This window comes from Cupressus sempervirens, chromosome 9 (assembly GCF_028749045.1).
Source record: "Cupressus sempervirens isolate cs-2001-9-10 chromosome 9, ASM2874904v1, whole genome shotgun sequence".
Lineage (NCBI taxonomy): Eukaryota > Viridiplantae > Streptophyta > Pinopsida > Cupressales > Cupressaceae > Cupressus > Cupressus sempervirens.
The window spans coordinates 637,785,465-637,857,553 of NC_143126.1; positions in this window are offsets into that span (position 1 = coordinate 637,785,465).

Below are 72,089 nucleotides of genomic sequence, written 5' to 3' on the forward strand. Positions count from 1 at the left end.
CTCTCACATACCAAATATTGTCTAAACTTATGAAGTGCATGCATGATTGCCAACATTTCCTTATCATAGATGGAGTAACCTTTCTCTGATTGATTTAATTTTCTACTCTCAAATGCTATTGGATGTCCCCTTTGAGTTAGGACAGCCCCTATACCTTCTCTAGAAGCATCACATTCAACAACAAAAGGTAAAGAGAAATTTGGAATTGCAAGCACAGGGCAGGAACTCATTACCTCCTTAAGCTTATCAAATGTTTTTTGTGCCTCTTCTGTCCAAACAAAAGCTCCTTTCTTTGTCAAATCAGTCAAGGGGGCAACAAGCTAAGAAAATCCCTTGGAAAATCTCCTATAGTAGCTACACAACCCAAAGAAACCTCTTAATTGTGTAAGATTAGTGGGTGGAGACCAATCCAAAATTGCTTGGAATTTTTTGTTGATCAACCTGTACTCCTTTAGAACTTATAATATGTCCAAAATATAGGATCTTTGTCAAACCAAACTTACATTTAGATAGCTTAGCATAGAAGGATTGCAGCTCCAAGATTCCCAAAACAGTGTCTATGTGCTTTAGATGCTCTTCCCATGTTTTACTGTATATCAAGATATCATCAAAAAATACCAAAACAAATTTTCAAAGATGCTGGCTGAATACCTTATTCATACAAGATTGGAATATTGTAGGTGCATTAGTGAGTCCAAATGGCATAACAAGAAATTCAAAGTGCCCATAGTGACATCTGAAAGCAGTCTTTTCCACATCTTCACTCCTCATTCAGATTTGATGGTACCCTGATCTTAAGTCAATTTTTGAGAAGTATACAGCACCATGTAACTCATCAATGAGTTCATCTATGCGTGGTATGGGATACCTATTTTTTATGGTCTTCTTGTTTAGAGCCCTGTAGTCTATACACATTCTCATTGTACCATCCTTTTTCTTGACAAGTACCACAGATGATGCAAATGGACTAGAGCTAGGCCTTATGAATCCCATGTCCAGGAGTTCTTTAATAGTTTTTTCAATTTCTTCCTTATAACCTCTTGGATGGCAGTATGGGGTTGTTATAACTGGTTTGGCACCCTATTCTAACTCTATAACATGCTCAAAACCTCTATCTGGTGGTAATCTTGGAGGCAAATCATTGAAAACTATACTATGCTTATCAAGAATAATTTGAATTTCAAAATGGAAATTACCTTGATTCTTTGGAGAGCTTGTTGGTTGGATTATGACTCCTGCTGCCCATGTTACTTGTCCTCTTCGAAAAGTCCTCTCCATCCTCTTTGCAGAGACTGCCTTAGGTACTCCATTCGATAAACCTCTCAATATGACTTCTTTCCCATTGGAATGAAATTTAAACTCCATAGTTTGATGGTTCATGTAATAGCCTCCAATAGAGTGCAACCATTGAACACCCAATACAAGATCTGTCTCCCCAATACCAACCACATAGAAGTCATCACATAACTCATAATCTCCTAAGGTCATCTTGAGTTGTTTCACCACCCGTGTGCAAGGCATAGTGAATCCATCAGCTACCGTAACATTGAATCACTCAAAATCTTCTGCTTTAAGCCCTCTTTTCATGACAAATCCCTCATCAATAAAATTGTGAGTTGCCCCACTATCAAGAAGAACTGTCAACCTTTGCCCTGCTAGTACCCCTAAAATTCGAAAGGGATGGTATCTTGGGACTCCCGATAATGCTGCTAAAGTGCCATCCTTGCTGATTTCTTTTTCTTTCTCTTCTTCTACCTCCTCCTTAGTATCATGAAATTCCTCATGCTCATTTGAATCAGATTCTGAAGCAACTTCAATATAGTGCACTTGACCTTTCCCCAAACATCTATGTCCTGGAGCCCATGGTTCTCTACAAGTAAAACAAAGCTTTTTCCTTCGTAATTCACTCCTAGTCTCTTCATCTACCTTCTTTTTTGCCACATTTATCACATCTTTTGGTGGTAGTGTTGAGAAAGTCTTTTTCTAAAAATTTTTCTTATGTTGCCAAAGATTTGGGGGTTTTTGATTAGTGATTGATTTCATAGGCACGCAAGTTTCAAGTTGCAAGCTTCTTTTGATAGCTTCCTGTAAGGTTGAGGGTGAGAAAGCCTTAACCAAACCCTTAACAGAATCTTCTAAACCATCAAGAAAAAGACAAACAATCCTCTTTTCACTTATATCAGGTACCATAACAGCCACTTTTTGAAACTCTTCTATATACTCATTAACTGATTTGGTTTGCTTCAACTTTGACAATTCTTTAAAGTACTCTTCATCATCCTTGAGGTCAAATCTATCTATCACTCTTTGACTGAAATCATCAAATGTAGGTACCTGATCATGACCTTGAGTAGTCATTCCATGATACCACCAATCATAGGCTGCATCTTCCAAGTGTAGACTTGCAAATTGAATAGCATCACTCTCCTTCATGGGGTTAAGTGTGAAGAAAGTCTGTAATTTTTGTAGCCATGCTCTAGCTGAAATTTTATTTGTTCCATCAAAAGTAGGTGATGTAAACTTGCTTATTTTATTTTTGAGCTCTCTTCCACTTATGTCATGCTCCCTCCTATTCTCTTTCTTGGGCATCAAAGTGTTCATCATATCCACATATTCTCTAAAAGGAACCGAACTATGAAAGTCATCATCTAAGCCATTATAAGTAGCTCTTAATGCAATCAAGTTACCTGTAACCTCTTCCACGGGATTAATGGTTGGATTTGGTACTGGTGGCTCATCTACAGGCAAGAAAATAGTTTTGGTTGATTTAGATGGTGTGGATTTCAGATTTCTTGGCTCCTCTGAAGTGTTCCCTTTCTCATTAATAGATGCAACTCCTTGTAGTTTTTCTGTCAATATTCGCAAAGCCTCTCTAGTTTCTACCAAACTATTTGTTGTTTGCTTTTGAGTATTTTGGATCTCTTGGAAGAATTTCTTTGCCATCTCATCTGGATCAGCCATACTTTTCCCTTCCTTGGATTTTGTACTTTTACTTTCAACTGGGGGTTTGATCAAAATTTCTTTATTCTTTTCTCGCTGCAAATATATTTTTTCTCTTTCACTTAGTTGCATGCGACCATAAATTTTGACATGCAACTGATTAGAAGCAACATGCAACCATAAAATATGACATGCAAGATCTGGGTAGTTGTCAAAAACTGACATGCAAGATCTGGGTAGTTGTCAAAACTGACATGCAAGATCTGGGTAGTTGTTAAAACTGACATGCAACTTCTACAAACCCTCAGGCTGGAAAGATCATGGCTCTGATACCACTGAAATGTCTCTTTACTTATTTTGTATTATATTTCAATCCTCAAATCAGATCTTTAAAATCAAACAACCAATATTACAAAGATCCACCAATTTCTCAATAAAACCCAAATCGGGTATGTCCAAAATAGTGCCAAAAAACTTCACAACTTCTCAAATTATTAATAAATCTGATAATGGACATTTTTACAGAAATTTCAGCAGCATAATAGCCTACAAAATGACATTTCCAGATCTGTATATCCTTTACACAACATGTTACAAATGTAGGACAAAAACTATGCTCATCGGGCTCCCGAAATTAACACAAAAATGCCCGAAAACACCACAAAAACACTAATAATCTATCTCAGAAGTTTAATCACATCCCAATACATATATTTAGCTCTATTTTAACATCTTAAAGTCTGAAATACAGAAGCAACCCAAACTGATATGAAATATTCAACTGAAAACACCAAACTCATACAAAAAACACACCCCAAAACCCACAAATTTGCATTGTTCAGCACAAAGGCAAACTCTGTATGAGCATGCACATGGAATGGCTTCAAAATCCCATCCTTAGCCTTCCTAGAAACCTGAAAACTCTCGTTCTTGGGTCTCCTTCTCCACTGGTTTGGCAGCCTTCTGAAGAACAACAAAGAAATGAGCAAAAATCAAGTTCTGGAATGAGCCCAAAATGCCTCCAAACCCCTTAAAAGAGGGCATAACCCTAACTCACGTCCAAGAGGGGTTAATAAAATATAATTTAATAATAATTTTTATTTATTAGTCCATTGGTTTCCAAAGATTAGCCCCTTTTTCTGAAACTTCGCCTTTTTGGAGCCCGCCTGCCTTAGCAAAGTTTATTATTTTTTTAATTATTTGAAAAGGGGACATGACACATTTAGCTAGTCCCATATCATCTTCACATGCTTATCATATTTTCTTCCAAATAGACAGACCACTTCACAGCACATGGAAGTGATGGAAGTCTCAAAATAAACTCTTATAGACCTCTTTATTCAGTCTAGATTAAGCACACATGCATTAAATGTAAAGGTATGGAAGCCCATCAGCATTGATGGAATAGAAAACAAAACTTGCATATCATGTTGGAGAGACAAATGTTGTTAACTTATTGCAGTGAGGAATAGAGAGACAAAGAATGTTCCATGCTTAAGGAAAAAAAGGTTATGTTTGGAAATCTCAACACATAGAAGATGAATAAATAAAACACGCTGATTGTATTTCTTTTGAACAAAAGTATCACAAACTAACATTGGGACAATAGCTCACAATGGCATTGTAACAATACCTAAAATTTGACCCTTGTTTGAAGTAACTTACAAGACCATAAAATATGGGTCCTTATCTATAATAACACATATGACTCTCTTATACACATTGTCTCAATTTGTTTTTATAGTAGGGCAATTATAAAAACCAACTGCCTTCCTAAAAATATTAATGGTTCCCTCTATTAACTCCTAACCTACTATAACTAGTAATTCCCTAAATATTTGATAAAATCAGTAGTGCCAAGGGTCGTCACTACGTTGAGATTGGTCCAGGTGCCTTGCCAAATGTAGAAATGTTGGATACATAACTTACTATAAATTGTAAGTGTAGCTAACTGAAACAAATGAGGAGCAATCCTAAACACTTCTATACTATAGAAGGGAAAGATCATCTTGTTTTGCCAGATGGAGCCCTTTAGCCATCAGCCTTAACCTACGAGGGCCAATAATAGGTCAATCCAAACATAAACCATGGCGAGCTAAAATGAGGACATTACACTTTATAACCAATCCTACTTGTGAAAAAACACATAGGACACTTCAACAAACACTTTCACTTAAATACCTTTAGGAATTTTTGGCAACTTGACCACATTATGGAACTACGAGAAAGGTATGATGACACATCTAAGCAACTCTTGGCAAGGGAATGTCCATTTGGTGTTTCTCAAATCAAATATCATGGTTAATCTAATTTGACATTCAAACACTTTCCTATACTATACATGAATTCGATGTTCAATAGTTGTGCATTTTAGGCATGTAACATGTATCCTTGTGATTTGACCACATGTTTTCATTATGAAAGTTTCTATGATTTAGCATTCAAGGTCATCCCATTTGACTTGACAGTCGTAATATTTTATTAATATTATGAGATTCCAATTATAAGACAAATGTATTAAATACAGTTTGCTACCTACATTGCTTCTGATGTTTTGAAGAGTATAATTTGGAGATTAGTTATCATACAATTCTCAAAGTGGATATGTAAGACCAAAATACCTTACAATTTGAGAAAATACTTGCATAAAAGCTCCTGAATTCCTAGCTCAAACTTTGTTACTTTAGAGAAGCAATTATTTGGATTTTGTGCCTATACAATTGCTACAAGAGTTCATGTGGCTAGTGTAACTAGAGAGTGTACAAGAGGTCTATTGAAGAGGGATTACTTGTGATCTTTACAAATGCACTAGAATGCATTTCAGGTTAGTTATGCTCAACATATAGAGAAAAATGTTCAAGCATTCCTGTTAGTGGATGAGAATCTCTCTCACTTTTCTTTTCATGTTTACTTTTGAAATGATGATTTTTGCTAGTTACTTTAGACACTTCAAAGAATGTAATCCATGGTTGATCTGATATGATTACCAATTTATGTAGTATTATGGAGCTGGCAAGGGAACAATTGTATTGATTTATATGACTGATTCTAACATGAATTTGATTGAAATTTTTATTTTAAATGTGTCCCAGTTGGGCACAACTTACAATAGTTTGTATGGTCTCTTTCACTTTAAACTTGATGATAGATTATATGTTCTAGGAATTGATATCTCATATTTTGTGGAGCATAGAACTATTTTCAAGTTGATAGCTGTATTAAAATTTAAAAAATTTGTTCAATTTTGCCAGAGACTACTCTCTGTAGCAAAATAGCAGTTAGGGTAGATCATCTCAGCATTTGAATTTCTAGATCATTCTTCTCTAGACATGGTAAACACAAACTTTAATTTAAAATTATCTGCATGGTGGCAATTTCTCAATAATGATATTTGTTTATTTAATATTCAGACAATGAGACTTTTGAAATATGTTTTAGTATTATTTTTCTCCATACTAACCTATTTGACATTTTGTCTATTAGTAGTGTTATTTAGTAGATGTAGTTTACAGGATATTCTTAGATGAGACTTACATTTGGGATGTTGTATGGTGAGCAGAAACACTTTGATCGAGCAGGCCTGCACACCTCTCTCTGATTTGGAGAGATCTGTTAAAGACATTGAAGGGTTATTTGCTAAAATAGGTATGTTGACCCAGGCCTTTTCAAAGATTCAAAATATTTTATGACATTACAATGCATAGATTGTTAGCTGGACATTTTTATTCTAATTGTGTCAATTTATAGAAATGGAAATCAATATAGGGAATGGATTCGAAATTCTGTACCCTGTAAAGTAGCAGTTCAGTGTTATGGAGGGTAATCATGTAGGGACACTGTGTGAATCAAGTTTTCTAGTGTTCCATGTACAAATATACCATTTTTATAAGATGTTCCACACACTCATGTGTATTATATTGCTGCCAAATATTAGTCATCCTTATATTTTTGAACATAGATATTAATACTCATTCTATTAAGCATTTGAGATCTATTTTCTATAAGCTACATTGCAAAATTCTCCAAACCTAAATAATATGATAACATTTCACCTACTCACTGCCATGAAACTATCATATGTAGTTTTGATAATTTTGATTCTGTTATTCAGAACTCTTAAACTATACATTATTACACCAATCACAATGGTGGGATTGTGGATATCTAGCCTTCCTAAAACATATCCAAAAATTAGAATCATCCAATAGTTAGATAGAAATTTATGGCCTCTGCACTGAGACCAATTATTATTGTCATAGAATTTATGAGTTCTGCCCTCTAGAACGTCAAATAACTTCCAAGATACAAAACCAAACAATATCAAAACAAATTTATTTGAAAGATGCATGAATCTTATTTTCCAAAAGGTAAAACAATGTAGCACCACCTTATCATTGTATAAAACAATGCATGTCATGACCTTCTCATCGGCCTTAAATGGAGTACAGAAGTAAAACTTTGGGTTCGACCTCTAAGCTAATGCATATATTGGTTAGAGGAGTTTGTGTCTAGCTTGTTCAATGACGTGCCAAATGATCTATCCACCAAAATTAAAGCAACCTCTTGGGCCCATCCATGGCTTTTTAGAGGTAACCCATCGACATGCCATCTTTATCCATGAAATGAAGCATATTGGGAAATATTTGACACCTAAAACTTGAATTTTTTTTTGAAAATAGGACAATTGTTAACCCCTTCGCCTAACTATTTGTTTGAAAACTATAAAATATTTGCTAGTTATCTGGAGTAACTTTGTTTACGTTACAATTAAGCCATCAAAAACTATTCTTGTAGTCTTTTCCCTATAGAATTTTTTGGCATATGGATATTCCAGCTAAGCATTGAACAAAAACATTTTCTTGAGAGAATGAACAATACTTTGCAAAGTGAGGATGTGGGTGGCAAATAGTATGTCTCTTGGTTGCATAAGATTCTTGCCATTCTTGTGTTCTCTTATCAAGGAGAGGACATATAAATAGTGTATTATTATAGGCTAATTTGGTTACCTATTTAGCATCTTCAATGACATTGCTGATACATCTAAGCTTCCAAATGTCCTTTATCATCAATTCCAAGCAATGTGTAGCATAGGGAGTTCACAAGAAATAGTAGGATGCCTCTCCATAATAAGTATCTCTATGGATACATAAGTTGCTTCTTTTTTGGTGATAATTTAGATGAAATTTGATGCAGAGCCTTCCAACATCCCCTTAAGGAACCCTGTTCAACTTGAGGATTCAACAACATCTTGGAATCCACTCAAGGAACTAGAGTTCAACTCAAGGATCAATAGGAAGTCCCTGACTTTAGGAAATCAACAAAACACTCCTCTATAACAGGTTTACTGCCTTGATTCATTTTAAACCACTTATCAATTCACCTTGTCCATGTTTCAACTTCCCTCTCCTTGGGAACACTCCTAATTCACCCTTCATGCAATCAACTCTTGATTTCTGTCTTCAAGGATTCCTCTGATCCTTCTAAGGCTTCAAAAATCTTCAAATATCATAACAAAGGAGTTCCAACCCCTACCAGGCATCAACTCTATATCAATTTTCAAAATTGCCTTTTCTAGGACTGTCTAATTAGCCCTGTCCAGACAGTAAATTGCACTTTTCTCTAAAACTCCCCAAACAAGCTAATGACTTAATCACTTTTTCAAGTACCCTTTATGGAGTTCTTCAAACTTTGAAAATGTCAATTACCCAACCTGTGACTGATGAACACTTCCATGATTGTGTCTTCAAGTAATTAGGCCTAATTAACCCTCCATTTCCAAAGCAACTACTATTTGCATTCATATACAACAATCCAAACCTTTACACATTCTTAAGGAATCTAACAATAGAAAGATTCCTCAATTTTTTTGCACCTCCAAGAATTTCTAGATACTTTTTCATCAAACCCTCCCTTTAAGGGTTTCTAACCTAGGGCTTCCTAGAAAAGTCCCTTAACAGACATTCAAAACCATTTTGATGGTTTAGACACTTAAAGATACACACCTCCAATCATTTCCATCACTTACCTATCCATTCCAACTCTCAGATTCTTCTATCCACCATATGGTGCCTTTCAAATGCACCCTCACTGTACTGTCCACCAATCACACTACTCTTTTCAATTTATTCTCTGTCTTTTTATAAACCTGCACTCATTCCACATTAAAAATACATATCAAATACATTGGACTCCTCTCCCACAAGTTACAATGACAGAAAAAAAGTGGGGGAGGCTTTATTCCATTTGTTTACAAAATAGCAAGGTGACTGTCACGTGCTTATGTCAGATAGTAATTTATTCAGCACTATTCTAATAAAGTTTTACAATATATTTGACTCCAATGTTAAAGAGACTTTTAAAAAATCATTAATATTCTTCAATAAACCTTAAATCTTACAAAACACCAACTTTACATGCCAAGAAACTTGTAAATACTTTGAAATCAAACAATAATGGATAGCACTGTTATGACAGTCAAAAAAAAATATTGATATGACAGAGATTTTATTTATTCTTTCTTTCAAACTGCTTCCTCCTCGACCATGACTATCTCTTACATTCAAAATGCATTCTTTTTAAAGACCTCTTGCCCACTAACTACCCTCAAACTGACTCCTATCGACCAAACTCCCATATAACTATCACATGACAATAAACAAGCATTTTTGATAACTTTTAAATTACAGTAATTACTTATTTGGTTTCCCTTTGTCACTTTCTTGTCTTAAGATCTTGGGAACATTTATTATTGTACCTAAATGACTTTATGACACCTAAGTGACCTAAAGATTCCACCTTTATCCTTAATTTCCTCTAAGGTGTCGCATTTGGCTTACATTGTCAATGTTAACAATTTTACCACATCTTGCACTTTGAGTGCATTTTACATCATTTAGAGGCTTTAATAGCCTATTACATTATTCATGACCTTGGACACATTTAATAACACCTAAATGACCATTTATGACTCTTGACTCCTTATTCATGCTATTTTGCCCATTCTTGGCAAGGCATTACATTTTGACAACTTTATTATATTTCTTACATTAAATGGCTTCAATAGCCATGATTCCTCATCAATTGACATGATATGTCTTCATTAGGCATGGGTTTCCCTTGGTACCTTCATGGTCTCCTTCATAGCTCCTTGTGTACCCTGTAGTTCCCTATGTCCATTGGGTGCCCCTGCACCAAAATTCTAAACCCAAACCTCTTAGATGAACCCAACTAGTCTCATACATCTGTGGACTTCAAAACGTCAATGTGTTGTTAGTTAAGAAGAGCCCTATTATGCCCTAAACATAACATAAACATAACAGTCAAAACTACAATCAGATTATGATAACTAAGCTTAGGAAGATCAAAGCCATAGTCTAAGTTGTCGATTTATCTATCTTGATGAAACAAAACTTCAAAATGACAAGACATCACTCTAAGGCTCTAAACGCATTAGAGCCCAAGCACTGACTTGGGTGGGTCATTACATATTTGTAATTAGGCCAATAATGGATTAAATTATTTATACCACCATGAATTCAATGTGATGCAGAGCCACACCTTGGAAAACTCAGGAGGAATTAGACACTCCATTGAGTTGCTTCAAGAGGCATCTACAACCTTCAGGATCACACACTAAAATCAGATTCAATAAACAAAACTTTGAAAATAAAATCCCCCAAAATATCTTCTTGCTGCCTTCGGATAGACATGCACTCAGACATGAATAACTTTCGAACCAAAAAAGATTTACTCAATCCAACCGTTGATATTTGGCATAACTAGGTTTCAAACAACATTTAAATATTTGACAGAAATCCAACGGTTCAAACCCGAGATATTGACCCCGCATCAGAGTACATTTTTCTGCAATTGATATTCCCTAAACTGATTGCCATGAGAAATATATGAAGCATAATAGTAGAACCATAATCTTAAAAAAAAACACAGGAGACCAAAGGAGACATAAAAATTCCCATTCCTCCCCAAGTTTGAATCCTTTTTTACATAAAATATTAGCTTTTTAATAACCAAATTCTGACTGGCCTTGCTGTCCAGTAGTAATAAAAACATTTTCTTTTGCATCTAAGAATAGGAATCTGAAAGATGCTTTACCATCAATACCATGCAGCAATCATGGATATTCTTGTAATTTCTAAGAATAGGATTGGCTTTTTAAAGAAAACTAACTTTCCTCCAAATAGAAGGAATATGAAATGGTTTCTTTTATTCCATAGCCATTTTTTCGTCATTATGAACACTCTTAAAATTGCCACCAACTTTCTGATGAGATTCTTTTAATTATTGACCACATGGCATTTCTATTACTAATTTTATCCTTTCTAAAACCGACACTAACATCATTAACCCTTTCCTCTAACTCTCTAACATATCCGACTAAAAACTATAACATTTATAAAACACCTAATTCTATCCACTAAGACATAATCCTAAATTATTAAAATTGACCATTTAAAATATATGGAGAATCTTGGACCTTTGAAATGATTTAGTAATGAGATGTGCCTGCATCACAATGCACAACCAATGTGTATGATAATGAGATAGAGGCGAGGAAATAGTATCCTAGCTTAAACTTTTAGGATGAAATCTGAGGCAACATGGATGCAAAGAAAGATGACATGTATGCCAAAAGATTTATAGGGCAACAACTAAGACTAAGATGTAGGTTCTAGTTTTTCATTGAATTATTCACAATAAATTTCATTTTCTCTGAATAGCTAAAGATTATTTAAATAATTTGAATAGCTAAACTCCATACTATAAATTTTTAAAATACAATTAAAATAGTTGCTCAAAAATGTTGTCAAAGAAGTTGAATGAAATTAGTACTATCAAGTTGTCAAAATTGGAGACTTCCCACATGCTAGCTTCTATGCACAGTTCTAAAAACTCAAGCCTATTAATGACCAAACACATTCCAAATTTTCCTTGTATTATCATTAGATGGGTTTATCATAACCACAATCCTATCTTTACCTTACTGTCAAATCTGGACAATGACTCTATGTATAAATCTTTGTTGCAGAACTTTACTTTGCACATTCTGATATATTAAAATTCAATAACAACTTTATAAACTTACCTTGGATATTCCTATACTTCTTCAATTTTATTCCCTATTCATTCTTGGAGGACCTTCACAAAAACTTCTATATTGAGGAGAAACTCAACACATAGAAAATTTAAGGCAATTAAAAATAACTCATTCCTCTTGTACTTTGGCAAATAGTTTGTCACTGAGCTCCTGCATCCCATTCAAAGATACATCAATCTGCATGCTCAAAAACAAATATTTTTCATCAAACCCTCAAACAATGTCTTCCAGTTCCATGTAGAAAAATCTAACCATTATCCATTTGGTAAATCTGTACAAACTTGATGGTAATGATATCTAGCCCCAAAACTTGGATTATCTTTTCCAATATAGAAATCTAAGGCAATTAGTTATCTTGACCCTTGATTGAACTTTGGAGTGCAATCTCCTTCAACATGCATTTTTGTTTGTAATGACACCATGATTCAACTGCATTTAACCATGTATTTTTTGATCTTCAAATGAGATGAACATGATTGTGTGGATGACTTGATTATTTATAAATTTGCTAGATTTGATACACACTCTTTGTTGGATTACAGGAGGAGGAAAAATAGTTTTGAGAAATCTGAGATTGGTCCAATGGAAAGTCAATTGAAGGAAGAAAAATAAACTAGAATTCCTTGTGCCATTGTGGGATCTACAGCTCAGACTCTCAGTTAATCAGTTTTTATTGATTTTCCTGTCAAAAAATTCAGATTTCAGGTAGAGAATATGTAATCTCAAACACAAATTTGAGTGTTATAAAAAATAGTTGAACTATGTACAATGATAATTATATTTTCTTATCAAGAATGTATTCATGACACTCAATTGTTTCAGCTTAGTGGGGCTGGCTGTATACTAGTTGAAACATTGAGTTGTACTCCAATGTAGTCCACTTTGAAATTTAGTCAAATATTCATTGTTCAAAAGCTAATATTATTCTATGTAATATCATATTTTTTTGAATTCAAGTGCATTTAATATTGACTCAGTCTTCATGCTTATTAGCCAGAAATAATATTAGAAAGAAATTGTGTAAAATCTGGTAGCATGCAGTTCCTGACATTTGCTACAATGAATGTTTAAAAGAGAGCAATTCTTATGCACTAGCTAATTGATTTGATTTTTATCAATTAGGTATGCTTCATGTGTCCAAACTTTGTCTACTTAGAATTTAGCTCTTTTTTATGGCCTATTATTATTATGAGCTTTATAAGTTTATATGGTTCATTTCTCTATTAAAAATTGCTATTACATTTTGGTTTTCTCTATGTTGTACATAATCCAAATTAAACCCATTTATTTCTTATTGCAGGGCTGCATCAGCCTTATGCTTGAAAAAAGAAGAGAAAGGCTCATGTTATAAGAGTAGAACCACAAGAGCCATAGGAGAATGTCAAAGATAGTCACGATGTGCCTATTAGCATCATGACTATCTTCGGCATTCTCCTATCACTCGCAAGGGAGATCAACTAGCGAAGATGCTCTGTTAGCTTTTAATATGCTTCATAGATTTTGAGATTTCATTATATGAGATTCATTACTACACTCGGGAATGGGCTCATCTTCAATCTTCAGAAGATTGAAGATGAGCCCATTCCGAGTGTAGTAATGAATCTCGAAGCTCCTTCAGCCTGAGCATATGATGTCATTCGGACGATCTTTCTGAAGTTGCATCAACATTGTCTCCTTTAGATGTTTGATTATTCATCTTTCTTCTTTATTATTCTATAGAACAATTCTTATGGTTTAAGTTTTTTAGCATCAATTTGTAATTTCAATCGAAAATCTCTATATAGCTTTTCTTGCCAGACAGAGTTGCTTAGTTTTTATGTAAATGCCTTTGATTTTGCAGCTTGGACTTGAATTCACCACCAATGTTCTTTATACTCAGCCAACAATATATTTGTACCAAGTATAGTGCATTGTAATGGTATTGTTCATACAATGTTGATGTTTACTCAAGAAGACTATTTTTATTTAGTTTTATTCGCCAAGTTTCCTTTTCAATTTGATTTTGAGCCGGTGACACTTGAGACTCAAATACCTACAAATGCTTCATGTAGTGTCCAGTCTCAAGCCTTGGTCACTAGGCAAGCTCCTAGATCTTATTACAGTTTGCTTACTACAGTGTCACATCCAGTTTGCCTGTGATTCTATTGATATAATTTTGAATGTTCCAATGGGAAGATTGTCTACTAGCATTATCTGTGGCAACCAATGCCTTTGTTTTGAATTTTATCCTTGCAATATGAGATGGGAATGTCTCACTGCTTTAGCTTAGTAAAATTCTCTTCAAAATTTCAAATAAGAACTTAATCTAGATGTTTTTATTTCTAAAATCTTATCTTTATGTATCTGTCCCTTTGGGGTTGTTTTATGAAGGGTAGATTCAGTTCACATTATCAATAATTTCTAAATGCCATAAAGAATGGGTCATTTTCTTCTGTCTGTTGTCACTGTGCCTCCTTTGGTACACATAAATTTGAGAGAAAAATATTTTTGTGAGAAAATGCTATGTATATCATCTGATCATTATGTATTATGATTGCAGGTATGCTGTAGGAAAGATCACTCCCATACACAAACGAGAGATTGTCCCTGCTGATTTTGATCCCAAAGGATGTGTATGGATGTGATTTCCACCTGAGGGTTCAGTATGCACCCCCCCTCATCATTCTGTTGACTTCAAATGGAAGGACTACTGCCCAATGGTTTTCAATTTTTTCTCACATCTAGCACGTTGCATTGAATTCTATGTTCTTTTTGTAGTGCTTTAACCATCATTCAATTACATTTGTGTCAGTAATCTATGTGCAATAGATGTATCACAACAACCTACTTTCTAGCTAGCTAGAATGATCTATTTCCTTTAGGAATTTTTTAAATATGTTAACTTTCCACTTATAAGATCCATTGATAATATTTGCAATAAATACTCTAAAGAAAAGGCTAAATTTTTGTTATGATTGTTATGGAAAAATCACTTAGTAACATGTACATTTAGTTCCATTCAAAATTTAGGAGGCATAAGTTATGACACAAATTTGGTATCTTTGCAACCAAAAATATTGACCTAATGACTTGCAGGTCTAACTACAAAGGTTGTATCAACTAGTAATATCAGTTGTCTTCCTCCATTGTCATTTTTTAGTCACCTGAAGTTATTTCAGCTCCAAAACTTTCTGAAATGCAGATAATTTTGATTGGTAGAGATGTCGATTAACTGGAAATAGATTATATTCGGAATAATAATATCATCAATGTTATTTTCTTGACAAGTGCATGGTATTTCTATTATATACTTCAACAATACAGTAATGTTACTTTCAAGCCTAATGCATTTAAGGCTGAGAACTCACTTGGATTTTCTGTGCCACCCCACATAGGGACTTTGACCTTTATGGTTTTGTGCAAACTATATCTGCATGTTGATAGATCTGCTTCTGTGTCTCAGAAATATTCTCTTTCTAGATTTGCAATTCCTTTCAATTTCATTGGATTTGATTAAAAACATGGCTTTGATGCTACTACATGATCCCGTAATGGTCTAAAAAGATTGTGTTACCTGTTTATTTTCTTATAGTGTCGAGTCTGCACATGGATGCTACACAGCACCTTCCGAGTGAATATGCTACATCTTTTGTATTTCCATGCACTTGTAAACAATATGGTTGTTTAACTTAAATTCTAGGATTAGATTTCTTAATGAATATGATGGTTTAAAATATTCCATCAACAATGAAACAAAGCCAAATTATTGCTACCAGTATATTGATTTTTATTCAAACCAAGAAAATGTACAGATGTTCTTTATCACTACAAAGTGGATGAATGCTTTTGTTTTTTCATATTCAGTTTGCTAACAATGTTCTGTAGATTTTTACAGCACAATTCCTGATAATGTCAAAGCAATTTCAAATATCCAAAGAGCATCTTTCCAAAATTACTTGATTTAATTTCCTGAACCTAGATTATTTCCTTTACCATTTTGTGCATAAAGATATCCTAAATTCCTAATCCAAAATGATTCAGTTCTTCAAGCATATTTGAGAAAATTGATTGTTACAATTTTAGTAGGAATGTTACGAGCTTTGGAATTCTTATATTTTGGTTGTTATCTCAAGATATTATGATATTACCAAAATTTTGTGACTTAGCTTTTTTGCACAATGTTCAGGCATCTTCGAGAACTTTTTAAAATTGATGCAACTAATTATATGCTTTCTATTTATGGAAATGATGCTCTGCAGGAACTCTCCTCCCCAGGAAAGAGTGGCAGTGTATTTTATCTTTCTCACAATGATCGGTTCATGATAAAGACAATGTGGAAATCTGAAGTAAAGGTACAATTCAAAAACATAAACTTGTTTCCATTGCTAGTCTACTGATTTTTCTTGTGGTATCTTTTCCATTGTATTTTACTATTTCATTTTTTTTAATGAATCAAGACCAACTTAAAGCTCATCGCAAGTCTGATGGAATATCATAATATAACAAGGTATAGGAGGTTTTTTTAGTGCTAGTGATGAATAGATAAAATGTTTGAGCACTTGGGTTCACATTCCCAAGGATTTTGATATTGCATATATTCCAAATTCAAGTCAGTTGTCTAGTTTTCCCTTCATTTTATAAGGTATTCCAAAGGAACTCTGCTCTGAACCTAAATTTAACTTTTAGGTAATGAAAAATAGATACTTGCATTACTTATTTGCTTTTCATTTTTGTGGGCTAGTTCTAGTTTATTTTTACGTTAGATCTGCTTTCTACTTTCCCATAATGAATGGGTTTATACCTGTGTGAATTTGTAAAAATTGGTCTTTTATTTTTTCAGTAGATTGTCCTTTATCCATAAGAAAATGATATACCTAGATAAGTAGGAATATTGATATATCTTCATGATATTCAGGCATCCAAGTGTTATGTGTTTGCAGAATATTTTGTTGACATATTGAATGGTAAGTGCAGAAGATATTTGTTAGAGAAAGCTGGATAAAAATTGAAATCCTCAAGGTAGTTGCATCATTAAAAGAACTTACTACAGGAGTGTTATAAACTACAGTACAAATTGCCTAAACCTATTTAGTTATCATGTTCTGAATATGAGTTGTTTGATTGCATTCTAATCCAAAGTTGTGTAAAAGTAAACATGTTCTACTGATAAAATGTTCAACTGAGCATCTAATACCATCTTCATCTATAGATATGGGATATCTTGAGTTGGATGTGAAACTATTTATGGGAGCAGTGGGGTAATGTAAAAAATGCATTTCAGTATATTTGAGTTTGTGTGTTTGTCCCTAGACATATTAGATTCACAAAATTTTGAATTTGCCACACTTGGTTTTGGGTGTACAAGAGATTTACATTTTAAACACCATGCATACTAATTTAGTCTCATCTATGCAATTTTTGCAATTAGTCGAAGAAAGTGGGAGTTTTTGTTCTTAGTTTATTTGGAAATTTTTGTCAGCATCCATGGAAATTGATGCATCTTTGTATCTTAAGATGATAGTTTTAACTAAATGAGTCTTTTAAGCTATACATTTAGGTGTAGCCAACTAATGCTAGTTGTAAGGTACACAAATTTTCTATACCTTCTTACTTTGTTTTCCATTTAATCATTGACATAATATGTCAATTTTTGGTAACTAGACGTTATTTTCAAAATTAAATATGAGCAGCCACACTTGTATATTTAATATTAATACCATTAATGTATAAGCAGAGGTGATATGATTTATCATGTTGAGATGTTTCTATTTCTAGACTCTATGTGTTATTTATGGGACTCCTTTGCCATTATGAATCCAAAGTGATTGTGAAGCAAAACTTATTGTAGATTCTTAAAAATTGGATTTGGAAATTTGTAATAGGTTCAACTTATACTTATGCTAAATATGTTCTATTCAGAGCTTCGCATACATATGCAGTTTGATCTAAAAGGCTCATCTCAAGGTCGATCAAAAGACAAAGTTGAAATTGATGAGACTTGCTGACTGAAGAACCAATGCCCTCTTGAGAAAATGGGAGCTGTTATATAACAGAAAAAACTAATTCTCAGTAATGCAATAAAACAAAGTGGAAAATCAACAAGTATTTTATAAAGATGTCAAAGGACCCAAGAAAGCAATCTCATTTCAACTAAATGACCACATAGAGAAAGCATCCGTAGAGATAATAAATGAAAAGTGGACACAAAAAATAATCCTATACAAGAACAATTAGTTTAATTGACACACAAAGAAACACCAAATAACACTTGTACAATATTAAACCATATCTAGACTCTGCACTCCACTTGGCCACATGCCCTATTATATATTTAGGTGACACTGCGAACCATTTTAAGTACTTGGGCCAACACTTGATGTGAAGCTTAAGTAACACTAAGATCATAGATAGATAAATAGAAGGGCTATATTATTTTTTGCATTGGCAAAGCACATACTTATGTTGATGTGTCTAAGCCATGTGTAGTAGGTAGTATTCAGGATAGCAGTAGCAAAGTTTTGTATGTAACTTATGATATACATGTATCCTAAAAACCATTGAACCATGAACTACTATAATATAAGTAATTACCAAACAGATTAAACATTGGCACCAAACAGATATGCAAAATGTAACAATTATCATCCAAGATCATTGTAGATCAAAGCATGTAAGAAAATCATTCTTTATCCACATTCACAATGGACAGATAGAACTGAGCCCTCATAGGCTAAAACTAGCAAGACATCAATCAATCATTTGATTCTAGAGAATCCACTCTTTTATTTGCGTCATATGAGCAGTAGTGCATGTTGATCTTTGTTACTATTAGAGTTATTTCTTTATCTAGGGGCAAAGATAAAATGATTGTTTTTTATTTCAAGTTTCAAAATTATTTTTATCAATCATTTGTTTCCTAGCTAGATTTTTCTTTGTTGGTTCTTGGTCATTGTTGTCTCAGAACCATTCCATTAATTCTCAAAATACATCTAATCAAATGGCTAATGTAGATAGTGAACGAAGAGGAAGGTCTCTATATTGTTGCAAATATTATGAATTTGAGGTATATTTTGATTGTTATTTAGGCATTTGATGCTAAAGTTGGCTCATTCATAATATTTCTCCATCAGAACTATTCCACTTTTTGCTATGTCATATTTTAGATTCATAAAGTTGGATACAGTTTCTAGCTCAAGTGATTTATCTTTAATACACATGCTATTCTTATTCATTACTGGCAGAGTGACATTGGATCAAGCATCTAATAGGATGGGGCTAGGCCAAGTTAAAAATATTGGTATTGTTGAAAATAAAAGATATAGTCAAAATAAGCTTGCCAGAGATCAAGTCCACCTACAGCAGGGGATACAAATGACATGGAGAGTTGAACTAGGGGGTAGACTTGGTGAGCAAACTTAAAGAGTCAGCTTGGTGAGCGTACTTGAATTGTCAGCTTGGCGAGTTCACTTGGGGAGCTGGCTTGGCGATCTGACATGGTGAGTGGGCTTAAAGTGGCGACTTGGTGGGGCAAGTTAGCGAGCCAACTTAGCGAGGCCACTTGGAGAGGTGACTTGGGGAGCTAACTTGGTGAGCGGACTCAAAGACTGACCTTGATGAGGTTCTTTGGTGGGGTGACTTGATGAGCGAACTCAAATTCAACTTGGTGAGCCGACCAAGTGAGCTAACATGGTGAGTGGGCTTAGAGAAGCAACTTAATGGGGCAACTTGGCAAGCACACATAACGAGCCAACTTGCTGAGGCAAGGTGGTAAAACCACTGGGTGAGCCGACTTGGTGAGCTAACTTAAAGAGTTGACTCATTGAGGTGACTAGGTGGGGGTGACTTGGTGAGCTAACCTAAGGGGCAGACATGGTGAGCGAACATAAAGAGTCAACTTAGTGAGTGTACTTGAATTGTCAGCTTGGCGAGCTAACTAGGGGAGTCAGCTTGGTGAGCTAACATGGCGAGTTGACTTAAAGTGGTGAGTTGGTGGGGCAAGTGGGGGTGACTTGGTGAGATGACCTGGAGAGCTGGCATAGGGGGCAGACTTGGTGAGCGAACTTAAAGAGTCAACTTGGTGAGCGTACTTCAATTGTCAGCTTTGTAAGTTGACTAGGGGAGCCAGCATGACGATCTAACATGGTGAGTGGGCTTAAAGTGGCAACTTGGTGGGGCAAGTTGGTGAGTCGACTGAGCAAGGCCACTTAGAGATGTGACATGGCAAGCTAACTTGGTGAGCAAGCTCAATGAATAGACCTCAAGACTGACCTTGATAAGGCACTTTGGTGGGGTGACTTGATGACCGAACTCAAAGAGTCAACTTGGCAAGCATACTTGAATAGTCAACTTGGTGGGGCAAGTTGGTGAGTTGACTTAGCGAGTCCACTAGGTGAGGCAAGATGGTGAGTCAACTTGGTGCGACGACTTGGTGAGCTGACTTGGTGAGCAAACTTAAATACTGACCTTGATGAGACACTTAATTGGTGAGGTGACTTGATGAGTAAACTTAAAGAGTAAACTTTGTGAGCATACTTGAACAGTCGACTTGGTGACATGACTTGGTGGGCTGGCTTGGTGATTCGACCTAGCGTGCATACTTGAACAATAGACTTGGTGAGCTGATTGAAAGAGTCAACTCATTGCGGTGACTAGGTGGGAGTGACTTGGCGATCTGACCTGGAGAGTTGACCTAGGGGATGGGCTTGGTGAGAAAACTTAAAGAGTTGACTTGGTGAGCGCACTTGAATTGTCGGCTTGGTGAGTGGACTTGGGGACTTGGTGGGACATGTGGGTGAGGCGACTTGGTGAGCTAACTTGGTGACCAGATTTAAGTATTGACCTTGATGAGGCACTTTGGTGGGGCGACTTGATGAATGAACTCTAAGTCAACTTGGAAAGCACACTTGAACAGTGGACTTGGTGAGCGTACTTCAATTGTTAGCTTGGCGAGTTGACTTGGGGATTCAACCTAGTGAGCTAACATGGTGAGTGGGCTTAAAGTGGCAACTTGGTGGGGCAAGTTGGCAAGCCGACTTAGCGAGGCCACTTAGAGATGCGACATGGCGAGCTGACTTGGTGAGCAAGCTCGATGAGCGGACCTAAAGACTAACCTTGATGAGGCACTTTGGTGGGGTGACTTGATGATCGAACTCAAAGAGTCAACTTGGCAAGCATACTTGCACTAGTACATTTAGGTTCAATTTTTTACCTTTATTGGTCAAATTTTCAACCGAATTTTGACCAAATTTGACCAACCCATTGGTCAAAAAAAATTTGCTCAAAATTTTGACAAATGATTAAAGGAAATGACTATGTAATGAATCAAAACATGTACAACTAAATGATATGGAAAAATATGAGTTTATTATTTACTGCTAAGACTGAAAAGAGAGATTACAAACCTACTATCAATCACAACTCAAACTATAACAATTCAATCCATAGGTTTTAATGCCATATAATCAACATGTATCACATCCAGATGTTAGCTAGCTATTGTAGGCTTCTGTAGACCACTTTGGGACTAGTAAATGACCACTTTAAGGTATGATATGAAAAATGATCTACAATAGAAAGACTGATAATATCCTACACCAGTTTGATATGCAATTTCCAACCATCATATTCAGTGCCATGAATCTAATATGCACTTTCAACCACTATATCCCTTCAAATATGGTAAGTTTGAATGACACCAAATTTTTCTTTGCTTCAAATGACTTGGAGGGGTGACTTGGTGAGCTGACTCGACAAGCTGACATGGCAAGCCAACTTGGTGAGCAAACTTAAAGAGTCAACTTGGTGAGGTGACTTGGTGAGCATACTTGAATAGTTGACTCGGTGAGTCAACTTTTTGAATAGACCTAGCAAGCCAACATTATCAGCTCCCTTAAAGAGGTGACTTGGTGGGGCAGATTGGTGAGCCTATGTAGAGAGCTCCACTTGGTGAGACGAGATGGTGAGTCAACTTGGTGAGATGACTTGGAGAGCTAACTTGGTGAGCAGACTTAAGGAGTCAACTCGTTAAGGTGACTCAGCGAGGTGACTTGATGAGAAAAATTAGAGTCAACTTGGCGAGCATATACTTGAACAATTGACTTGTTGACATGACTTGGTGGGGTGACTTGGTGAGCCCACCTGGCGATTGTACTTGAATAGTTGACTTGGTGAGCCGAATAGGTGAGCTGACATGGTGGGTGGGCTTAGAGAAGCAACTCAGTGGGGCAACTTGGCAAACACACATAACGAGCCAACTTGCCAAGGCAAGGTGGTAAAACCACTAGGTGAGCCGACTTGGTGAGCTGACTTAAAGAGTCGACTCGTTGAGGTGACTGGGTGGGGGTGACTTGGTGAGCTAACTTAGGGGGTGAACTTGGTGATCGAACATAAAGAGTCAACTTCATGAGCATACTTGAATTGTCAGCTTGGTGAGCTGACATGGCGAGTCGACTTAAAGTGGCAAGTTGGTGGGGCAAGTGGGGGTTACTTGGTGAGTTGACCTGGAGAGTTGGCTTAGGAGGTGGACTTGGTGAGCAAACTTAGAGAGTTGACTCGATGAGCGTACTTCAATTTTCAGTTTGGCAAGCTAACTTGGGGAGCTAGCCTGATGATCTAACATGGTGAGTGGGCTTAAAGTGGCAACTTGGTGGGGCAAGTTGGTGAGCTGACTTAGCAAGGCCACTTAGAGATGTGACCTGGTGAACTGACTTGGTGAGCAAGCTCGATGAGCAGACCTAAAGATTGACCTTGATGAGGTAATTTGGTGGGTGACTTGATGATCAAACTCAAAGAGTCAACTTGGTGAGCATACTTGAATAGTTGACTTAGTGGGGCAAGTTGGCAAGCCAACTTAGCGAGTCTAATCAATCAAGAGGAAACAGTTGAGAGCTTAGAGTGACACAATTTTTAGATGATCATATGAAATGAAATGGGTGTGCGAGTAGAAAGAAACTAGAAAGACATTATGTATAGATGAAGGCATGAAATGGATGGTTTTGGAGCACTCAGCATAGACACTCAACATTCAGTACATATCATCATTTGAGATCAAATGGGTGTATGGGATTATATGCATAGTGAATAATAAAGGAGGGAATTGAACCCTCCCTGAGGCTCATAGTTGTTGAAGTCCACTTCAGCAATGGCCCTTCCTATGAAATTGTTGTCTAAAACTTTTCTAATGAGATAATGTGTTATGAGCTCTTCATCAGTGGGATGGAACGTGAATCTAGGAGGCAGTTGTGCATCACCCATGGGTGATGCACAACTGCCTCCTAGATTCACATTCCATCCCACTGATGAAGAGCTCATAACACATTATCTCATTAGAAATTTTTTAGACGGCAATTTCACAAGAAGGGCCATTGCTAAAGTGGACCTCAATAACTATGACCCACAAAAAATTTTGACTAAGCATCGGTCAAAATTTTGACCAATGCCATATAGTTTTCTACCAAGCATTGGTCAAAATTTTGACCAATGCCCTATAGTTTTCTACCAAGTGACCAATGAACTACTGATTTCCACCAAGAATTGGTCAAAAATTCAACCAATGAATGGCAGAAAATGTGCTAACAATCCCAACATTTTTGACCACCGTATTGGTTGAAATTTTGACCAACCTTCTGGTTGGTCCAATTTTCGACCAAAAAGTTTTCGACCAATGTCATGTAGTTTTCTACCATGCATTGGTCAAAATTTTGACCAATGCCCTATAGTTTTCTACCATGCATTGGTCAAAATTTTGACCAATGTCCTGAATATTTCTACCGAGCATTGGTCAAAATTTTGACCAATGAATGGCAAAAAACTTCCTAACAATTTCAACATTTTTTGACCAATGTATTGGTCAAAATTTTGACCAACCAGTAGGTTGGTCGAATTTTCGACTGGAAAATTTTTGACCAATGTGTTGGTCGAACTTGGTCTAAGGTTGGTCAAAAAATGGGTTAAATTTTTGACCAATAAAGGTCGAAAAATGAGCCCAAATGTACTAATGTGGCCTTTGATCTTTGCATCAAAATCAGATAAGTAAGTATAGGACATTGCACACTATCCATACAACTTCTTACCTTCAACAATACCCTATCTCAATTCCTTGGTGTTTCCATCAAGTGCCTCTAAATCATTGTGCACATTAGTGCACATTGTGTTGAATAGTGCCACATCATGATTACTCTATGCTTGCACTACTGCTAATTCAACTAAGGTTGTGAATTCCCCATCAAAGGTCTTCACCAATTCTTTTGCCTTGGCTTGCTAGTCTGGATTAGCTACAGTTGTAGAAACTATCTTCTACATGTGCTTCAAGAATTTAGCAAGGGTCCCTTCCAATGACATTACAGATTTGTTTTTCTCAAACAATTTTGTCAAAGTGCCCAATAGCTCTTTCTAGTCTTTATCATCAGATACAATAAGTACTATTGTTAATGTTCTAGTTGCTAATACTATTGAAGATACAGTAGTCTTTTTCATCTGTTCCTCTGCACTCTTCTTTTCCTCAGCCTCTTTCTTCTTCTTCTCTTCTTCTTTTATCTTTTCTACTTCTTCTTTTTGCTTCTTCTCCTTTTGTTCTTTCCTCTTCTTTTCCTATTCTTCTTTCATCTTCTTTCCTTTTCTTCTTCTTCCTTTTTCTTTTTCTCTTCCTCTTCATCATCAGAGTTGGTATAGGCAGTCATATTGCCAACAACATTTGCCCCATACACTACAAATGGATTCTCCTTTGTGTCCATAGTTATGTGCATACTATCCACTTGCATGGATAGTACCCATAACAATGTGAGGTGGAGATAGTGCTTGTTGTGTCCCTTCCACCTCTTCCACTTCATTGGAACATGTATCTTCATGTATATATGCTAGACTATCAGTCTTTGCTTGTGCACTCTCCTTAGGTACTAAGAAAATATATTTCATTATACCCTCCTCTGTTTCTTGCCTTACCTCCTCATATTTGCCTCCCATCAGAAGAATTTCCTCTCTTTTGTTCCTCAACAAGGGCTCAATATCCTTCAAAATTTTCTCAGATCCTCTTTTGGTCCAATTGTTGGAAGCATGAATGTTGATGATATTCCTATGTGGGAGTATTGTAGAAACATGATTAGATCATTATCATGATGATATGTTACATTCATGACTCTGTTTGTCATTTATGCCAACGTAGCAATTTTATGTGGTATCTGATAGATGAACAACAAAAAAATCAAGTTGGTATAGATAGACAGTTGAGCATTTTCACTAAGTGAGGTTAAAGGGAGATAATACTAAGTGTCTAGTATATGTAGCTAACCTTGGAAGCACAAGATATTAAGTTTGGAAGAAGTTATGCAAATTTTGGTGAGGATTATTCTAAGATAAAGTTTACAGATGCATGTTCTAGTAAACTTATTATATCTCTTAGCAGATTTGTTATTATGTGAAGTTGAAGTTAAAGATGCAAAGAAGACATTCTAGAGATGAAATAGCTAAGCTTACTCATCATAATATTGCATGTATGGAAAGTTATTCAAGTTACAAGGAAGAAGATTAATGTTATCACTAAGTGTAATGTGTTTTTAATGAGGTCCTATAATAATTAATTAAGAAGGTGTAATAGCCAACTTAGGGAATTATTTTATGGATTCATTATAAAGGAAGGACATTTTCCTTTATCATGTATCAAAGAAAGTGAATGACTATAAGAAGCATGAAGAGCTTGGATATAAAAAAGGTATGGTTGATAGTAATCTATATTAGAAATAAATTGATGATAGATTGATGATCTTGGTAATATTTTTTTATGATATCACATTTGGAGGAAATGATGATGAAATTGACAAGTTTGTAGAAGAAATGAATAAAGAATTTGAAATGAGAATGATAGGAGAAATGAAATATTTTCTATTATAGATTGTGTAGGACAAAGAAGGAATCTTTATTTCTCAGACTAAGTTTTCGAAATATCTACTGAAAAGGTTTGGTTTGGAAACATGTAAACCCATTGGAACACCTATGGTAACTGGACATAAGTTATCTACAAAGGATGAGACACCCATTATTGAGCAAAAGAAGTATACATCTATGATTGTAGGATTGCAATATCTAACTCACACATGGCCAGATATAGAAAATGTTGTTGAAATTGTTGCAAAATTTCAATCTAACCCTAGAGAAGTAGAGAAGCACATTATGTAGTAGTCAAAAGGATATTTAGATATTTGAAAGGAACATTAGAGTTCAGATTATGGTATGATAGATCTAATGATTTCACTTTATATGTTTATATCGATGCTCATTGGGAAGGCAATATGGATGATAGAAAGAGCACTAGTGGTGGAGCCTTCTTTCTTGGAGGAAGATTGGTTTCTTGGCTAAGCAAGAAGTAGGATGTACCTCACAAAGTACAATAGAAGAAGAATATGTTGCAGTAGCAAACAATTGTAATCAAGTTTTTTAGATGAAGTAGATGTTGAAGGATATAAGGATAGGATTCAATGAACCTATTATCATACATTGTGACAACACAAGCATAGTAAATATGCAAAAAAATCCAATGTTGCATTCTAAGACTAAGCACATTTCTCTCAAGTATCACATCTTGAGAGAAAATGTTGGAGAAAAAGAAATTAGATTGGAGTATGTAAGCACTAAAGAGAAGATTGTAGATATTTTCACTAAGGCTCTTCCTAAAGAGACTTTTGAGTATATGTGAGGTATGCTAGGGGTTATGCCCCTTCCTATATTAGAGTAGATGATGCAAGAGTGCATCAGTCTAGTGTAAAAAAGCACTATTATTTGTCTAGAATAAATGTTGATGCTTCCTATATGGGAGAGTTTCTATGATGGATAGAGTCATCTAGGATTCTTGTTGGATGGTGTTTTTAGCAATGTCTTTGGACACTTGAGCAGGCCAAAGATAGTTGTTACAGAGAATAATGGTTGCTAAAACCTTTGACATTGATGTCAATGGGGAAGAAGTACAACATAAAAAATAGTTGGGTAGAATAAAAATAGGGAGAAGTGTTGGAAGAATGAATGCTGATGATATTCCTATGGGGAAGTATTATAGATATGTTACATTCATGAATGATTTTGTCATTGATGTCAACATAGTAATTTTCTGTGGTATCTGACAGAAGAATAGCGGAAAGATCAAGTTGGTACAGATGACTAGTTGAGTATTCTCATTATCTGAGGTTATGTGAGATACTTCTAAGTATCTAGTATATGTAGTTAATGTTTGATGAAGAAATGAGAAGTTTGGAAGAAGTTATGTAAGTTTTGGTGATGTCTATTCTGAGATAGAGTTTAAAGAGGTATGTTCTAGTAAAATTGTTACATCTCTTAGCAAAGTTATTATCTTGAGAATAAAGGTTGAGGATGTGATGAACACATGTTGGTGATGATGTGGCTAAGTTTTCTCATCATAATATTATGTGTATGAAAAGATATTCAAGTTGCAAGGCAAAAGATTAATGTTATCGCTAAGTTTAACATGTTCTTAATGTGGTCCTATAATGATTAATTGAGAAGGTCTAACAGCCAACTCAAGGAATTATTTTATGGACTTGGGATAAAGGAAGGAAATTTTCCTTCATCATATTGTAGAGATACATGACATGATGAAGTGATTATAAGTAGCAGAGAGAGCGAAAGTGAAGGAAACTTCATTGCTGAGTGATTCAAGGTTTGATATTTGGATCTGAGGTTTGTGACCTTGTCTACAAGTTTTGATAGTGTTTGATTTGGTTGATAGAACAAAGTAAAGAAGAACATAATAGTAAATTTCATGTTTGAGTAGTGATCTCTTCTTTTAGTTGAAATTGCACGTTTAGGCAGTGGGCTCTTCTTGCATACATTGTACTACAACTCCTAATAGGATTGGCACAACTCCTAACAGGGTTGGAATCTCCTAACAAGGATTCAAAGTCTCCTAATAGGGACTTATATGGACTGAATGTTGTAATAGACTCCTAACAGGGTCCATCCTCTAACAAGGAACTTATATATCAGTATATCATCTTGTGGGCATCGTTCCCACTGAGTTTTTCCCTTTGATCAAGGGTTTCCCTAGTTAACATATCTAGTGTAATTGTCTATGTGCATCTTATTATGGTTGTTTATTTTGGTTGAATAGTTAATTTTTTAAAAATAAGTTAAATTTTTTAGTTTTTCGATAACTAATTCACCCCCTCCCCCTAGTTATCTTGGTGGACTATTGTTTCTAACAATTGGTATTAGAGCATCATGTCCTTGAAGATAAAGCTTAACAACTTTGGGAGGTCAATGACAAGTTATTTTAGAAAGGATAGTCTAGAGTCTAATGGAGGAAATTTTGACTCCCAAAAGATGGAGCTTCTTGGTGAGCGATCATTATTGTGTACAGAATTAAGCATTAAGCTTTTGGATAGAGGCACAAGTAAAGATAGATCTAGATCTGAAGAAGACATGAAGATCAAGGAAAGTGTTGATTTGCTTATGAAAGGAGAACAAGAAGGTATGAAATTTTTTTCTTGTTGGAAATGTAATGAGTTTGGTCATTTTTCATCTACATGCCCTAAGAAAATAAAGAAAAATATAAAGAGTTCACTTTCTGATGAAGATGAAGAATGTAAAGCAAGTATGGAAAGATTCTTGAATGATTGTGATGATTTTGACAATGAACCTAAATTAATTAAAGAGGAAATATTAGAAGAGATACCCTTGGTAACTACTGTTGATCCAGAGGCTAACCATGAAAATATGGAAGTTATCATTAACAATGATTTGCAGAATGGGAATCAAATTGAAGAGCATAGATCTGATCCTAGAGTAGAAAAAAGAGTTGAGTTGAAAACCCCTAAATAGAATGGAATTAAAGAGAGAATAATTGATTCAAATTTAGATGATGATGTTGTTACTAAGCCAAGTAATGATGAAGTATTTCTTGAGACTAACAATGATTTTCAAAATGAAAGAGAGTCGAGGTAGGAACAAAGCTCGAAACCTTTAGTAGAGCCAAGAGTTTAGATAGCAACTCCTACTTCAGGAAAGAATCTGATAAAGAATCACCAATCCAAGTAGATCATCAGAAGCAAAGATAAAGGTGTTATGAGAAGAAGCAAAGTCAATGGAGAACTATGTTTGATATCTCAAGTTGAATCTAAGAATGTAGATGAAGCATGCAAAGGTGATTATTGAAAACTAGCTCTGAAAGAGGAATTGGATTAGATAGTAAAGAATGAGACATGGGAATTGGTCCCTAGACCAGAAAACAAGAATGTGATAGGACCTAAATGGGTATTCAGGAACAAGATGAATGAGCAATATTAATTGGTAAGGAACAAGGCAAGATTGGTATGTAAAGGTTACTCATAGCAAGAAGGAATAGACTATGATGAGACCTATGCTCTAGTTGCTAGAATAGAAGAAGAAAGATTATTCTTAGCCTATGCAACACAAAAGAAATTCAAAGTGTATTAGATGGATGTCAAGTCAGCATTTCTGAATGGAGAACTTCAAGATGTGTGCATAGAGCAGCCTGAAGGTTGTCCTTTGATAGATGATAAGGACATAGTATGCAAACTAAAAAAAGCATTGTATGGCTTGATGCAAGCACCTAAAACCTGGTATGCAAGGTTGGACAAGCATTTGACAAAGCTTGGATATAGCAAAGATATGGCAAATAGTAATCTCTATCGAAAATAAATTGATGATGGTTTGATGATTTTGGTAATATTTGTTGATGATACCATATTTGGAGGAAATGATGATGAAAGTGACAAATTTGCTAAAGAGATGAAGAAAGAATTTGAAATGAGTATGATAGGAGAAATGAAATATTTTCTAAGGTTATAGATTATATAGAATAAAGAAGGAATATTTATTTCTCAAACTAAGTATTTGAAGGATTTAATAAAAAAAGTTTGGTTTGGAAACATGTAAATTCATTTGAACATCTATGGTAACTAGACACAAGTTATCTACAAAGGATGAGACACCTACTACTGAGCAGATGAACTACAGATCTATGATTGAAGGATTGCAATATCTGACTCACACTAGGCTAGATATAGCAAATTTAGTTGGAATTGTTGCAAGATTTCAAGCTGATCCTAGAGAAGCATATTATGCAATAGTCAAAAGGATATTTAGATATATAAAAAAAAAAACATCAGAGTTTGGATTATGGTATGACAGATCTAATGATTTAACTTTATGTGCCTATATTAATGCTGATTGGGCAAGTAATATGGATGAAAAAAAGAGCACCAGTGGTGGAGCCTTCTTTCTTGGAGGAAGATTAGTTTCTAGGCTAAGCAAGAAGTAGGATATTAAATCACAAAGTACAAAGGAAGCAAGATATGTTGTAGCAACAAACAATTGCAATCAAGTTATTTGGATGAAGTATATGTTGAAGGATATAAGGATAGAAATCAGTGAACCTATTGTCATATATTGTGACAACACAAGCATCGTAAATATGAATAAGAGTCCAATTTTGCATTCAAAGACCAAGCACATTTCTATTAAGTATCATCTGTTGAGAGAGAAAGTTATAGAAAAGGAAATTAGATTGGAGTATGTGAGCACTAAAGAGTAGATTGCAGATATATTCACTAATCCTCTTCCCAAAGAGACTTTTGAGTATTAGCGAAGTATGCTAGGGGTCAGGCCCCTTCCTACATTAGAGTAGAAGATGCAAGAGCGCATTAGTCTAGTATAACAGAGCACCATTATTGTCTAGACTGAATACTGATGCTTCCTTTATGGGGGAGTATCTATGATATACAAAGTCATCTAGGACTCTTGTTGAATGTTGTTTTGAACATCATCTTTGGACACTTGAGCTAGTAAGAATCAATTGTTGTTGAATGTTAATGGTTGTTGAAACCTTTGACATTGATGTCAATGGGGGAGAAGTTTGGCATGAAAAACATCATGAGAAGATCATGAAGAAGAACATCATGAGGAGAAGACAAGCAAGAACAAGTATAGCATGTCCAAAGAAGTACAACATGAAATGATAGTTTGATAGAAAGAAAATTGAGAGAATGATTGATGAAGAGGATTTGAAAAGAAAGATGAATAGTCTTTTGTTGGTATTCTTGGAACTAGATTTTTTCATCTATGTTTCCATCAATGCCAAAGGGGGAGATTATTGGAATCATGAATACTAATGATATTCCTATGGGGGAGTATTATAGATATGTTACTATGATGATATGTTACGTTCATGACTAAGTTTGTCATTGATGTCAACATAGCATTTTTCTGTGGTATCTGACAGAAGAACAATGGAAAGATCAAGTTGGTACTCGACAGCTAGTTGAGTATTCTCACTATATGAGATTATGGGAGATACCTCTAAGTATATAGTATATGTAGTTAATGTCAGATGAAGAAATGATAAGTCTGGAAGAAGTTATGTAAGTTTTGGTGATGTCTATTTTGAGATAGAGTTTATAGAGACATATTTTGGTAAACTTGTTATATCTCTTAGTAGATTTGTTATCTTGAGAATCAATGTTGAGGATGTGAAGAAGACATGTTAGTGATGACATGGCTAAGTTTGTTCATCATAATATTAAATGTACAAAAAGATATTCAAGTTGCAAGGTAGAAGATTAATGTTATCACTAAGTGTAACATGTTCTTAATGTGGTCCTATAATGATTAATTGAGAATGGATAACAACTGACTCAGGGAATTTTTTTATGTACTTGGTATAAAGGAAGGACAGTTTTCTTTATCATACTGTAGAGATACATGACATGATGAAGTGATTGTAAGCAACAAAGAGAGCAAAATGCAAAGTTGAGCAGAGCAGAGAAAAAGTGAAGGAAACTTCATTGCCATGGTTTTGTTGAGTGATCTAAGGTTTGATATCTGGATCTGAGCTTCATGACCTGGTCTACAAGGTTTGATAGTGTTTGGTTTGTTTGATAGAACAAAGGAAAGAAGAAAATAATAGTAATTTGCATGTTTGAGCAATGAGCTCTTCTTATAGTTGAAATTGCATGTTTAAGCAGTGGGTTCTTCTTGCATACATTGTACTACAACTCCTAACAGGGACTCATATGTATTGAATGTTGTAATAGATTCCTAACAGGGTCCATCCTCTAACAAGGAACTTATATATCAGTATATCATCTTGTGGGCATCATTCCCATCGGGGTTTTTCCTATGATCGAGGGTTTCCCTAGTTAACATATTTGGTGTAATTGTTTATGTGCATCTTATTATGGTTACTGTTTACTTTGGTTAAATGGTTAAGTTTTTTTTAAGAAGTTAAATGTTTTACTTGTTGGATAACTAATTCACACCCCCTCCCCCCCCCCCCCCTCCCAGTTATCTTGGTGGACTATTGTTTCTAACAAGAAGTACATTAGAGAGAAGAGTAGCAAAAGAAGTACAATATAATAGTTTGGGAGAAGTAGAACATGGAAGAATGATTGATGAAGAGGATTTGAAAAGAAAGGTTAATAGTCTTTTGCAGTTGGTATTCTTGGAACTAGATGTTTTTCATCTATGTTGCCATCAATGCCATAGGGGGAGATTGTTGGAAGCATGAATTTTGATGATATTCCTATGGGGGATTATTTTAGAAACATGATTATATGTTACATTCATGACTGTGTTTGTTATTGATGCCAACATAGTAGTTTTTTGTGGTATCCAACAAAAGAACAACGGAAAGATCAAGTTGGTATGAATAGAAAGTTGAGCATTTTCACTAAGCCAGGTTAAAAGGAGATACTAAAAAGTGTCTATTATATGCAATTAACCTTAGAAGCACAAGATATTAATTTTGGAAGAAGTTATGCAAGTTTCGGTAAAGATTTTTCTAAGCTAAAGATTGCAGAGGCATGTTCTAGTAAACTTATTATATCTCTTAGCAGATATGTTATTATATGAAGCCAATGTTAAAGATGTAAAGGAGACATTCTGGAGATGACGTAGCTAAGCTCACTCATCATAATATTGCATGTACGAAGAGTTATTCAAGTTACAAGGTAGAAGATTAATGTTATCGCTAAGTGTAATGTGTTCTTAATGAGGTCCTATAATAATTAATTTAGAAGGTGTAATAGCTGACTTAGGGAATTGTTTTATGGATTTAATATAAATGAAGGACATTTTCCTTTATCATGTATGGAAGAAATCAAATGATTGCAAGAAGCATGAAGAGTGGAATGCAAAGATAAGAAAACTAGAGTGAATGTGAAGGAAACTTCATTGTCAGAGTTTTATTGTGTGATCCAAAGTTTGATAATTGGATCCGAGGTTCATGACCTCATCTACAAGACCAGATAGTGATTGGTTTGGTTGACAAGATAGAGAAAAGAAGTTAACATACAGTACATAAAATTATTCTGCAAGGAATAGTTGAGAGATTAGTAAGACAGTGAGTTCGGTGATCTTTCCCTAGAAGCTATTTGGATAGTGGGTCCTTCTATCTTCTACAACTCCTAACAAAGTTGGTACAACTCCTAACAAAGTTGGTACAACTCCTAATAGGGTTGGAATCTTCTAACAAGGATTCACAGTCTCCTAATAGGGACTCATATGTACTAAATGTTGTAATAGACTCCCAATAGGGTCCATCCTCTAACAAGGAATATTTATATCAGTACATCTTCTTTTGGGCATCATTCCCATCAGGTTTTTCCTCTAATCAAGGTTTCCCTAGTTAGCATATCTAGTGTAATTGTGTATGTGCATCTTTGTATAGTTGTTGTTTACTTTGGTTGAATGGTTAAGATTATTTAAGGTGGATAAATGTTTAATTATTGGATAACTCATTCACTCCCCCTACTTATTAGTTATCTTGGTGGACTATTCTTTCTAACACCAACATCACATAACTTATTTATGGATGTGACTCTCACATTCAGATCTTCTTCTACTACCCTTTTTTTCCTATTGATCAACCTATTGTATAGGTCTTCAAGAATCTTATTCAGAATGTTATCAAATATTTTATTCCTCATAATCATATTTATTATTATGACATCCTCTAATTTCCTCCTATCCATACTGCTATGCATGCTATAAAATTTATTCGACTGAACAAAATTGTCATTATTTATAATCTGCATGTTTAGATTCTCTACCTTTGGTTTCCATGTTTTTTTTCTTGTGGCTATCTTGGCTTCTTGTGCATCTTTCTCAATAGGTTTATATTCATCATCATCATCTGAGCTTTTAGAACTGCTCACTTGCATGGGTTTCCTTTTTTTACTAGGCTCGCTGTTAATTTTCTTCACTCTCTTCTTTGCTTGAGGCATAGGTTCTTGCTTAATCTTCACCAGTCTCCCTAACTTCCTTTGCATAGTAGGTGCTTCCAGCTCTAACTGCCTCCTTGATTGCTGAGAAGAACCTCCTTATAGCAATATCGTGAGAATGCTCGAAATAACAGAATACAAAGTGATAGCAGAACTCAGAATAAATCTACTGATCGCAGGCCACTTCGAGGGGGTAACCTCCTTTGAGCAAGCTCAATACAATAAATTCGTCCGTGCCCATCAAGGGCCTCAACCTATTCTTATATACTGGGTACGATCTAGAAAAGTAATACTACCTATGCATGTGGGATAATAAAATAAACTCACGGGACGACTTACAAAGCATATGCGTCCAACAACTCTACTCTAACAAAATAAACAGAAGGAACACACAGGTTCCTAACATCCCCTCTCCCTTAGAAAAAAGCTTTGTCCTCAAAGCTTAAGGTGTGGAAATTGTTGTTGAATCTGAAGAAGGGGTTCCCAGGTAGCATCCTCTGGTTGCATGCCATGCCACTGAATCAAGACCTCAGAGATGGAGCGAGAGCGAAGCTGGCGAGTGCGCTGGTCAATGATTGCCACCGGCTCCAGGATAATGGATCCTTCCGTATCCATTTCAGGGAGAGTAGTTTGTGCTCTGACAGTGGTACCCAGAACTTTCTTTAGACAAGAAACATGAAAAACTGGATGAATGCGGGAAGAAGGAGGAAGTTCCAGTTTATAAGCAACTGAACCAATCTTCTGCAGAACCTGATAAGGCCCATAAAATTTTGGGGCCAGCTTATGACGCCCTTTCAGCTTTAGGGAGGATTGTTTGTATGGCTGTAGACGAAGAAAAACCATATCCCCAACTTGAAATGAGCGCTCAGAACGGTGTTGATCTGCTTGCTGTTTCATCCGATTACGGGCCATGTGAAGATTATCCTGTAAGGTACGAAGAATCTGATCCCTGCTGCGGAGAACTATGTCAACTGCCTGAACTGGTGAGCTGTTGGGAGTGTAGGGAAGGAGCATTGGAGGTGCCTGACCATAGACTGCTTCATATGGAGTCATTTTAGAGGCAGTGTGGTAAGAGGTATTGTACCACCATTCAGCTAAAGGGAGCCACTTGGCCCACTGATGTTGCTGTTCGGAAGTGAAGCAACGAAGATAAGTTTCCAAGCATTTATTGACAATTTCCGTTTGACCATCAGTTTGTGGGTGATAGCCCGAACTCATCTTCAGTTTGGTGCCAGTTTTCTGAAACAGTTCAGTCCAAAAATGACTGGTAAAAGTTGCATCACGATCAGAGACAATGGAAGAAGGGAGTCCATGAAGACGAAATATCTGGTCCATGAAGATTTGTGCAACAGAGGAGGCAGTATAGGGGTGGCTGAGGGCACAAAAATGACTATATTTCGAGAGACAATCAACCACAACCAAGATCACTGTCTTGCCACCGGATTTAGGAAGCCCTTCAATGAAATCCATAGAAATATCAGTCCAAATCCGTGTAGGGATGGGCAATGGTTCGAGCAAGCCAGGAAGGAGGGTCGTTTCACCCTTGTGGCGTTGGCAAGTATCACATTCAGCCACCATCTGTTGAATCGTCTGTTTCATTCCTTTCCAAAAGAAGTTTCTCCTTGCTCGCTCATAAGTTTTGAGGAAGCCTGAGTGCCCTGCTGAAGGAGAAGCATGGAGTTCATAAAAAATAGCCTGATGTAGAGCTGGGTTCTGAGGAAGCACTAGCCGACCCTTGTATCGCAGAGAAGCACCATCCCAAGAGTAATGTGGGATAGCAGAAGGATTATTGGCTAGCTGGTGAATGATTTGAGATAAAGAAGAGTCACTGTCATAGCCCTGCTGAACAGACGCTAACCAATTGGGAATGGGCTTAGAAATAGCGGAAAGGGAAGCTTGATTATCAAATGTGCGAGAAAGAGCATCTGCCACAATATTCTCCTTACCCTTCTTGTAGGTGATCTCATAATCATACCCCATGAGTTTGCTGACCCATTTCTGTTGTGTAGGAGAGGATACCCGTTGTTCCAGGAAGTATTTCAGACTTTGGTGATCGGTTCTGATGCAAAAATGACTCCCTAAGAGGTATGGCCGCCACTTCTGTACAGCATGCAAAATAGCCATCATTTCTTTTTCATAAGTAGAGAGGGCTAGATTCTTACCAGAGAGGGCTTTGCTAGTGAACGCAATAGGATGGTCATCTTGCAGGAGAACAGCACCCAATCCATTGCCGCAAGCATCACTCTCAATAGTGAAGGGTTTGGAAAAATCTGGCATCGCGAGAACAGGTGTACTGCACATAGCCTGTTTCAGTTGTTCAAATGCAGTCTCAGCAACAGGGGTCCAGGAGAAGGCATCCTTTTTTAACAGAGCTGTCAATGGTGCTGCAATTTTCCCGTAATCTTTGACAAACTTGCGGTAGTAGCCAGTCAACCCCAAAAAACCCCGAAGGCTCTTGAGAGTTTTAGGATGCGGCCAAGTTTTCATGGCATCTATTTTTGTAGGATCCACCCGCACTCCATGGTGTGCAACAATATGCCCGAGATACTCCACTTCCTCCTGGCCAAACACACATTTAGATAGTTTTGCACAGAGTTGATGATCAGAGAGAAGTTGCAAGACAAGCTCCAGATGATGGAGATGCTCAGCCCAAGTTTTGCTATATATGAGGATATCATCAAAGAAGACCAGAATGAATTTCCGGAGGTATGGTCGAAATATGTTATTCATCACTGCCTGAAATGTTGAAGGAGCATTCGTGAGGCCAAAGGGCATGACTAAAAATTCATAGTGACCATCATGTGTGCGGAAGGCAGTTTTAGGTATATCCTCCTCATTAACCCGAATTTGATGATACCCAGAACGAAGATCTAACTTGGAGAAAAAATGAGCCCCATGAAGTTCATCAAGAAGTTCATCAACAACTGGAATGGGAAACTTGTCCTTTATAGTGAGATGATTAAGTGCTCGGAAATCAATGCAGAGTCGCCATGACCCATCTTTTTTGCGAACAAGCAGAACTGGAGAAGAAAAGGAACTGGTACTAGGGCGAATAATACCTTGCTTCAGTAAGTCACGGACAAGTATCTCGATTTCGGTCTTCTGATGAAATGGGTAGCGGTAGGGCCTGATGTTGGGCGGAACACTGCCAGGAAGGAGCTGAATACGGTGGTCCTCTGGACGAGAAGGAGGTAATCCCACAGGTTCAGCAAATATACCAGAATACTTGTCCAAAATGTGTTGGAGATCGGCAGGAGTGCTAGAGACTGCTGATGGCTGCATCTGAATGGAATGGAGCTGAGCGATGACACCATGTGAATTCTTCTTAAGAAGTTTTTCCATACGGTGTGAACTGATGATGCTGAGAGACCCTGGTTGTAAGCCTTTCAAAGTGTGTTGGTGCCCCTCGGCTGAAAACTGCATCCAAAGTTCAGCAAAATCCCAGAGAATGGGGCCAAGAGTGCGTAACCATTGGGCACCCAAAACCACATCACAGCCACCTAAGGGTAAGGCAAACATGTCAGAGCGCATGTTATAATCTCCAATAGAGAGACGCACATTGCGACATTTCCCTTTACAAGGTAAAGTGCCCCCATTGGCAATCATGACTTCAAAGCTAGAGCAGGGATGGATAAAGCAATCAGCCTGTTTGGCTATTCGTGGATCAATGAAGTTATGAGTGCTACCAGAATCAATGAGTATAGTAAGAGGGATCTTCTTGAAGAAACCCTGGACCCGCATGGTTTGTGGAGTAGTGACTCCTGCCAAAGCATGGACAGATATCTCTGGTGGAGCTTCTGGGGAAGGAGGTTCAGGCTGGTGAGGCTCAACCTCAGCATCCACTGTTTCCTGAGCATCTACATATTCTTCCAGTTCCGGTGGAGAATCCACATCCAAGAGATAGAGCTTTTGCTGAACACATCTATGGCCCCGAGACCATTTCTCATCACAATTATAACAAAGCCCTTTGTCTCGCCTAACTCGCATCTCTGTTTCAGACAAGTGCTTGATCGGAGTAGTTCTGGGAGCTGGTATGACTGGAGGGTTGTGAGAACCTGTATTTCTGAATGGAACAAAATTAGATCTGGAGCGTTGTAGAGCACTAATCTTGTCTTCCGCTAACTTAGCCAACCCAAGGGCTTCCATCATTGTAGTAGGTCGAAACATTTTGACTTCTGAGCGAAGTGCATCCTTCAGACCACTGACAAAACAACTACGGAAGAATTCATCAGACAAGCCCTCTGTGTGATTAGCTAATTTTTCAAACTCTGTCTGGTATTCTCTTACAGTGCCTGTTTGACGCAGTTTAGTGAGTGCTCCTGTGAAATCATCAAAGGAACTAGGGCCAAAGCGCTCCAAAATGAGGGCGCACAATTCGCTCCACGTTGGGCCTACATTAGCCTTGATGTACCAACGGAACCATTGAAGAGCTTCATGTTCCAAATGAAAAGATGCAAGGGAGACTTTGTGGTTATCCAAAGTATTATGCAAGCTGAAATACTGCTCTGCCCTATAGATCCATCCAGTCGGATCAGAACCATCGAAGCGTGGAAAATCAAGCTTCGGTCCACGGAAATTGCCAGAAGAGGACCCAGTATCTCCTGAATGGTTTCGGCTCATGGCTGACTGCTGAAAGTTAAGACCCAGAATTTTGTCATCCAGATCTTGAAGTCTGGTTTTGAGGGATGCAATTTCCTCTTCCATGATTTTTGCTCCTGTACGCGTAACAACCATAAAACAAGGTTTTTTTTTTTTTTTTTTTTTTTTTTTGAAATGGGTAGAAGATGAGAAACAAAAACTTTTTTAGTTACGGCAAACTTGGATTTGGGTAAAACTCATATAGGAAATGGGTGTTCGACGGGTGGTGGGAGACTATCTAGGGACAAGGGAAAAAGAAAAATGAGGGTTTCAAGGGTAGGGAGGCGAAATGAGGCGAACAGTCCAAGAGGGATAAGGGAGCAAAATGAGGAATTGAATCTTATGGCTCAGTTTGGTGGCGATTGGATGAGAGGTGAAAAAGATAGGGCAAACCCTAAAATTAGATAAATGAGGGATTTAGGGCTTTGATATGTAAAATTTGGGGTTGGGTCGCCAAGGAAGGAAGTATGCGAAATGATATTGCAGACGTTCTGCGGAAGTATGAGCAGAAACAGAAAGCAAACAAGGAAGCTACGACTAAAAAACAGAAAAATTTTTACTCTTTTTTTTTTTTTTTTTTTTTCTGAACAGTCGACTTAGAAAAATTCACTCATAGACAGAACAACTGAAAAGAGTTATTGCAATAACAAGAGATATTAGAAGTGAGAGGAACCTGAAGGCCACGACAGAAAAAAATTTGATGTAATTTCCACCCAGCGAGCCCAAGAGAGTGCTCTGATACTAGATGAGAAGAACCTCCTTATAGCAATATCGTGAGAATGCTCGAAATAACAGAATACAAAGTGATAGCAGAACTCAGAATAAATCTACTGATCGCAGGCCACTTCGAGGGGGTAACCTCCTTTGAGCAAGCTCAATACAATAAATTCGTCCGTGCCCATCAAGGGCCTCAACCTATTCTTATATACTGGGTACGATCTAGAAAAGTAATACTACCTATGCATGTGGGATAATAAAATAAACTCACGGGACGACTTACAAAGCATATGCGTCCAACAACTCTACTCTAACAAAATAAACAGAAGGAACACACAGGTTCCTAACAATTGCTGGTAGCTTGCTCTTATAGGTTGTACTTGTACAATTGTTGCATATGGTGCAATGGGAGCTTACACACATGGTTGTGCCACCGTTACTCCTTTGAAAGGTCCTACTACTACAATAGGTGTCACTACCAACAATTTTGTCTACCCATTGGCATCCATCTCTAGTGTGATTCCCTTTATCTTATTAAATTCCTCTCTAGGCATGTCAGATTCCTTGATTATGGAATTTATCACCTTCTCTACTTTCTTTTTACTCTCATTGTTGTGGAGTTTAGACTCTACAATCCTTAACCTTACATCACATGTCCCCCATCTAGGACATTATGTGTCCTACTCAAACTCGAGTATGATCTATGCATACCCCTCAATCAATTCAATGCTCATCTCATAGCCCATAGACTCAATGAACTTCACTCTAGGTACCATTGCTTCCATGCAAGTGTTTTCATTTCCACCATGAAGCACAAATCATCCTTATACTTCTCTATCATAGAGGGAGGTATCATATACCTCAATTTCATTTCAAACTAAAATTTCTTCATCATTCTATCAATATCAATGTCCCTGACATTTTTAGGTTTAGATCTGTAGCTTTGAGTTACAATCTTCATTACACACTTGTTGTTATCCCAATTAATTACTCCAGGAAACTTCTTAGTAACATAAAGAATAAATGAGTCAATAGGGACTCAAATCTAACTATTGTGCTCTTCATTTTCTTTATCTTTGCAATATTGTCCAATAGCTACACTCTGACAATGTCACAAAAATTTACTTCTCTCCTCTCAACAGCAATCACATATGTTGTACGAAGGAATACAACTGGTACAGATTTTACCCTTGATCCATGGTTCAACTTACCCTAAGATTTTGGTCAACAACTTGACTCCTTTATCTTGAATAGGATCAACCCTCATATTTCTTCCATCAAACTTGGTTTTTAGGTTTGTCTCCATTAATTTCCTGATGCTTTTCTCATTAATAGGATTATAATCTTCATTGCTAAATCTTGTAACCTTGTGAATTAGGTCATTGTCAATGACAATTTGTGCATCACCTAACTAGAACATATCATCATCTATTCTACTCCATATAATTTGGTTCCACTTGTGCTTGTCAAATTCTTTGTAGAACATATATACTTCATCAAATTCAAATCTTCAAGGTGTGCATATTCAAACTTTAGGGATAATTCATTATTAGACATGAATCCTAAGTCCTTGTGGATCTCCTCATCACCTATACTCTCAATTTTGCAATGTATACAATTCCTTATATCCTTTACATGTAACACATTTTCTGGAACTTGCAAAAATGTGCCTATAGGATCATCAAGTAAAGAAACAAATGGGTGTTTCTTGAACTCATACCTTGGTCTATCACTAACATCATGCACTCTTTGACTAGCTATTCCTTTAGCTGCAAATACTTCAAGAAACTTGATTTAATACACCATAAAATACCTCAAATTTACAATTTTAGGGCTTCTACAACTTTCATCTTCACAAACTTGCTTCACACTTCAATTGCTATCAAATCACTCTTCAATTCACTCAAGACACTTCACATGAACAAATGGTACATCAAATCTTATTCACGATCCTTAAATCATACTGTACAATAAATGTGTATCTACCACAATCTCATAATACTATCTCTGTTTACCAGTGACATTGATCGTACAATTCTTGCTTACTATGATCATATCAATACTTGCACACTAAACCATAGATTTCTCTCTATGTCTTCTACCTTTTGTTCACTACATAATTTCTAACTCTCTCTCTAATATCAATTCTAACCATTGATGCTCTATTGCTTGCTACAATAGCTTAATTTAGATAGGTTGAGCCACAAACAATCTATGACTTCAACTTTCCATCAGGTGCATCAAATAATTTCTCTTCCAATATAGTATGTGAACTCTCTAAATTACAAGCCTTCACAGATGCTTCTTTGAATTGCTCAACATCTTCCTTGACTGCTTCTTTCTAACCATTGTTACCTCCATTTTTATTCCTTCTACCATTCCTACTATTGTTCCTTCTATGATTAGGGTTCCTGTTAAAGTTCCTTCTATCCATTCTACATAATCTTGTTATATGTCCAAAGTTATTGCATAACAAACATATAGGTGTATTTCTCCTCTGATTTTTCCCATTCTAACTTTCAGGTGTTCTGCAATTCCTTGCAATATGTCCAGGATTGTTACATTTGTAACAAACAAATTGCTTTCTCTCATCATTAGGTTTCTCTCCATTAGTAGACCTACTATGTGATCTACTACTTCCATTACCTATAGGGTTAGTATTCCTAAAAATTCTACTATTATTATTAACATCAACAAACTTAGGTTTCTTACATTCTACTACCTTATATCCATAACAATGACAATTATAACAATAGAAATCAGTAATAGGTTTAGAAGACTTACCTATACAATCTCTCTTCATATGTCCAACTTCATTACATATAAAACATCTACCTTTGAATTCATGTCTTACTTCTTTGGATGAATCATCTTGCTTAGGTTCTTCAACTTGCTCAAGTGTTCTAAATTCATCAAATTTCTTTGTCAATTCAATTTTCTCAGCTTCATTAGACCACTTGAACTTTTATTTAGGGATTTCTACTATATAATCTGAATCTATCCTAATCTCATCATTCTTTGTTGACTTCTCTCCAATAAGATATTCAAGGCCTATCTTGTCATAAGAAGGTCTTTAATGAAATATTTGTTCATCAATTTTCTTAGAACTTGTGTAAAGTTTCTCTAACTTTTTTTTTTGCTTGATTCAACTCTCCTTTCATGATGATGTTGTATTTTTTAACTCTACATACTCTATCTTAATAGAATATAATTCAAATGCCACTTGACTTAACTGGGATCTAAGGTCTGCATTCTCAAATTTTAGATCGAGTTCATTCTAATTGCCGCAGTCTTAAGACTCAACTTCAATTCAATAATTTTCAACTCATATTTCAAGATCTCATTCTCTTTCTTGAGATTTTCTATATCATTATTAACACTAGTCTGTGTAAATGATTCCTTGCTAGATTTCAAGATCATCAATATCAACTTTCAGTTTACTAATGTAAACTTTTGCATCTTTGTATCTATATTTCAAGTTGTCTCTCTCTTCAGTAAGAAGGTCAATCTATTCAAGAGCTTCCTCAAGATTCTTCTTCAACTCTTCCATATTCACTAGGATCTTACTTAATTTGTTAAGCCTCTTCAAAGTAATTGTGCTCTAATACCAATTGTTAGAAATAGATAATACTGAGAGGGGGTTGAATCAGTATTCTACAAACTTTTGCCTACAACTAAATGTTGTTAATTTATTTATAACTTCCATATGAAAGTAAACCAACAATTTTTTATAGTAAATATAACCATACACATAAAAAAATCATAACACCATTATTTGTTAACTAGGGAAACCCTAGCCAAGGTAAAACCTCAATGGGGATGATACCCACTAGATGATTCACTAAACAATAGGATCTTGCTAAGGATATTGACCCTGTTAGGTGTCTATGAAGTACATATTGTATCTTGAGTCTTTGTTAGAGGACTAGGTCTTGTTAGAAGCCTCAACCCTATTAGGATTTGGTAGATCAATTACAATGTATGTAAGAAGAGCCCACTACCCTAACGTGCAATTATATAATTCAGTTCCTTCACAGAATAAATATACATACAATACATGCTTGTTGTTGTAACTCACACTTGCTTTGATCATACATCGGATTTCACATCACATAAGCCTCACAAATGGTTCTCACAATAGTTCACATGTCACATCTAATAATGTAACTTCCACAATATATACGCATTATGCACATTCATTGCGCAGCACAATTACTCCCTATTTGCACAACATAAGATCTTTACTTATACCTTGCACATTCACAAATTGTTGCTCAGTTAGCTTACACATCTTCACATGCTTGAAATAACATAAAATAATATCCACATAGTCAACTTAACATGACTTAGTAACTATTTTGAAATCAAAACAATTCCTAAAGTTGTACAACTCAATTTTTTGCTATGCTCTATTCTGCACTATTAAATACCATCACAGTTAAACTTATTGTAACTTGTGTCATACTAACCATACACACATGTCCACTGGTACATGTCATCATGAAAATGTTACAAACATTTCCTCAACTATGCATAATCTAACTCTCTACAGATCGTCCATACTATTGAGATTTTTTCATTGTACTCCTATAAACTGTCTAATATTTAGACAATTTTCTGTCTCTGAATGCATAAATGATATGTTGAGTATATGTTTCCATAAATGACAACCATCAAGACATCTAACTAAGCATATTTCCAAAAAATATATGTCAGAAGGCACCATGTGCCTATTCAGATCATAGGAGATAAGTCATATGGTATAATGACAAGAAACAAATTGAAAGGTACATGTTTTCATACTAAATTTGAACCTAAATCAGTGAAAGATGCTTTAGATAATGAAAGTTGGAAAGAAGAAATGAATGAAGACATAGAATAGATAGAAAGAAATAAGACTTTGATTCTTGTTCCTAGATCCAAGGATAAGAATGTAATTGGAACAAAGTGAATTTTTAGAAATAAGCTGAATGAAGATGGAGAAGTTTCTAGAAACAAAGCAAGGTTAGTATGCAAAGGTTATTTTCAAGAAGAAGGTATTGATTACAGTAAAAAATGTTCTCCTGTTGCAGATTAGAAGGTGTTAGGACTTTACTTTCTTATGCTACACATAAAGGATTTAAAGTCTATCAAATGGATGTGAAATATGCATTCTTGAAGAGGAAGTTTACATAGAACAACTAGAAGGTTTTTCAGATTCTAGCAAAAAGGATATGGTTTGTAAACTGCACAAAGCATTGTATGGTCTCAAGCAAGCTCTTAGAGCTTGGTATGAAAGACTTCATAACTACTTGATAAAGATTGGTTTGCAAAGAACAAATGATAATAATAGCCTATTTATCAAAGAAGGACTAGACAAGAAGATTGTATACTAGAAATGATGACTTGTGTAAAGAATTTTTAGAAGAGATGAGTAAAGAATTTGAGATGTCCATGTTTATAGAGATAAAATTCTTTGTTGGATTAAAGATTCATCAAAAGAAAGATGGTATATACATTACTCAATCCAAGTATATCAAGGAGATACTAAAAAATTTTGGAATGGAAGATTCAAGACCAGTTGGAACACCTATGTCTACTAGACATAAAATTTCCAAGAATGATAATTCCAAGGAAGTACATAAGACCACATACAAATCAATGATTGGAAAAATACAATATGTAGTGCATACAAGACTTGATATTGCATTAGTAGTTGGTACGATGGCAATCCTAAAGAAAATCATATGATGGCAATCAAGAGAATCATGAGGTATATAAAGGGTACTAAAGACTATGGATTATGATACAAGCAAGGAGGCATTTTGGATTTAAAAGTGTCCATGGATGCTAATTTTGCAAGAAGTATTGATGATAGGAAGAGCACTAGTGGTGGAGCATTCTTTCTTGGTGAAAGACTACTATCCTGGACAAGCAAGAACCAGAATTGTATTTCTCAGTCTACAATAGAGGCAGAGTATGTTGTAGTATAGTTAATTGTTCTAATGTTGTTTAGTTCAAGAAACTATTGGTAGGTATGAAGATAGAAATCAAGGATCTAGTGGTTATCTTCTGTGATAACACTAGTGCAATTAATATATCAAGTAATCCTATGATGCATACCAAGACCAAGAACATTGCAATAAAATATCATTTTCTAAGAGAATTGGTTCAAGATTAAGAGGTAAGATTGGAATATGTGAATACAAAAGAACAAATTGTAGACATATTTAATAAGCCATTACCTAAGGATGAAATTGGTATCAATTACGAGGTTTTCCACTAATAATAAGGAAATACACATGATTTTCATTAAAAGGATATTCAAATACCTAAAAGGAATAGAAAACTATGGATTGTGTAGCAAATAGGAAAGTGATTTGAACTCAGAGCTTACACTGATGTTGATCGGGCTAGAAATATTGATGAGAGGAAAAGTACAAGTGGTGGTGATTTATTTTTAGGGGAAAGATTGATTACATTGTTGAGTAAGAAATAGAGTTACATATCACAATTTATAGATGAAGCTGAGTATGTTGCTACTACAATTAACCATTTGAATATTGTTTGGATTGAGCAACTATTGGAAGGAATGCAAGAGGAAGAAACCAAGCCTAATACTATCTAGTGTAATAACACAATTATAATTAACATATCCAAGAGTCCTATGATGCATGAAAAAATCAAGCACATATCTATCAAGTATCACTACTTAAGGAAGCAAGTACAAGAGAAGAAAGTGAGGCTGGAATATGTGAAATATAAGGAACAAATTGCATACATATTCACAAGTTCATTACCTAATGATGATTTTGAGTATCTAGGAGGTAAGTTATGGGTCCTTCCCCTATCCAAGATTTACTATGCAAGGATGCATATTGCATCAATTCATGGATAATGAGATATATCTTTTTGGAGTTGATGCAAGAGTTCACTCTTTAGGGATTCTTTCCTAAAGTTGTAATAGTGACTGTAATGTATTTGATGTAATAAGGGTTGGAAGCATGAATGCTAATGATAATTCTATGGGGATTAGTTTAGAAACATGATTGGATCATTAACATGATGATATGTTACATTCATGACTGTGTTTGTCATTGATGTCAACATAGCAGATTTTTGTAGTATCTGACAGAAGAATAGCAGGAAGATCAAGTTGGTACGGATAGATTGTTGAGAATTTTCACTACATGAGGTTAAAGTGAGATACTAATAAGTTTCTAGTATATTTAGCTAACCTTAGAAGCATAAGATATTAAGTCTGAAGATTATTCTGAGATAGAGTTTACAGAAGCATGTTCTAGTAAACTTGTTATATCTCTTAGTAGAGTTGTTATTTTGAGAAGCAAGGTTAAAGGTATGTAGAAGACATGTTGGAGATTATGTGGCTAAGCTCACTCATCATAATATTACACATATGGAAATTTTTTCTAGTTACAAGGCAACAAATTAATGTTATCGCTAAGTATAATGTGTTCTTAATGAGGTCCTATAATAATTAATTGAGGAGGTGTAATAGCCAACTTAGGGAATTTTTTTATAGATTTAGTATAAAGGAAGGACATTTTCCTTTGTTATGAATGAGTGTATGAACAATTGAAAGAAGCATGAAGAGCTTAATAGAAGAGAAAAAATTTGATATGCAAGGATAAGTAGAGTAGAGTGAAGTTGGAGAAAACTTCATTGCTAAAGTTTTATTGTGAAATCCAAGGTTTGATATTTGGATCTGAGGTTTGTGACCTATTCTACAAGATTTGATAGTGATTGGTCTCATTGACAGGATAGAGGAAAGAGGTTAAAACACAGTACAAACAATTATTCTACAAGGAATAGTTGAGAGATTAGTTGGACAATGAGTTCAATGGTCTTGCCCCATAAGTTGTTTGTACAGTTATTCCTTCTATCTCCTACAACTCCTAATAGGGTTGGTACAACTCCTAATAGGGTTGGAATCTCCTAACAAGAATTTAAAGTCTCCTAATAGGGACTCTTATGTACTGAATGTTTTTATAGACTCCTAACAGGGTCCATCCTCTAACTAGAAATGTATGTATATATATATATATATATATATATATATATATACATACATACATACATACATATATACATACATATATATGTGTGTGTGTGTGTATATATATGTATGTATGTATGTATATATGTATGTATGTATATATGTATGTATGTATATATATACATATATATATACATACATACATATATATACATACATACATATATATATACATATATATACATATATAAATATATACATATATATGTATATATATATGTATATATATCTTTGTGGGCATCATTTCTACTGGGGTTTTCCCTTTGATCAAGGGTTTTCCTAGTTAATAAATCTAGTGTAATTGTGTATGTGCATCTTGTTGTGGTTGTTGTTTACTTTGATTTAATGGTTAAGATTAATTAAAGTTGATAATTATTTTAATTGGATAACTGATTCACCCCCCCCCCCCCCCCAGTTATCTTGGTGGACTATTGTTTCTAACAATTTGTATCAGAGCATCAAGTCCTTAAAGATAAATTTTAACAACATTGGGAGATCCATGGCAAACATATTCAGAAAGGATAGTATGAAGTTTGATGGAACAAATTATGACAGCTAGAAGGAAAAGATGAAGACGCATATGTTGTGTATGGGTCTAAGATATTGGATCTTGACAAAATCAAAAAAGACATTTATTGTTGAAAGTACTTTGGAAACTTGTATCAAGGATGAGAGAGAACTTTTCATGTGTGACATAAGAAGTAGAGAAACGCTATTTTCGACACTTCCTGAAATTGAGTACAACAATTTAAAAACACTTGATACTTCTTATAAGATTTGGAAAGCTTTGGAAAATAGTTTTGAAGGTGACGACCATTCTAAGAAATTGAGGCTACAAAGCTATATTTGTGCATTTCAAGATGCTAAAATGATGGAAGATGAATTTATAAGAACATATGTAGGAAAAATATCAAAAATTACTATAGGTATCAGATCTCAAGGAGGAACCAAGGAAGATGATGAGGTGATCTAGAAGATATTGAAGAGCTTAAGGCCACCATTTAAGTAAGTAGTTCAAATGATATAGTTGTTGATCTCTTGTACCAAATATTTCACAAAGGAAGCATTACTTCGGAGAGTTGAAGTAGTTGAAAATGAGCTTAGACAGTCCAGAGAATTGACCAAAACAAAGATAGCTTTCAGTGCCTTAAACATTTGGCCTAGTTTATCAAGGAGCACAAGTGCTAGAGAATATTTTGCTAGCAGTAGCAGATCTAATGAGGAAAGAAAGATAGAAGGAGTAACCCTTCTGGTAAGAAGAGAAAAAGATGGTAAGAAAATCTTTAAATGTTGGACTTGTAATGAGTTTTGTCAATATGCATCTAAGTGTCCTAAAAGAGAGAGAAAAAATTATAAAGGAAAGTTCAAGCCTAGAAGAGATAGAGATTGTTTATATGCAAATGAAGAAGATGATTTTGATGAACAAGTACTAAGTGGTATTGATGATGAAATAGGATTTGTAGCTATTAAAGAAGAAAGTCCAGAGAAAATGGTTTTGGTATCATAGGTTGAAAAGAAATCTAATTGGATAATTGATAGTGGTTGTTCACATCATATGACTGGTGATATGAACATGTTTGTTGACTTCAAAAGTTATGATGGAGGCATTGTCAAAGTTGGAAACAATGCAACTTTCCATGTGAAAGGTATTGGATCTATAACTCTTGATGGTAAGACTAATATTGAGGATGTATATTTTGTTGATGGTTTGAAACACAATCATTTGAGTGTTGGACAACAAGTGGATAAAGGTTAATAATTATAGTTCACATAGAAGACATGCATGATCAGAGACAAACATGGGAAGATAATTGGAATAGGAACCATATCTAGAGGTAATGTATTTCAACTGAATCCCACTAAAATGACATGTTTTGTTGCAAAGGTAGATGATAGTTGGTTATGGCATAAGAGATATCATCATATAAACTTTGACAACATTGTTAAAACTAGTAATATGTTTACAATTAGAGATTTGCCTAAGATTGTAAAGCCTACTAACACAATTTGCAAGGAGTGTGTGTTGGCAAAGCATAATAGAGCTTTTTTTCCCAGCAAGAAGTTTATTACTACAGAAAAATTTTAGATTGTACACATAGATCTTAGTGGTCCTACAAAGACTAAAGGATTATATGGTGAAAGGTATTTCATGATTATTGTTAATAACTTTTCTAGAATGGTGTGAGTTGCATTTCTTAAAAAAAATTTGAGGCATTTGATAAGTTCAAGATATTCAAGAATAGAGTTGAGAATGAATTAGGTATGAAGATTAAATGTTTAAGATCAGATAGATGAGGAGAGTTTACTTCAAATGAGTTTAATATCTTTTGTGAAGCTAATGGAATCAAAAGACAGTTATCAGCTTCGAGAACCCTTGAACAAAATGGCATTGCAAAGAGAAGAAATAGGTCTTTCATAGAAGCTACTAGAGCTATGCTAGTTGAGAATGATGTGTACAAGATGTTTAGGAGAGAATCTGTGAATACAACAATCTACACTATGAATATAGTACAAGTTAGGAAAGACACAAACAAGACCCCTTATGAATTGTGGTTTGGTCTCTCACCTATAATTAAGTATTTCAGAATTTTTGGTAGCAAATGTTATATCAAAAGAGATGATGGTGTTGGTAAATTTGATGCTAGAAGTGATGAAGATATGTTTCTTGGTTACTCATTGAAAATTAGAGCTTATAGATGTTATAATCTGAGAACTAAGACTATTTTTGAAAGTGAAAATGTAAGAGTTGATGAGAAATTTAGGATACAAGAAAGAACAATTGACTACAACTCTAATGATAAGAATGTTATTGTTACTAAACCAAGGAATGATGAAGCATTCTTTGAGACTAACAATGATTTGCAGAATGAAGCAGAGCTAAGGCAAGAACAAAGTTCAAAACCTAGAACAGAGCTAAGAGTTGAGATAACAACTCCTACTTTTGGTAAGAATATGACAAAGAATCATCCACCAGAGCATATCATCAGTAGCAGAGATAAAGGTGTGATGACAAGAAGTAGAATCAATGAAGAATTATGTCTGATATCTCAAGTAGAAACAAATAATGCAGATGAGGCATGTAAAGATGACTATTGGAAGCAAGCTATGAAAGAAGAATTGGATTAGATAGTGAAGAATGAGACATGGGAATTGGTTCCTAAACCAGCAAACAAGAATGTGATAGGAACAAAATGGGTATTCAGGAACAAGATGAATGAACAAGGTGAAGTTGTAAGGAACAAAGCAAGATTGGTATGTAAAGTTTACTTACGGTAAGAAGGAATAGACAATGATGAAACCTACACTCCTGTGGCAATAATAGAAGTAGTAAGGTTATTCTTAGCCTATGCAACACATAAGAAATTCAAAGTGTATCAGATGGATGTCAAGTCGGCATTTCTAAATGTAGAACTTGAAGTAGAGGTATACATAGAACAACTTGAAGGTTTTCCTTTAACAAATGATAAGGACATGGTATGCAGATTGAAGAAAGTATTGTATAGCTTAAGACAAGCACTCAAAACTTGGTATGCAAGGTTGGACAAGCATTTGACAAAGCTTGGATTTAGAAAAGGTATGGTAGATAGTAATCTATACTAGAAAGAAATAGATGATGGATTAATGATTTTGGTAATATTTGTTGATGATATCACATTTGGGGGAAATGATGATCAAAGTGACAAGCTTATAGAAGAAATGAAGAAGGAATTTGAAATCAGTATGATAGGAGAGATGAAATACTTCCTAGGATTACAAATTGTGTAGGATAAATAAGGAATCTTTATTTCTCAGACTAAGTGTTTGAAAGATCTATTGAAAAGGTTTGGTTTGGAAACATGTAAACTATTGGAATTACTTTAGAATAACTTGGGGGGGTGGGGAGGTGAATCAATTATTCAAGGTCTAGATGTATAAATAAAACTTTTCACAATTCATTGAACCCATAAAATAGTCATACCCATGCATACATCCATTGTGTACTTACTAAAACTTGTATGTTACTATCAAATCAACTTGCCGAAATGTAAAGCATGAAACACAACACATTCATTAGCACACTTGACACAATGGTTTACATGAAAACCCAATTTGGGAAAACCCACCAGTAACATACTACTCCTTTTCACTCTTCTAAAGTGATGCCCTGTTAAAGGTTACAATACACACTATTAAATGTGACCCGATCAAGGGATTTTAGTCACCTTGTTAAAAGTGAGCCTTGTTAGAGGACTTTAGGCCATTCACTTGGAATGCCACCTTCTTAAAGGATTTTCCAATGACTATTAGGTCAAGCTTACTCCAAAGGATTTATCCTAGATTGATACAATTGTTAAAGAGTAACAATAGAGCTTTGATCTGATACAACTTACAACTTCACCTATAGATTACAGATCTTTGTTCAATCCATGATTCTGCTTGGCTTTAATACTTTGCAACTTTGACAGCTTATTCACCTTCAAGCATTCATCTCCTTAAGCCTTCTTGCTTAACATGCCATTACATATTCTTGGGTCACTTGATGAAGAAAAATCCTTAATTCCTTCTCCTCCTTAGGTTCTCACACATGACACCAATAACTCAAACCTCTTTGCTTCATGACTAGAAATTCCTATAAATAAGAAACTTAGAATATTTTTCTATTCATTATCCATTGTCCAAATTAGGGTTTTGGATGGATTAGGTAGGATACAATGTATCTACCCCATATCTTGTCTTTTCTAGAAACTTCTCCTAGAATCCATTTGAATTTGCCTAAAAATGGCTTACATCAAATTTTGTGCCACCAGCTCATCAATCTTATCTTCCTCCTTGTTTACAAGTTCTAAGAAAATAAGCTTGTTGGCTTAGATTTGGAAAATCTTGGATCTTTAACATAATGCAGTAGCTCAACATTATCAACCTTCTGATGCTCGGCACATACTACATTGCTTGACATCAACTGTAAAATCACTCGGCATCAACTAAACTTTATTGGTGCTTGGCATCAACTAAACTTTACTCGGGATCAACTATCTTGCTCGACATCCACTAGAATTTACTTTTACTTGGCTCCAACTAACTTTTTGCTTGGCTTCCACTAATCTTGCTCAGCACCTACTATCCACTCAGTCAAGCTTGGTAGACAAACTTTGTTTAACTTATTCTTCTAAACTTTCTAAGTGTAGCTAGCCATTTTGTAACCTTAAGTAGATCATCAATACATCATGTCATCACTGTCTTAACTGATTCTTGTACTTTATTACATAATCATAACTCAACCTTTCCTCTGGGTGCTTTTGTTATATCTTGTTGATCAAATCCTCCTCGTCAATCAACTAAGTGATAGTACTTGAATCTTATAAGCAATTATCTTACTAGAAAATAGCAATATTGACATCAATGACAGAACAATGATTGAAACACGTAATCTTCTTCAACAATCTCCTTCTTAAGAATCTCTTTTCCAATGATCTTTTCAATCAAATTTCAACATAAACTAGTTGGAACACCTATGGTAACTGGACACAAGTTATCTACAAAGGATTAGACACCTACTATTGAGAAGAAGTATAGATTTATGATTGGAGGATTGCAATATCTGACTCACACAAGGCTAGATATAACAAATGTAGTTGGAATTGTTGCAAGATTTCAAGCTAATCCCAAATAAGCACATTATGTAGTAGTTAAAAGGATATTTAGATATCTAAAGGGAACACCAAAGTTTAGATTGTGGTATGATAGATCTAATGATTTCACTTGATATGCTTATATTGATGTTGATTGGGCAGGTAGTATGGATGACAAAAAGAGCACCAGTGGTGGAGCCTTCTTTCTTGGAGGAAGATTAGTTTCTTGGTTAAGCAAGAAATAGGACTATACCTAACAAGGTACAACAAAGGCAGAATATGTTGCTGCAACAAATAATTGTAATCAAGTTGTTTGGATGAAATAGATGCTAAAGGATATAAGGATAGAATTCAGTGAACTTGTTGCCATACATTGTGATAACACAAGTGCAATGAATATGTCAAAGAATCTAGTATTGCATTCTAAGACTAAGTACATTTCTATCAAATATTACATGTTGAGAGAGAAAGTTGCAAAAAAGGGAATCAGATTGGAGTATGTAAGCACCAAAGAGTAGATTTCAGATATTTCCACTAAGCCTCTTCCCAAAGAGACTTTTGAGTATATGTGAGGTATGCTAGGGCTTATGCCTCTACCTACATCAAAGTAGATGATGTAAGAGTGCATCATTCTAGTGTTACATAGCATTATTGTTTGTCTAGACTAAATGTTGATGCTTCCTATATGGGGGAGAATTTGTGATGGATAGTCATCTAGGACTCTTGATAGATTTTGTTTTGAATAGTGTCATTGGACACTTAAGCAAGTTAGAGATAGTTTTTGCAGAGATAGATGGTTGTTGAAACCTTTGACATTGATGTCAATGGGGGAGAGATTATAGCATGAAAAATAGTTTGATATAGAGTACATTGAAGGGAGAGATTATAGCTGATATAGAGTACATTGAGGTATATCAATGGGGAAGAATAATTGATGAAGAGGATTTGAAAAGAAAGGATAGCAATCTTTAATGTTGGTATTCTTGGAACTAGATGTTTTTCATCTATGTTGTCATTGATGTTAAAGAGGGAGATTTTTGGAAGCATGAATTTGGATGATACTTCTATGAGGGATTATTGTATAAATATGATTAGATCATTAACATGATGATATGTTACATTCATGACTATGTTTGTTATTGATGTCAACATAGCAATTTTCTGTAGTATTTGACAGAAGAACAATGGAAAGATCAAATTGGTACGGATAGATCATTGAGCATTTTCACTAAGAAAGGTTCAAGGGAGATACTAATAAGTGTCTAGTATATGTAGCTAACCTTAGAAGCATAAGATATTAAGTTTAGAATAAGTTATGCAAGTTTTGGCGAAGACTATTCTGAGATAGAGTTTACAAAAACATGTTATGATAAACTTGTTATATCTCTTAGAAAAGTTGTTATTTTGAGAAGTAAGGTTAAAAGCATGTAGAAGACATGTTGGAGATGACATGGCTAAGCTCACTCATCCTGATATTAGACATACAGAAAGTTATTTAAGTTACAAAGTGATAGATTAATGTTATCGCTAAGTATAACATGTTCTTAATGAGGTCCTATAATAATTAATTGAGAAGGTGTAATAGCTGACTTAGGGAATTTTTTTGTGGATTTGGTATAAAGGAAGGACATTATCCTTAGTTATGAATGAATGGATGGACAATTGAAAGAAGCACAAAGAGCAGAATAGAAGAGAAAAAAGTTGATATGTGAGGTTAAGTAGAGCATAGCAAAGTTGGAGAAAACTTCATTGCCGAGGTTTTATTGTGAGACCTAAGGTTTGATATTTGGATTCGAGGTTCATGACCTGGTCTACAAGGTCTGACAATGATTGGTCTAGTTGAAAAGATATAGGAAAGAGTTTAAAGCATAGTATGAACAATTATTGTGCAAGGAATAGTTGAGAGATCAATTGGACAGTGAATTAAGTGTTCTTGCCCCAAAATTTGTTTGGATAGTGGGTCCTTCTATCTTCTACAACTCTTAACAGAGTTGGAATCTCCTAACAGGGATTCAAAGTCTCCTAATAGGGACTCTTATGTTCTGAATGTGTTTATAGACTCCTAATAGGGTCTATCCTCTAACAAGGAATATATATATCAGTATATCTTTGTGGGCATCATTTCCACCAAGGTTTTCCCTCTAATCAAGGGTTTCCCTAATTAACAATCTGGTGTAATTATGTACGTGCATCTTGTTATGGTTGTTGTTTACTTTGATTGAATGGTTAATATTAAATAAGGTTGATAATTATTTTAATCAAATAACTGGTTCACACCCCCTCCCCCTCTCAATTATCTTGGTGGACTATTATTTCTAACAATAACTACATGCAAGGTACAAGGTATTACTATAAGGTTTTATAATTTTCTCATTGGAACTTACAGTTACCTTTGGAATTATTTTCAAAGAGAGGGGAGGGAGATATATTAAGGGAGAAGAAGTAATAGAGAGGGAGAATTATGATAAGATAAATAATATCCTGAGGGGGAGTTCTACAAATTGTTGGAGATGTTGCTTAAAAGTGAAGTACACCCAAAGGGGGAGAGTTTTTCAAATTGAAGTTGCTGAAGTTGTAAGTTGAGTGAGCATAATGAGATGAAGAACCTATTGCAAAGAACTTAAATGATGTGAGAGAGCTAAAGATATGATTTGTTGTCAATACATAGATTTGATTGTCTTATGATGTAATTTTATGTTATGTAAAATCTTATGTTATGTATTTCCATCAATTCCAAAGGGGGAGATTGTTATTCCCCAACTAATAATGTTTTTAATGTATGTGAAAGAGTCATATTAGTTGTTATGTTGTCATTGATGTCAAGCCTTAATTAGTTAGATATTAAGCTAATTTAGTAAATTTCCATATCATGTGATTGATGAAGAGGATTTGAAGAAAGTATGATGAGTTAGAGTGTTGATAAGTGTATGCTATTCAATGGGAACTTGAAGGAGTTAGAATCTAATAGTATAATTTTGGTTTGATTGTTTTACAATGTGATTTGATTAAGTGTTGGAATCATGTATGTTTAAGTTATTTTTCACCAAGCTAGTCAAGTTACACTGACCAAACACAGTGAATAAAAGAAATACAATATGAACTGAGCTACTACAGTTGTAACTAATCACTTGATAGAGAAGTGAAGAAGTTTAGTGTTAATTGAGAAATTTTAGTGTTAACTGAGTCAAGTATTGACTAAGCAAGTTTTTGTGTTCACCAAGCTTGAACAAGAAGAATAAGTTTTAAAATATTTAATTTGAGGCCAACATTTGGTTATAATTAAGAATGTTTGAGAAGTTTCAAAGATGAGGGCGAAGCTAGTTATGATATTAATAGCTAGAAAAATTCAAATAAGATATGATGAAGGAGAATTATCAATTTTAAATGAAGCACAAAGTTCAAGGTGGAAGTCTATTTCCTAGCTATATAGATTCAATGAATATGAAGTTGATGGAGATCTACAATCATGATGAAGTGGAAAAATCTGAAAGATTTTGGAATGACAAAAGTTTTCTATTTAAAGGGACAAAAAAGAAATTTATTGTTGTTGATTCTTGATTATTGTTAATGTGAATATTATTGAAGTGGAAGAAGAAAGAAGGTGAATTGAGCTGAATAATATTGTGAAGATCAAGCAAAGGAAGTGCTAAGTTGAAGTATAAAGTGTGGGAATCAAACAGAAACGGGTTAGAAGAAAGAGATTGAGGGAAGTAAAGATATAAACAAGCAAGGTAGTACTAAAACCCAAAAAATCAATTTATTGTTTCTTTCTTACCATTGTAGAAAAATAATTTCTTAACTAAGTGAACCTAAAAAGTCTTTGAAATCCTACATGGTAACACTCAATAGTAATGTTTGTAAGTCCTTTAGAGAAAGCCAATCTTTAGAAATGTCAAGGAGTGATAAGGTCTAGATGATCTTTGGTGAAAACCCTCTAACAAGATCACATTACAATGTGTATGTAACCTTTAACAAGGTTGGCTCCTGATAGAGCTCACTTCATAAGAGTGAAAATCTTTGGGTTGTATTTCTCAGGTATTTTTCCCTTTACAAGGTTCCCACATTAAATACTTGTGTCAAATGTGTGAATGCTTATTGTGTTGGGTAAGTGCACCAAGTTGTGGTGCCAAAAGGGGGGTATAAGTGGACACCTTTTTTTTGTAATCAATAATTTTTGAACTTCAACAATAATTTGAAGATAGTTACGCTCAAAATTTTAAGATATGACAAAAAGAAAAGTAGTAGTCCTTTGAATCTAGTTTCTAAACTACTAATTTTTTTCAAAATGGTTTAGTTTTAGGTCCTCAAAAAAGGAGGCCACAGAAAGTGGTATTATTTATTCCAAAAAAACATAACATAGTACAAAGTGTGGCCCCCCTAAAATTTTAACTTTTTTTTTGAAATTCTTTAATCGCTCTGGTCAAAATTTACCTAACACTATGTAGTTTATCCTAGATTTTTTGGGTAATTTTATAATGTGTATTTTCTTTAGTGAATTTTTTAATTAGACACATCCCAAAAATGTGAAATATCTATGTGTTACCCCTAGAAATAATTGAAAACTAATCTGAAATCAAAAGTTTTTTTTTTCAAAGTGTGTAGAATGGAGTCTAGTTTTTAAAAAACTAAGTTGTTGCAAAATTTGATGAACGAGATAAAATCTACAACCCAATTAGTATATGTTGGTTTTTGACAAAAAAAAATGGAGATACATTGAAAAGAAATTATAGATGAAAGGCTTGAAATAGTTCCAATAAAAAATAAATTATATGGTCATATAGCTAACACAGAGACCTAAAATGTCATGTAACCTAATTTTATCAATGTTCAACCACAAGGAAACTTGAAGGAGTGCACACAAGAAAAATCAATCATTTTTTGTATGTTTGTAGCAAAGCACATCTCAAACCAGTTTACAGACTCCAAACTTTGGATTGTATCCCCAAGGCAAAACCAAATCTTACGCTTGGTAGAATGCAAAGCTTTAAATAGCACATGCACCCTATAGTGTGTGTTCACTATAGCACACATGTGCTATCTAAAGATTTTTAAATTTAAGTCTTAATAGCACATACACGCTTTATTAAAAAAAATTGTTTTGTACACGCTATAGTGTGTATGCACTTTTCAAAACTAGGAAAAAAAAAAAAAAAAAAAAGTTGTCATCATTTTGGCACCACAACTTGGTGGACTTACCCTATTGCAAGTTTATTTCATGTTAACTATTTATTGTTGCAACTCAATATAAACTAGATGATTACTTTGATACTCAGTACAGTAAGGAACAATAAGATGATAGTTTGATGCAATATTTTATAAGTTTGAATTGTGATGATAGATATGATCACCAAGTTATTAATTTGAAATTTTAAGGAGTTTGATTTGGTACAAAAGTGTTTTAAGGCATGTAGGATAATTGTTTATAACTAATTCAGCACCCCCCCCCCCCCCCCCCCCCCCCCCGATTTTTCTAACAATAAGTGGGTTGATTATTTCATTCAGGAAGACATGTTTAGAGGAATCCAATTGTGTGTACCTAGAGGATATATGAGGGAGAATATCATTAAAGATAAACATTATGGAGGACTTTCAAGACATTTTGGGATTGATAAGATAGTGAGGATGATTTCAAAAACTTTTGGCCATAGATATATAAGGATGTTCAGAAAATGGTAAAGAGTTGCAGAATATGTCAAGTTTCTAAAGGAAGTAGTTAGAATGTTGATTTCTATACACCTGTTATCGTTCCTTGAAGACCTTGGGAAGATATCAGTATGGATTTTATTCTAAGATTATCTAGAACTTGAAGGTAATCATTCTATTTGTAGTGGTTAATAGATTTTCTAAAATAACACATTTCACACCTTGTAAGAAGACATCATATGCAATACACATCTAGTAGACTAATTTTGTAGAGATATTGTGAGACTTCATGGATTTCATAAAACTATTGTTTTGATCTCATTTTGGTTTTGATAAGGCAATGACAAAACACTTAAGTAGTTACTTAATAGAACTAAGTGCATGCCAAGCAATATACATAGTTAGTGTCGAGCACAAATATTTGTCAAGAAGATGGTATGTGGTGAGTGAATCAAGTGTCGAGAAAGTCATATATGTCGAGTGATTCAGATGCTGAGTGAAATAGTGAATGTCAAGACATTCAAGAGCCGAGTGACACATTAAGAATATAGTGAATGCTGAGCATCAGAGTTTTCAAGTGTCAAGTTAACAATTTTTGGCACAGTTGTTTGTATTTGGCACAAACTCCTATGTAAACCATTGTTAGGCTAACTTAAGGATTGTTTTACAATTCTAAAAGATATATATGAAGGTATATTGAGAATCCATATGCAGTACATGCAGCCAATCAGAAAAAGGGATGTATTATTCAACAAAATGGATGAATCAAAATCATTGATTCCTATCTAACTCTAGCTCACCTAAGTCTTCGTAAGGAGGGAAAACCCTAATGAGTTTCTGTGTGTGTATGAGAGGAAAAGGATGAATGCTAAGTGCAAAGAGAGAGAATTCATGGTGACTATGGAGTTTATGGCAGTGGTATGAATTGCAGAATTAGTTAGAGAGAATAGGGCAGAACAGTTAAAGGACAGAGGAGACATATTTGATTAGGAGGAACAATGATATACTTGGAAAGAGGAGATCTAATATCTAGTAGAAGAGTGCTAACCAAAGGATCATGGTGATGAACCATTTTAATAGGTGATAAAGAGAAAATCTCTTAATAGAGTAGTCTTAATAGGATTTTTCAAATCCTTTAATAGGGTGCTTACTAAATATTGTAAGTTAAAGTCCTCTAACAAGGCACACTTTTAGCAGGGGTTTGAAATCCTTTAACAAGGTAAGATTTAGCAGGGTAGATCTTTCATAGGGTAGATCATAGTTTATGATCAAACAATTGTAACCATAATTGGATATACTTTACAATTGTAGTAGTAAAGATTTGTGGGCATCATCCCCACCCCAATTTTACCTTCTCATTGGAGGGTTTATGGGTAACAAATTTATTGTATTATGTACTATTTGTTTCATGTTATGGATGAACATGTGTAGTGAGAAAAATGACACTCATTACCAAGAGAAAGACACTACCAAATTTTTTGCAAATGGAAACTCAAGTAAGTTTGGTGCAGCAGTTGTAGATCTAATGGAAAAGAATGGTGCCCTAACTGAAGAGGTCAAAAATCTTAAGATAGAACAAGAAGTCCAATCAGTATTTTTGTGTGAGGTGACCGAGCAGAAAAAGAAAGCCAAAGAAGAAAAGTCATGATTGAATATGACAAAAGAACAATGACCAATAGACTGGAAGAGAAGACATAAGAAGTACAAAGGATTGCTAACATGCAACTGGATACAATGAATCAATTAATGATTGCAAATCATGAATTGAATGGAAAGGACATTGAGAACACAACCCTAAAGTTATAAAATGAACAACTAAGGAATGAACTAAGAAAAGAAAAGGAATTTGCTAAAAGTTTCAAAAAATCTAGTGAAGCCATTAAATAATTTGAGAGACTAATGAGATCTCCTAGATCCAACAATGATATTGTTGGAATAGGATATACTAGTACTGAGGAAGGAGAATCGTCTAAAAATGGTGAACAAAGAAACAAAAAAAGTAAGCGCTACAAACCCATTTATCATAATTGTTGAAAGTTAGGTCGTGCAACAAATTTTTGCAAGAGCAATAATGCAAATTAGAACCCTAAGCAGAAATTCAAGGGTTACTGTAATAAGTGCACCAAGCAAGGACATTGAGCATGTGTATGTAGCACCAAGACCTTAAGCACAAAAATATTTGAAGGATATTGCCACAATTGTCAAAAGTATGGACATAAAGCATATGAATGCAGATCTAATGCCAAGTGGACATCAAACAAGCAGACAAAGGTACAACAAAATGGAAAATCCTACAATTTGGATTACAACACAAGGTACAATTGTCACTATTATCAAGAATATGGACATGTTTCTAAGAATTTTATTAGAACACATTTTAGAGGAAACTACAATACATGGTTGAGTGGGAATACATGCTTTAGTTGTTTGAGGACTGGTCATATTAGCATAAACTATCCAACCAGATCACCAATGCTAAGAAATGGTCACAATAAAGGCAAAGAAAAGGTCAATGTTGAAAAAGGTCAAAGTACAGATGAACAAGACATGGAAGAAGAAGGAAGATTGTAGCACATCAAGTTTAGATCAGGTCACTTCATCCAATGGATCAAGTGACCACATCACCCCCAACTAAGCAATCAAAAGGTATGTGTGGGACTGATATCTCAAAGTTATTTCCTACATCATTTCCAAGAATCTGAGTTCTAAAACCATTATATATACATGAATTTAGATGCAATGTATTAGTTAGAATCTGGAAGAAATCTATAGTTTTGTTAGTTTTCACATTGTTATTGAGTGGTAAAATTATGGTAGTAGTGGTCAAGCTCATTGCGGTTCCCAAGCATAGTGAAAATAATGTATAAGCCAAGTGAGTGGGAAATCCTATGATAGTTGACCTTATAGTTGTATAAGCATTAAGCATTTATTGCCAAATGTTAGAATTTTTTAGAATAACTGAGAGGGGGGGTGAATCAGTTATCCAAGGTCCAATGATGTCCAATACAACTTTTTCTACAAATCCTTAATGGCACATAACTAAAATTACCATGCATGCAATTGAACATTAAACAACCATGAAAATTAAACATGCATCACACCATAACACTAAGGATTTTGATGACACAGAAACCCTCCAGGAATAAGAAGGCAAAACTGGAGTGGGGATGATACCCACAAAATAATTGTGTAATTGATTTCAACCACTTCTAATGGTCTGCCCTGTTAAAGGCTACAACACATTATAAGATGTGACCCTGTTAAAGGATTTAAGAACATTCAACTTAGAATGTCACCCTGTTAAAGGATTTACATAGAGCTGTTAAGCTCACCCAAGTCCATGGGATTTTTAGTCACCTTCTCAAAAGAATCTTTCATCCCTCTCTAAGGATCTCCTATCCTCCTCTCCAAGGATCTCTTATCCTTCTCCTAAGGATCTCTTTATCTTTCTCCTGAGGATCTCTTTATCCTTCTCTTGGGGATCTTCTATCCTTTTCCTTAGGCTTATCCACCTAGCTATTAAGTTAACCTAGCAATGTAGGGTTTCAATATCTAATACAATGGTAAGAAAGTATTAGAATGGTTTTGACCTGATACAAATTGCAACCCTAACTATGTATATTTCAGATCACTCTTTAGTTCTTGTCTTTGCTTGGCCTTCCTCTCTTGCAGTGCTAACAACTTGTTCATCCTTCAAGATCTGTCTCCTTGAGTTCTTCCACTCATTATGCCAAAGCACTCTATGGTCACTTGATCAACTCAGAGTCTCGATGCTCTATTCTTACTCCTTTGGTCTTCTTTGCATGACCATACTTTATGACCAACTCCCTCTCATGCATGTGCATTTGATCTCTGACTTGTAACTCCTTAAATAGAAATCTAGAACACTTTTCCCACTCAATTCTCCCTATTCAACTTTAGGCTTTCAATAGATTAGGTAGGATACAATGTATCTGTCCCATATCTTTTTCTTATCTAGAAACTTCATCTAGAATCTAGTTGTATTTGCCAAAAATGTTTTACATAGTGTTCTGTACCACCAGCTCATCATTCTTATCTTATATCTGTTTCACAAAATTTTAGATAACAACTATGTCAACTTAGATCTGGCGAATCTTTGACTTTTCAAAATAATGTAGCAACTCAGCATCATTGGTTTACTGATGCTCGGCTCCTTTTGTGTTACTTGGCTTCTATTATTATTTATTGGCACTTGGCACCTATAGCATTTTCTGCTTTTCTCGGCACTTGAAGACTTACTCGGTATCCATTATCTTTTTTCTACTACTTGGCACCTGATCTTCACTCAGCTCCTATATCTTGCTCGGCACCTGAAGTCACTCAGCACTTAATCTTCACTCGGCACCTAAAGATCACTTGGCACACACTAAATTGAACTTGCTCAGCTTTAATTGAGAATTTGTTCGGCACTAACTAGAACTTAGTTAATCCTTACATCATGTGTCTCAGTGTGTCCATCCTCTGTGTCTTAGAGTATGTCATCAATATACTCATCAATGGCTTGGTTGATTCTTATACTTCACTACAACATCATAACTTCAACCTTTCTCTAGGTACTCTAGTTACATCTTATACTAGTTTCAAGTTTTAGTTTTGAGAAAGATATACATGATAGTTTTAAAGTTTTCATTTTGTTCAACTAGTTCACACTAGTGGCATTCCAATATACCCAGAGCTCCCAATGTAGAAACTCGAGCTCTGATACCATATGTAATGCCCCGCCAAGGGACCCAAAAGAATTAACCTAAAGTTTTACTAAGTTTGCTAAACATTTTTTTTTTTTTAAAGTAAGAATGTATAACATACACATCAAACACATAGTAGTGGAAGCAATAACATGTAATCATCAACAAACATACATAACAGGTTACATTCCTTAAGGATCCTAAGACGTTGAGTCACATTTAAATTTAATTAATTCTAAGTCTAACAACTACCACATCCATATGAAAGAATAATAAGAAAGTCCAATGTCCATAATATACATTTGCTCCGAATACCTCTTGGCAAATTAATTCGGAATGCTCAATCATCCACTGTACATGTCACAAGGTATGAAAGGCTTAAAAGAATATACATATGTAAAAATAGAAATACATCATCCTCAAATCCATGATACAAAGTACAGTAAAATAAATGAAATCCTCCACCATACATGATACATCCATAATGATAAAACATCTATCATAAAATCTAACCATCCATCATAATAATCCAAAAACATAGTGAAGGTAAGTGCCAACCAAGAAAGCTCCAGCCATGGCGACTACGGATGGATCTCAATGGTAAGAGTAAAAGCACTACCACTCGACCGCGTGGAACCTAAATGGTCCACTCCCACCGCGCTAAGGAGATAGTCTCAAGTCCCAAACAAGATATCAAAACAAAAAACACAAGTACTCTCTAAGTCTGGAAAATCCTAAAAGTATACTAACTCAAAGGTTCCAACATAGATAGACATCTAGACCCAAAGGCACACAAAGACACGTAGGAAACCTACTATGCAAGCGGGAAAGTGTCATCGCAAAAGTCACGTAGAAGTTACCCGAGCAATCCCTTAGGAATCCCGGGTCCCTAGTGATCCCTGCGGCCACTAGTATCCTCTCATATTGACGAGGCATACTACGGAATGCAAGGTCGTAACCAAGTGTTCTCTCTACCCCATCCTAGCCTGTACTAGCACTCAAGGTATGGGAGAGAACATACAGTTATCTTATTAGGTTCATTTAAGTTAGTATTTAGGTGAGATGTTTTCACTTATTAAAACAACTTACAATGGTTTACTCTAGGCAGCCTCTTAGGGCGCCGATCCCCATTGCAAGTCACTTCCTAACACTACACATAAATAACCTACCCTAGGCTCATGAAATCACAAATCAAAGAATCATAATAAAATCACCTCAGTCCTATACAAGCAACTAAAAACATCATAAATATAATCCACAATCATCACATCAGTTCTCCATGAGAAACTAAATAGCATCAAATAATAATCATAATGATCACAACAAATCTCTATCAGAACATGAAGGCATCAATGATAAATCACAATATCCAATGGTTCTCCAACGAGTAACCAGAAAGAATCCCAATAATAGAACACAAAACTGATCGAAGACTCCAAAATGGTCAAGTCGGGTAACTTCAAATACATACACCATCATCTTCACACAAGGAAACTAGAAAGCAATAACAAACAGTAAAAACATCCATCATAGAGCACTCCATCTCATTACCATGGTCGGGTTAAGAAAGATCGAGACCAAATCATCATAACATCACATTCACAACCCCGAGCCTCTAGTAACAACCTAAACTGGTCAATACTAGAACAAACCCCAAAACCTCAAAACATAGACAACAAAATAATCTCATAGAAAAACAGAGTCTTCACACAGTTGGGTCTGAATGATAATATATTGTTGAGTTAAGGTAAGGTTTATGTTCCAGTTTAACGTCTATTTCAAGTAACTAAATTTTTGCAACTACCCCTTACGATTAACCCATTTCTATAATAACTTCCATTAAATCAATAATCTAAATCTACAATTTAATCAAATAATATCCATTATTAATTAACTTTAATTAACCTAATTTTAATTAAATTAATCAATAATTATTGTTCTAATTACTTATTTTAATATCTTCCTTAATTATTAATTTATTAATATTTATCAAAAAATTATTAATAAATTAATACTTACAAAAACTATATTAAATGCATTAATATTTAATTATTAAATATTAATAAATATTATTATTAAAACATTATTAAATTTTAAAAAAACATATTAAAATTTATTAATAAAATTTTAAATAATAATAAAACCTTTTTATAAATAGAATTAATTTATATGTTAATTAAAAATCAAATATATATATATATATATATAAAAACAAAACGCGTATTTTTAATAAGCCCGCCGGCTTAATAAAGGATCGCCTGCAGCCTGCCGCAGAGGCCTGCAGCCGTCGGCAGTACTCTGTACTGCCACTGCCGCAGTACTCTGCGGGCAGGGATAGCAGAGCTGCCGATAGGTGGGTACGGGGGGGGGGGGGGGGGGTATTCCCGCCCCCTCCCATTAATATATATAATTTTTTTTTTTAAATTTTTTTTTATTATTTTTTTTTTTTTAAGTTTGTTATTAAATAACAAACAAAACTTTGCTACACTAAATCATACAATTTCTTTTAAAACAAATTTTATTTATTTTACACAATTTATGAATATTTAAATTCATTAACAATCTTTCTTTTATAATATATATATATATATATATTATTATTACTATTATTATTATTATTATTATATATATATATATATATATATATATTTTTTATTTTTTTATTTTTTATTTTTTTTAAATATTGTTTTCATCTTTACTCTGAAGGAGAAAGTATTTTTTTATCACTCGAGTTTTCAATCTTAATTCCAAACCCTTCCCAAGTTAAATTCTAATTTTCTTTATTCTAGAAAACGAGGTTTTCTGATAACTCTACTATTCTTCACGTATACAGAAATTATCAACAAACAATCAATAATTCACTGTATTGAAAAGTTTAAACTTTCATCATAGAGAATTTGGATTTACAATCCACAAACACGAAGAAGACAGGAAAGAGTAATTGTGTATTTAATCAACAATCAAAGCACAAGACCTTACCTGGTCCTGATGCTAATATGAAATCCCTGAAAAATTGTGAGAGAATTTGCTCCTCTTCAATTACTTTCCTCTGAAAATCTTTCCTAGAATTCTTCTTCTGAAATTCGCTTCCAAAAGTTGTCTCCCCAAAATTCTCTGTCCCCAAAATTCATGGTCCCCCAAAATATGAACCCCCAAGTTGTGATAAGGAGTTTTCTCCTCAAATCGGGGCACTAATTGTGCGTTCACCCAAGAGGACTCTTTGCTCAACTGAGTTAACTCTGAAATTAACTTGTATTAATCTTTGCTTTATCTTTTTAATGCATATTAAATGAACCATTAAATAACTTTATTTAATTTTTTTTCCACTTGACTTCTATTTTTAATCTTTATTACTTTTAATCCCATGCGCACTTTATGAATTAACATAACATTATTATTTTCTCTTATTTTATCTTTTTAATTAATTTCTTTTATATTTTCAACTCATGCTCGCATCATGCAATCTTACAACTTTTTAATAATTAATATATTTTCACTTTTTAATTTATTTTAGAAACTTAATTGATAGAATATTTAATTAACTTAAATAACAATAATATTTAGCATTTATTTAAAAATGAACTCTAAATATATTATTATTAAATTGAATAAATATTATCATGTTCTAAATTTATCTTTAAACTTTTATCTCCAAATTCAATTCTTTTATTTAATTAATTTCTCAATTAATTAAATATAATTAAATATGAAAATGTCATAATAATTTTCCATTAAATTAAATCATTAATTAATCCTTTTAATTAAACTTAATTAATAGAAAAATACGCCAAAGACTCATAAAGACAACATATGAAAACCCATCATAGAAGAACACATACTAAATCAAACAAAAGGGTTATAATCATGAAATAACATCATTTGATGCATTCGGAGGGTACTTAACTCAGATACTTGTCCTAATTATCAATTAGGACAATTGGCTAAAGGGTTTAGGATTTGGACTTAAGAGTTTATCTCCCCTCTCTTACCATTGAGATAATGCGATAGGGTACGCTCATCCTGGCAATTCAGGGAAGTCGATACCCGGTACCTACAATCTGCATAAAATCCACGCATGTACAAACACAATATTCTAAGCTAAACAGACAATGGCAAGAAGTGGTGCATCGTGTAGATCCCGACTAGCAGGTGACTACGACTCCCTTCCATAATCACATCAAAAACACCATACATAAAGAAAACAAACACGCACACCATACACATGCAGTATGGGGTAAGTATCCATAAGAAAGCACATGTGATAATAAACCATCTAACTAATCATCATCGATAATTGAAAACATTGAATAATCATCATACATGCATGAAATATAGAGTACCAAGTAATCTCATCATATAATAAATTGAGTGTAAAACAACATCTGATAATCTGAAAGTAATGCTACTAAACATCAAGTATAAAACTGGCCTAAAAGAGTTTGGCAATTAAAACAAAAAATGTGAACTAGGGGCAGGCACTACAAGTATGTCATCAATACACTATTTCATCAATGGCTTAGTTGATTCTTATACTTCATTACAACATCATAACTTCAACCTTTCTCTAGGTACTCTAGTTACATCTTATTGATTGCCACCTCCTTTTCAATCAACCAATTGATAGTATTTGGACTACTAAAGCAATTGTCATTCTTGCAAGTAGAGAGTTTGACATCAATGACAAAACAATGATTGAAACATTCTTTACCAGTTCCATTGCTCTTCATTCATGATCTCTTCAATCATTTCCAACAATATCAAGGGTTATATAGTCAATTTTTGACTCATTTGCATTCAATAGAGATTGAAGAGAGTGCAAGGAAAACTAAGGAGAAAGAAAAGTGTTTGCAAACTAGATTCAACTAGTACTTGTTATCATTTGTCAGATTTAAAGGTCTTTCACTAGTGTCGATTTATGTTGTTTGAATTATTGTAAACTCTAGTTACATAAAATGGCATCTAGCTCTTATGTGAATGTTAGAAAGGAAGGAAAAGAAGTTTTTAATGTGAAATTAATTAGTAATGAAGTTAGACAACCACCCTTCCGATCTATTCCTAAGATAGCATATAAGGGAGACCCGTCTAGTGCATTATTTATGATACCACCAAAAATTTTAATGATACAAGATGTAAGATGTTGCTACACCAAAAAGATAAAAGAAATAAGAGATGCTTACAACAAACTATGTGATAATGGAGTTTTGAGGAAAGATTAAAAGATTATTGAACAGAAAGGATTAAATCATGCCCTAGATTTTCCTCAAGTTTTTAAGAACAATTGGATAAGCATTGGTCTGAGCTATATTTGTAACAATTTCATTTGGTTGGAAAATGGACCCATTAAGATCACCAAAAGGATCATCCGCTAAGTATCAGGGTATCCAACCCTAGATAGACCTAAAACTATGTGGAGTTATGCAAAGGAAATAATTGAGAGAAATATAGGGGCAATATGGAATAAGAGAGGGATGTCCATAGACACATTTTTAGATCCCCTAATTGACTCTGCAATGAGAGTGATTGCTCATAAGTTCTTTCAATCTAGCAAATTGAATAATGTATCTTGCATGGCTATGGATTTGGGATACAATGTAGTGAACAAAGATCACACTTGTGACCTTGCTGAGTTGCAACTTCAATAGTTATCAGAAAACTCGGAGGCCAGAAGAAAGACAAAGAGTGCACAATGTAAATTTGGTTCACTAGTTGTTTGCATATTCTTTTATGTGTAGAACACTTTTCCAACATTTGGTCAAATAGTGTGGAAGACCAATAGGCCAGTGACATTACAGATTATAGATCTAATTGAGCAGCTTGGAGATAATTTTGAAATAGTAATGACAAGCTACTTTGAGGACTTCAAGAAGTCTATGAAACAAAGGCTAAGGATTCCTATATCACTAGTTGAACAATACTACAATGATGTTTTCTTTCTAGTTGATGCAGATTACACATGTGTGATGGAAGCCATACCTAGGGTCATATGGTTGAAGCCCTTGCCTTATGAAGTCAATGTAGATGAGGCATATGCATCTATTACATCTTTACTAGCAAAGGAAGTTGACAAAAGTGTAGGAAGCCAAATCAATCATTACAATTTATTTGAAGAAAACTATTGTGATACGAAAGAAAAACAAGCTTGTGAAGAAGCTTAAGGAAATATTTGGTGAAGGGGGAGAGGAAGAAGAAGAAGAAGATGAATATGATGATGAAGAACAATTAGTTGAAGCCCCATTGGCACTCACTCTAGGCCAAGAAGAAGATAAAGAAGAGAATATTGAAGGTGTCAAGGAAGAAGAAGATGAGGAAGCACCTAAGCCAACTGAAAAGAAGAAGAGGAAAGAAAAGGATCCTTAAGTGGAGAAACCCAAGAAGAAGCTTGTGAAACTTTCACAACAAAAGCGAACAGTACTTGCTAGTAGGTCGAGCACAAGGGCAGCCACCAAGAAAGTAAATGAGGTAGACAAACCAAAAGGAAAGAGGACTACTGCCTTAATTTGAGTCTTACCTCAATTTGAATAAATTATTGTACATTCCTCATAAGATATATCTCTTCCTCTAGTAAATCTACCACCTCCACCTCTCTACCTCTATTCATGCCTCTTGTTCAACTTTTGTTATGTGGTGTAGAAATACCTTGATAACATTAGGCTATGTTCATGATTTGTATTTGATATTGTCCACTTGGGTATAAGTTCAACTTGATTACTAATATATTAAGCCTAAAATATTATGAATTAGCCATGCAAAAGTACAACTAATGAAAAACTAGGATTTTACAATGTTGTACCCATTATGCTCATAATGAATTTGATGAGTCATAGTCATTGTAATTGAATGAGTGTAACCACACAAATCTCTTATAAAGGATTGTGATTTCTCAAGAACAAAACACAACAAAGGAGAGGGAAATGTAATTAATGAAAAAATCCATTGGTTTCCCCACAAATATAGATCAAAAGATGGGTATTTAATGATAAGATTTAATTTGATGTATATCATATTTGAAATGCATGGTTTTTTAGAGCATATGCTTGGGCCCATTTGTATGGACCTATTTTGTGGTTTTGGTCCAATTTAGTCTCTTTATTTTATTATTGATTTACTATTTAAATTAATATTACAAACCAAATTATAATCAATTTTTTAAGGCAAGTTCCAATTTAAGGAATCCTAAGTCAAAAAATTTAATGATAATGGCTTTATGTTATCATTGCCAAACTCTATTTTTGTTTGGATTATTATACTGGAATGTCAATTATGGGTGCCATTGTTGTTTTTTCATTTCATGGTTTGGAGTAACGGTTTATGGATTCTACATTCTCTTCTTTAATGTTATCTGTTTAGTTATTCAAGTAAACAAAACAATCTCTGAATTAATTGCTTGGTATAGACCTTACTTGTGGTTAAAAAAAACCTTCAAAGAGCCAATTAAAGAATTAATTATTACACAAAATTGATAGTGTTCAATGTCACTAGCTTCTAATAGTTGATTGAAGAAATGATTATAAAATACAAGTTTCAATTCTTGTTGAAATGCAACCAAGTGGTCTTGGTTGCCAATTCATGAAAAATGCATGAATTAAAAGTTAAGTGGCATTAGTTCTTGTTAGTGAAATCCATAATTTTGATATTATATTTTGATGTATATAGATTTATTAATATTGATATTGGATAATTTGTGTGGTTTTGAATTTAAAGACATTGGTTACGAGTTGAAGATAACTTTAATTATTTTAAGGATTTGTATCATTGACTTTATTGCATTTAAGGATAGTGGTGGGTATTAAGTTTTTAAAATAACATGTTTATAATATGAGAGAATTCAATGGTAAAGATTTGATTTAAAGATGGACTTGAAAGGTGAGGTTAAGTTAAAAAGTGTGAAGTTGTTATGGTCATTCATAATGAAATGACAATTAATTGCTCATGTGGATAGAAGCTTTGTAACATGAATCTATTTTGGATAACCAATGCAATACTTGTGTCATGGGAAAGAATATACATGAGTGTATATGTTGCTTCTATCCTATTATTTTAATGACAATAAATAATGTTCTAATATGCATATTTGGAGAATCTATTTGATGCTTTGCATCAGATTGGTATCAAAGCTCAATAAAATATTTAGGTAGAGAAAAGGTTTTCTGTGTTGATTCTTGTTATTCAGCTTTATAGTTGCAAATATATGTTCACTCACTAAAATAGGTGGACATGGAGGTTTTCCAAAGGGCCATAGGAGATATTTCATGACCATAGAAGATGATCCATTGTCTGTTGCCTATAAATTAGGGAGAGAGGTATGGAAGGGACTCCAAGGTGAGGGTGAGTGTTGGTGTGTGAAGCAATATTGGAAGAGTGAACTTCTTATGGGTACAACACCTTGGAGACAACTACTATAAAATCCATTGGAAGGAGTTTCAAGAAGATTGAATGCAAGCTTGA